The sequence below is a fragment of the Salvia miltiorrhiza genome, chromosome 4 (assembly GCF_028751815.1).
Source record: "Salvia miltiorrhiza cultivar Shanhuang (shh) chromosome 4, IMPLAD_Smil_shh, whole genome shotgun sequence".
Lineage (NCBI taxonomy): Eukaryota > Viridiplantae > Streptophyta > Magnoliopsida > Lamiales > Lamiaceae > Salvia > Salvia miltiorrhiza.
In genome coordinates, this window is record NC_080390.1 from 45,433,858 (window position 1) to 45,505,946 (window position 72,089).

General features: G+C 35.4%; 4 protein-coding genes across 4 annotated transcripts; 1 reads left to right on the plus strand and 3 right to left on the minus strand.

The window, feature by feature from the left end:
* Window positions 1–25,114: 25,114 nt before the first annotated feature.
* On the plus strand, window positions 25,115–27,197 carry LOC131023735 (trans-cinnamate:CoA ligase, peroxisomal-like). Its single transcript, XM_057953298.1, has 2 exons — window positions 25,115–25,425; window positions 25,510–27,197. The coding sequence occupies exons 1-2, from the start codon at window positions 25,228–25,230 to the stop codon at window positions 27,010–27,012; spliced, it is 1,701 nt and encodes a 566-aa protein (XP_057809281.1). The 5' UTR covers window positions 25,115–25,227; the 3' UTR covers window positions 27,013–27,197.
* A 6,041-nt stretch (window positions 27,198–33,238) lies between these two features.
* LOC131023736 (uncharacterized) lies at window positions 33,239–38,715 on the minus strand. Its single transcript, XM_057953299.1, has 7 exons — window positions 38,287–38,715; window positions 38,111–38,164; window positions 34,622–34,865; window positions 34,423–34,552; window positions 34,012–34,335; window positions 33,816–33,923; window positions 33,239–33,737 (listed from the first exon to the last, which is right to left on the minus strand). Exons 3-7 carry the CDS (start codon window positions 34,858–34,860, stop codon window positions 33,354–33,356), a joined length of 1,185 nt encoding a protein of 394 aa, XP_057809282.1. The 5' UTR covers window positions 34,861–34,865; window positions 38,111–38,164; window positions 38,287–38,715; the 3' UTR covers window positions 33,239–33,353.
* A 6,418-nt stretch (window positions 38,716–45,133) lies between these two features.
* On the minus strand, window positions 45,134–49,642 carry LOC131023737 (ras-related protein RHN1-like). The gene is given in 10 exon segments (XM_057953300.1): window positions 45,134–45,328; window positions 45,640–45,685; window positions 45,687–45,760; window positions 47,568–47,661; window positions 48,095–48,168; window positions 48,399–48,447; window positions 48,755–48,922; window positions 49,179–49,256; window positions 49,348–49,390; window positions 49,555–49,642. Coding segments are annotated over 10 exon segments (759 nt in total). The 5' UTR covers window positions 49,584–49,642; the 3' UTR covers window positions 45,134–45,224.
* An 8,049-nt stretch (window positions 49,643–57,691) lies between these two features.
* LOC131023738 (probable polyamine oxidase 4) lies at window positions 57,692–62,519 on the minus strand. The gene is made up of 10 exons (XM_057953301.1): window positions 61,739–62,519; window positions 60,998–61,113; window positions 60,806–60,894; window positions 60,005–60,118; window positions 59,826–59,913; window positions 59,648–59,733; window positions 59,452–59,554; window positions 58,801–58,898; window positions 58,244–58,673; window positions 57,692–58,166 (listed from the first exon to the last, which is right to left on the minus strand). Exons 1-10 carry the CDS (start codon window positions 61,785–61,787, stop codon window positions 57,852–57,854), a joined length of 1,488 nt encoding a protein of 495 aa, XP_057809284.1. The 5' UTR covers window positions 61,788–62,519; the 3' UTR covers window positions 57,692–57,851.
* Between the last annotated feature and the right edge of the window lie 9,570 nt (window positions 62,520–72,089).

Here is a 72,089-nt window from a genome sequence, read left to right on the forward strand (position 1 = left end):
TTTATGTGAATAGTAAAATTGTAAGTGTGTTTATTTATTTATTTATTATCTTAATGGATAGATTTTATATTTTTTGATTTAATTTAGATATTTTTAAAGTATACTGAAAAAAGGTATCCCACTTGTTTTTCAATATTTCTAATTCTACATATAGAAGTTAGTAGTGATTTTTTGAGAATAATAATGAAAAGGAGAACACTGTACTAAAAGTTTCCAGGAAATATAACATGGCCCTGAAAATTGAGACTTCACACTGCAAATTTTCACAAGTGTTTTCTAGTCATTATTATTGCATTTCTATTTTCTCCATTATTTCGACTTAGTTTCAAGGAAGCTGAGGAGAAATGTAGTATGTCTATTATTAACATGTCTGATATCTCATGTGTTTGTGTGTGTGTGTGTTTTATATTCAGCTAGAAATTGCAAAGAAATTGAAACAACATGACTCAAAATGTTTGACAATTGGTGCATGGTTCGACTTTGTACGCGTGTGAGCGCTTAATGAATTAAAATTGAAGTTGTAACAAACTCCTTGACTTCGTACGCGTGTGTGCGTGTGTTGGCCAAGCGTAATGTCTAAAGTCAATTTATCAAAAATAAAAATAAAAAATTCTCACTTAACGTATCAGAATACATATCAGTGTATGTATTCAATGTATCAGTGAATTAAAATACATATCCTCGTAGTGATAACTGATGATTAATTACAAAGTCATATATAGGACTAAATTTTCTTGTCTGCATCGTATGTATATTTAATTATGTTTATGTGCTCTCAAACTTTCAATGTTGTTTAAACAATATCTTTAATTTTTATTTTCTATTATAAACTTTAGAGTTTCATTATTTTTAAAAAATTAAATGTTCCGCTCTATAAAAATCAACGATCAAATGATGCATGAGTCATTTTGTCGAAATTTTAAGTGGAACGATGTCATTTTACAGGTTGAAATGTATGAAAAAATTCCACCATGAACAACAGTAGTGGTCGCGGCTTGCAATAAATAAAGGGAAAAGATGCAGATTGGCCCCAAGCAGTAGCCCCTATAGCGTATAACCCCTTTTACTCACTGTGTGCGCAACTAAACCCTTGAACTTCGAGAAAATGGTGCAAATTCCCCCCCGACCTAACGCCGTTAAGTGTCCGCTAATGTTTGGGTTTAATTGCACCCTCTACTTCAGGGGTGAATCTCACTTTTTTTTAATAATTTCAGCAACCCACCTCCGGCATCAACTTAACCGCCCTCGTACTCATCGATTCTGATTTGCACCTTGTCAGCTCGCACGCGCTCAATCTCTTGGTTGTCGACTGCCCACCGCTTACATGCAGCAAAGCCACCAGCTTCTTCACCGCTCCGCACAACAGCATCTCCTTCAACACCTTAACCTTTTAGGCTTATCTTATGATATTAATTGTGTTTATATTTATCTATATAATATATATTTAAATTTTATTTATTTATTTTTGAATAATTATTAAAACTCTAGATAATAATTATGATTTAATTTTTGGTTAATTTAATATTTGTAAATTTATTTTAACAGAGAAAAAAGAATGGATCCGGGTCAGGACTCGAGACCCTGTGAATCTAATGGATCTGGACATGAATCTCCTTTTTTTTGGACCTAATGGATTTGGACCGGATCCTGACCTAAGAAAAAAAAATATGGATATGGATTTGGACCAAGCAGGATTCGATCCAAGTCCACATCTGAAGTTGGTGATGCTGCTGCATGTCGGCGGTAAGCAGTCGACGATCAAGAGATTGAGCGCGTGCGAGCTAACAAAGTGTAAGTTGGAGCCGATGAGTACGGGGGCAGTTAAGTTGATGCCAGAGGTGGGTTGCTGAAATTATAAAAATAAAAAAAATAAAAAAAAATAAAAAATTAAGGTGCAGATCCACCCATGAAGTAGAGGATGCAATCAAACCCAAACGTTAACGGATACTTAAGGGCGTTAGGTCAAAGGGGGGAATTTGCACCATTTTCTCGGAGTTCAGGGGTTTAATTGCACACACAGTGAGTAAGAGGGGTTATACGTTATAGGGACTACTACTTCGAGGATCAATGTGCACCTTTTCCATAAATAAATAATGAAACAAATATAAGCAAAACGCCGAGAAATTTCAAGTGCAAGTGTCAGATAATTTAAGAGAGAGTGGTTATGATCAAATTATTTGAAAGAACAAATATAAGAGAAATTGTCGGGATAGTCTCGTATAGTCTCCCTCTGCCTGATAAGTTTTTTTTTTAGTCAATCTCTCTGATAAGTTTGATACAGTCTTAATCGCTAACTTTCTTGAATTTAACTAAAAAACAAAACAACTTTAAGTTTGAATTGAACTTTTTGAATTTAACGTAAATTGATGTGTGTGTTTCTTTGAGGTATAAAAGTATTTGCCATTAGATTTTGCTAAGAAATTGCAAAGAGATTGAAATTAACCGGACTTCAATTTTTTGACAAGTGGGGTGGGGCTCACTTTGTGTGTGAATGTGAAATAGATTATATTTAAAGTCGTAACAAACTTCTGCATTTGAAATATTCTTGATTGAAGGAAGTTGGTTTGTAACTCTGACAGTAACTGAAGATAATTGCAATAAGGTAAAACTCGAATAAACAAATTCATAGGACCAAAAGATTTTGCCTTCGCTAGGTAAGCATTGTAAAATTGGGGATATTAAAAAATATCAAAATCATAAATTGATGTCTTTAATTTCAAAACAGATCCTGTTGAATTTGCAATTATTTTTAACAGTTGCGATTTTATTTTTATTTTTATTTTTATTTTTGCCAATATTTTTTTTTTTCAAAAATAGCGCTGTATTATGAACATATTGATATCGGATGGGATATCGGAAAACAAACAAATCAATAGTGGTATCTTAGTTGCATAATTTTAAAATTCGTGCTTTGTCCTCCTTAAGAAAATCGTGGTTTGCAATTTTTTCTCAAAAATTGTGGTATTTAAGGCAATTACCTCTTATTAAAAAAAAAAAAAAAGGCAATTACCCTCATTTCTAATTATGAAAATACCTTTCTCAAAAAAAAAAAAAAAATTATGAACATACAGTATCATTGAAACTTTAAATAAATAAATTAATGAAACAACTATAAACAAACTTACAGAAATTTCGAGTGTATGAATAGGTAAGAGAAATGATGTCAGACAATTAGAAGAACAATTAATATATAGTCTCACTTATCCACAGCCACAGGTTGTCAAAGTCCTGATCTCAATTTATTTTTTAAAGAATTATTAAATGATAGCAAATATTTTACTAATGATAAATGCTTGAGCATGTTTTCCTCGGACAACCAACATATTCAACCACTATAAAATTGAGATTCCCCTCAAATTATTATTAGACCTATGTTTCGAATATATTCCAAATGTATATAAATTAAAAGTTGTTGGAATAGTTGGCTAGCTGAATAATGAATAACGAACGTTCCTTTGCCTCATTAAAACAGAGAGGTCAAGTTTGGGCTTGAGTTTGCTTCCGAAGCCATTGGACAACAAATTATATATGTAGGTTTAAAAAAGAAAAAGAAAAAATAATAAGAAACTGAAATTGTCACATATCCACACACATTAAATTTCACACACAATAAAAGTTAGTACGCGCGCAGATACATTATTACCGAATGTATTAAGACAGTAAAAAACAATACGTCAAAAATATTAACTCAATTTGGTGATAAAACACCAATGTCTGGGCGGCTCGCTCAGGGTAAATGATCCATTATATGAAGTTAAGATACACAAAGGACTTACACGACTCGATCTTACTTAGAGCATCCGCAGCGGTGGGTGCGATGGCCGGATCGAACCCGGCCTATCGCACCCACTGCCGTTGCCGCTCCCGGGTGTGAAGGGGGGGGGGGGGGGGGGGGGCGTTGCTTCGCACTCGTGGCTTGTGGGAGCGAAGGAGGGGGCGTGTAAACACGCGCCCCTTTCCGAAATTAAAAAAAAAAAAAATTAACGGTCATTTGACCGTTGCCTTCAACGGTCTTTCGGCCGATTTTTTTTTTCTTTTTTTTTTTTTTTTCCTTTTTCACCTATATATATCCCCTTCAATCACAAACACTACATCCACCAATTCTCTTCAACTCTTAAAAAAAATGTCTTCATCCACCAATTCTTCCTCAAATTCTTCATCCGACGAAGAAGTTCATGTTGATCCCGCATAACTTCCTCCTCTTCCCGATCCTACTCAAGCTCCCGATTTATTTTTTATGAGATGTGCTGTGAATTTTATGCAAGTGGCAAGTTCATATGCAAGTGGCAATTTTATGTAAATATTTGTTGTTTTTTTAATTTTATTTGTAATGTTTGGATTTTTAGTTGAATGAATTTTATGTTGTTAAAATTGAAGTTGTTTAATTTAAATTGAAAAAAGAATAAAAGTAAAGAGAAAATGAAATTAAAATCTATTGCACCCGGGTGGGTGCAATACCATTGTTGGAGTGGGTGCAATAGAAGTGGGACCCATTCTATTGCACCCACTATGGGTGCAAGCATTGTGGATGCTCTTAGCCTCTATATCTTTCCAAAACTCCACCAACGAACAGACAATTGAGAGCAATACAACAACTAACTCCCTATGTGTGAATACAACACATTCACCATTTAAACCCTATGAAAAACGTTCACCAACAGTGTGGTGAAAGCAACAATAAAATAACGAAGAACTACACCAACCTTCCACGCGTCCAAAAGGATGTCAAGTGACTCAACCCAGAACACCTATGGAATTGACTCGCAATCGCACGAGGCCATCCTAGTTTGGTAAGCTAATCCAAGTCGTCTCACAAGGAAGGCTAAGCAGGGCGACTAATCATGCTACGCACAGAAAATAATAAATCCTAAACACTCTAATCAATAGTTTGGGTCTGACGTTCTCTCACTCCCTAGGCAGAAAATAACCAACATGTAATGCCTAAATCTAAAGGAAAATAAGATCAAGCAATAGGACAAGTATAAAACACCAACAAACACACGAGTGCAATGAAGTAGTAGTAAGCTAGCGGGAAGAATGACAAGCAATGATGAGTAAAACAATGACAAACTAAACTTCTCATAAATCACCAACTAAATCAACTATCAAATTCAACTAGCATCTATATCTCATTCAACACTTATAAGAATTCACCAACATTAGCAATAACCAAACACTATGAGGGATGTTGTGGAATTGCTTGGGAAGACAATCAACGCAGCAAGAACGAAAAGAAATGAACACAAACAAGATTTACGTGGTTCGGATTTTTCAATCCTACATCCACGGAGAAGAAACGATCAACTCTATTCACTATGATCATTGGGATGATGGTTTGACCTAACTGCCGCCGCCGCCTAGGAGGTTCTTCCGCAGGTGGTTCTGGCCGGCCGGCTGGTTTTTTCCGGCCGGCGTCATGACGACCCTCACTTCCTCTGATTTTCCTCCTTTACACACCAACGTTCTACCTAGGGTTTCCCTCCAGCCGCCAATCCCGTCTTCTCTCGCGGATCCCTCTTCCGGCGGCGCTTTGTCGTTGGACTTCAACTTCTCCCGGGATTGCTCTTTGTTCCCGGAAGTTCCCGAGTCCGATATCTTCATGGCAGCAACTAGAGTTTCTTCCGTGGGCCTGGCAGCGCCACTCACAGTGGCTTCAGCGCCCTCGGTGGAGACTAGGGTTCCGGTGCTCCCTCCTTCCGTGTCTGTCGCAGCAGGTGCCTCGACACCAGTTTTGGAGTTCAGGGTTCCCAAAGTTGGGATGATAACTGGTACAGATCAGCGTCTTGACAGCAGCAGGGCGTTTCTTCCTTCGTCTGCGGGCAGCTCCGTCTTTACGTCGGGTGTTCTTCGATCGGGGCAGCCGGAGCAGCAGCCTTTACTTTTGGAGTTAGGCCGGCGATGAGATGTTCTGTCCGGTACTCCTCCCGTGAAGTCGTTTGCCGAGTCTCTTAGGCAATCTTCGGGACGTCCCGCAGACGTCCCGGCTCATGATTTTGCGGTTCTGAAACCCAAAATGGTGGACGACAGGCCGTGCCTTTCTATTTCATCGGCTTTCCGTCAGCGGTAAATCAAATCTTTTCAGCATGCTATTCATGGGAGGGTTTTCCTTCGCAAAGGCGATTCACCAAGATTTGCGGCGGATCTTTTTACTGAGCTATCTATCCTCTGGAAAACGTCATCCCCGTGGCAGGTTATCCCTCTGGACAAGGGATATTTCACGTTAAAGTTCTCGTCACCGAAAGATTATGCTTTGGCTTTCGCAAAATCTGCTTGGCGTCTTCGTGTGGGGATTCTTTTCCTTCATGCATGGACTCCAAACTTCAATCCGAACAAGATTGTTTCGTCTACTGCTCAGGTTTGGGTCCGAATCTTTAATCTCCCGCATGAGTTTTGGCATCCTGAAGTCCTCTCTGGTATAGCTAGGCATGTTGGAACTCCTATTCTCGTTGATGGCATGTCTGCTAGGGCTTCAGTTGGTTATTTTGCTAGGGTGTTAGTTGAGATGAATGTGGCCCTGGAAATTCCTGAGTTTATTGATGTTAAATGTGATGATGATATTTATGAAATTGAGTTTGGATATGAGAATTTGCCATACTTCTGTAGTCTTTGTTCTGCGATTGGCCATGCCACTGATGACTGCAGGAAATCGGGCATAGAGCCTGCATCTCCGACTAAATAGAAAGTACAAGATAATAGTTTGCGGGGCAGGAAGCATAGCAATAGATTTCGACAATGGAAGAAAATTAGGAGCCGTTCTCGACAGCACGCGATTGCAGTGCCTTGTGCTGCTAAGCTGGATAATCATGAGGAGTCTTCGCCCAGACGTGAAGTTACTGTTGGGAAGAATTCTGTGGAAAACAGGAATCATTTTGAGGTGCTGGAGGGTATGGAGTTAGAGAATGAAGACAATATGGCAGCACGTAGAGAGGATTCGCCGGTTCAGAATTCGGATGCTCCAGCTTGCAAGGAGGACACGGTTGTTATGGAGGATTCTGACAGATCCGTGGATGAGGAGATCATTGCAAACGATAGCGAGGCCGCAAGCTCGGCACCGCGACCACAGAGGGAGGACACGGCCGGGTCTGAGGGTTCTACGCTGCAGGACGTTGCGAAGTTTGGGCAGCATAAGGAGGTCATAATACAATCTGCCGTGGTTCCGTCCATGGACATGGTAGATAATTCTGCATCTCGGTTGGTCATTGAGCCTACACATTCTAATCAGGAGGAGTTGGCTAGTCGTATTAGCAAATTAGAGGAGCATGTTAGTCAGGGGATGCAAATGCTCGTTGACAACCCTAAGCGTCGACCGGGTCGACCTAAAAAGGGGATGGAACGTCCGCAAGATCCACCGAATCCGATTGACAGTATCAAAAGTCGGCTCAGGAATAAGGGCGCCGCTTCAGACGCAGCTCGAGCTATGTCGGCTGTGGTTTCTAAGAGATGGGGAGATATGCTGGACGACGAAGACTTGTTCTACGAGGACGATCAATTCTTCTCTTAGTCTTGATGGCTCGCACTCATGTCACTGCCCCTGCTGTCTCAGGCGTTGCTTTTGCTTATGGGTTCTGGTTCGGGTTTTTGGAGGCTGGTTTTCCTAGGGGCAATGGTTCGGCCGGAGCTTCTGAGGTTGACTTTCCGCCTCCTCCCGTTTCGGTGTTTTTGGTTTTTTTTTTTCGTTGCTCTGTCGTTTTCTTTTGTTTGAGCTCTCTTTTTGGAGGCTCGGCCCTTAGTCTGCGCTTGTGCTTTCAAGGGTTTTGAACTTCTCTTTTTTTCAATAAACTTTCTATTTCAGCAGAATGAAAGAACAGAAGAAACAGATCCGTTTTAACCACTTTTCCAGACTTTCAAATAACTCCCTTAACTCTTGCTAATTGCTAACTGACCCCTCAGCTATAAACTAATTGTATGCAGATACTTTACTCACAATTCTCCACCTTATCTAATACAATTAGAATATGCTGAGTTACCTGCATGTACCTGCACAGATTAGACAGACAACTTGCTCTCCTCAAGAGAGCTCATACCAATCAAAGAACAAAACTTTTGGAACTTAATAGTTGGTAAAGGTTTGGTAAGCATATCTGAAGCATTATCATCAGTTGACACTTTCTCTATCACAACTTCACATTTTTCAACTAAATCCCTAACAAAATGAAATCTAACATCTATATGTTTAGACCTCTCATGAAAAGATTGATGTTTAACAAGGTGAATTGCACTTTGATTATCACAAAGAATAGAGACTACCTGTTGGTTAATACCTAACTCAGATAGCATACCTCTTAGCCATATACCTTCTTTCACTGCTTCTGTGACAGCCATGAATTCAGCTTCTGTAGTGGAAAGAGCTACTACAGATTGTAATGTAGATTTCCAGCTTACTGCTGTTCCATAAAGTGTAAATACATATCCAGATTGGGACATCCTTGTATCTATACTTCCTGCATAATCAGAATCAGTAAAGCCAACTAGAGCTTGATTTAAATCAGTAGCTCCACCTTGAAATACAATTCCTTTATTCATAGTAGCTTTAAGATATCTTAAAACTCCTTTTAATGCAAGCCAATGTGGTTTTCCTGGATTTGCCATAAATCTACTTACAAGACTAACAGCATGAGCCAAATCAGGTCGAGTACAAAGCATAGAATACATGATGCTTCCTACCACATTTGCATAAGGAATAACACTCATGTCTTTAAGCTCTTCACTAGTAACAGGACATTGACTACTAGACAGCTTAACATGTTGAGCTATAGGAACCTGAGCAACTTTTGCTTCATTCATATTGAATTTTAACAATACTTTCTTCAAGTAATCAGATTGAACAAGCATGAGTTTCATATTTTTTCTATCTCTCTTGATATCCATACCAAGAATTCTTCTAGCAGTCCCTAGATCTTTCATATCAAATTCAGCACTCAGTGATTGCTTTACTTTATCAATTTCAGTACTAGAACTACTAGCAATAAGCATATCATCAACATACAAGAGTAAGTAAACAACCACAGACTTAGCAACTTCTTTCAAGTATACACATCAATCATGCAATGTTCTCTTGAAACCTATACTTATCATGAATTCATCAAACCTTTTATTCCACTGTCTTGGACTTTGCTTCAGTCCATACAAAGACTTTTTCAAGAGACATACCTGACCTTCACAGCCAGCTACTTCAAATCCCTCTGGTTGATTCATGAATATAGTTTCTTCTAACTCACCATTTAGAAAAGTTGTTTTAACATCCATCTGTTGCAATTCTAAATCTCGGTGTGCAGTTAGAGCAAGTATAAGTCTAATAGAACAGTGTTTGACAACAGGAGAGAAAATTTCATTAAAATCTATACCTTCTTGCTGAGAGAAACCTCTAACAACTAACCTGGCTTTATACCTGATGATCTCTGCACCATTATGAACCTCCACCTTTTTCTTGTATAACCATCTACATGTTACACATTTCTAGTTCTTAGGTCTGTCCACCAAGATCCAAGTCTTATTTTTCAATAAAGACTCTATTTCATCCTCCATAGCTTTGATCCATTGCTTGCTTTCAGAGCACTAAATTGCTTCTTTATAAGACTTAGGCTCTCTGTAATTTACCTCTTCAGCTACTGAGAAGACAAAGCTAACTTGATCTGCTTCAGAGTATCTGGCTGGAGGTCTGGTAATTCTCCTAGCTCTGTCACGAGCTAGATGATAATCACTGAGATCCTCAGTATTATCCTTTTGTTGATCATCTTCCTCCTGTTTTATACCTGTCACTTCTGATACTCTAGACATTTCATCATTAATAGGTGTGTTATCACTAGTTTTATCAGTGTTTACTTCAACTCCTTTACTAGTATACTCAGTAGTAGATTGCTCTTTTAGAGGCATTATGTTTTCTTTAAACACTACATCTCTACTGACTAGAAGTTTTCCCTTTCCAGATTCTATGCACCAGAGTCTATACCCTTTAACCCCTGTTGGATATCCCACCATAACACATCTCAATGCTCGGGGTTCCAACTTATCCTGCCTAACATGCATATATGCTAAGCATCCAAATTTTCTCAAGTTTGAGTAATCAGCAGCCCTACCAGTCCACAATTCTTCAGGAGTTTTAAAATCAATAGCACTAGAATGGGATTTATTTATAAGATAAGCAGCAGTGGTGACTGCTTCTCCCCAAAATTTAGGTGGCAAACCTGAGCTAGAGAGCATACACCTAACTCTCTCAAGGAGAGTTCTATTCATTCTCTCTACAACCCCATTCTGTTGGGGATTTCCAGGTACTGATTTATGTCTTTTAATTCCCCTTTCTCTACAATATTCTTGAAATTTTTCAGAGGTGAATTCTAAGCCATTGTCAGTCCTTAAGCATTTCAATTTACATCCCTTTTCATTCTCAACAGCACTACACCACTCAACAAATTTATCAAAGGCATCAGACTTGTGTTTTAAAATGTAAACCCAGACTTTCCTAGAGAAATCATCTATTAGAGACATGAATTATACTCCTCCACCTATAGTGGTGGTTTTGGATGGACCCCACAGATCACAGTGAACATATTGAAGTGGTGCAGATGAGACATGTTTGCCAACAGGATATGGAAGTTTCTTGCTTTTACTTAATTCACATGCATCACAATTGTTCAGTTTTGCATCAGCAGATAAACTCAAAATACCCTGTTTCTTTAGTTCAATTAATCCTTTTTCACTAACATGCCCAAGTCTTTCATGCCACAATTCAATATCACAAGTGGAGGCAATTTCAGACTCACCAACAATAGTTTCAGCAACTAAATGATACAAAGTCTGTTTTCTTGTTCCTTTCAAAACAATTTTATCTTCTTTTAAGACATATATATCATTAACACATGATTTAAACTCATAGCCTTTCATTTGTAGAGATCCAAGGGATATCAAATTCCTTTTTAGACTAGGAATATATCTAACTTCAGTTAGGAGCCTTACAGAATTATCATGTAGCTTTAACTTGATTGCACCAATGCCTTTGACAGGGCAGACTTGGTTGTTTCCCAAAACTACAGATCCCAGGTCCTTCATCTGCAAATCAACAAACCAATTCAAGTTAGGACACATATGGAAAGAACATCCTGAATCTAATATCCAATTATTCTCAGTTTTAGAAGATGTGATGTTTAAAGCTTCAGCTTCTTGGAAATTTTCAGCAAGGTCTGCAGTGTCTGATGAGCCTTTTTGAGCTTGTTTTCTTTTCCAGCTGTAGCAGTCTTTCTTGATATGCCCTGGCTTCTTGCAGTAGTGGCATTTCTTGTTTTCCTTCTCATCATCTTCCTTCTTCCCTGATCCTCCATTCTTTTCTTTGAAAGGCTTCTTGAATTTTCCTTTGTTGGACTTTGCTTTGACATTAAGGCTTTCACTTGCGGTTTCTTGCCTGCGATCAGATGCCTTTTGCAACTCCCTAGATTTCAAGGCATTCATGACTTCATCAAGGGAGATAGCAGTCTCCCTCCCATACAGCATGGCATCCCTCATGTTGTCATAGGATTTGGGCAGGGCACTAAGGAGCTGGATTGCCTTGTCTTCATCTTCTAGCTTTACATCAATATCAGCCAAATCATCAACAACTTTATTGAATTCATCCAGTTGATCAGATAGATTCTTCTCCTCTTAAACTCTAAAGGAATACAGCCTCTTCTTCAAGAAGAGCCGATTTGCCAGAGACTTAGTCATGTAGAGGCTCTCCAGTTTAGCCCATACTGCAGCTGCAGTGTCTTCTTTTGACACCTCTCTCAGCACTTTATCTCCCAGATGCAGGATGATAGTGCTATGAGCCTTCTTTTGCATTTCAGCGAACTTCACCTTCCCATCTCCTTCTTTAGGTGCCTTCTCTGTGGTAAGAACATCATCAAGGCCCTGTTGAATGAGAACGGCCCTCATCTTCATTCTCCACAGGGAGAAATCATTCTTCCCTGTGAATTTCTCGGTGTCGAATTTAGCAATCGACATTTGGTAAATCTCCAGTTGTGAGATTTAGAACGATGTAGCAGTGAAGAGATTGACGATTCCTCCACCGATCAGAAACTCCTCTGATTCAGATTTCCTCCGATTCAAATCTCAAACAGTTGGTGTGCGTCGATCTTCCTATTCCCACAGACGGCGCCACTTGTTGTGGAATTGCTTGGGAAGACAATCAACGCAGCAAGAACGAAAAGAAATGAACACAAACAAGATTTACGTGGTTCGGATTTTTCAATCCTACATCCACGGAGAAGAAACGATCAACTCTATTCACTATGAACACTCAAGAACCTTTACAATTACAATTGAGAACTCTCAACACTAGAAGAAGTGTATAGCCTACAAATCTATCAAGATTGCTATAATTCCTCACTCTCAACTAGCTCGTACAGTAACTGAAAAACTCTTAAGCAACAACTAAAACACTAAGCTAAGTATTTAGACAAGAAGAAAAGCAAAGGAGAAGGTTGAGCTGTGAACTGATTTTCTGGAATGAAGGAACAGAAGAAACAGATCCGTTGGATCTGTTTTAACCACTTTTCTAGACTTTCAAATAACTCCCTTAACTCTTGCTAATTGCTAACTGACCCCTCAGCTATAAACTAATTGTATGCAGATACTTTACTCACAAGGGAAATCAACTGAAAAATAATTAGGGTATAACTCAACCATCATGCATCCCAATGGATCAATCATTAGATCTATTGATTGACAAAGCTCAATACTACGAGGCACCGGACCACGTCGCAAAAGGAATCAAGTTATTCAGCACCACTCATAAGATAGCCATCGATGTTAAAGGGGAAGCTCTCGATGTTAAAAGGGAAGTTCTTCATTTTAAAATTTTCAATGCGACAATACGAACACTTCGAAGATATCTGAAGGACAATCGGCAGTGCGTATGCTCGAAGAAGTCATGAAGCGTAGAGGATTGATATAGTTTTTATTTTAATTATTATAATTTTAGTTTTAATTATTGTATTTTATCATAGGTAATGTTTTTTATTTGAATTAATGTAATGTTCAAATTTAATTAAAATGAAATATTAAATTTAAAAATTAAATAGATAAAATAGATTAAGAAACAAAATTAGAGTCACTTTTTAAAGCTTTCGAACTGAAGAGTGGATGCTCTACCGTGGAGACCACCCCCTTCAAACCTCCAAAAGCCTATAGAGCTTAGATGCAATTAAAACTTACTAAGTTATTTAAAATAAATTTAGCTAAACAGTAAACACCCTTTATGCTCATCTCAACGTCACAAGACAGATACCTTTCTTTGAAGCAATTGTTATTTGGACTAGGATTTTATTTGAGAAAAGTATATTTTGCGGTATAGCTTCAAGAGGATTTCAAATCAATCAAAATAACTCAAACTATAATTCACAATTATCTTAGAATAGAAAAAAAAAATCCTAGTGTTAGAAATGGATATTGGGCCCATTCTTCCCTTAAAAGGCCTTGTAAGGGAGAGGATTGCCTCACCATATAAAGTGGCTCATGTCACTATCTCCAATCCAATGTGGGACACTTCAATACACCCCCCGCACGCGCAGCGTGGACTATCCCAAACGCCATCTGTTGACAACGATATTGGGGGGCCCATCATTGGATTGGGTTGACTCTGATACCATGTTAGAAATGGATATTGGGCCCATTACTCCCTTAAAAGGCCTTGTAAGGGAAAGGGTTACCTCACCATATAAAGTGGCTCATGCCTCTCCAATCCAATGTGGGACACTTTAATACACCCCCCGCACGCGCAGCGTGGACTATCCCAAACGCCATCTGTTGACAACGATATTGGGGGGGGGGCATCATTGGATTGGGTTGGCTCTGATACCATGTTAGAAATGGATATTGGGCTCATTCCTCCCTTAATCAATAAATTCGCTGAAACAATTTTAATAATTAAGTTCTGCAATTATGAATTTCAGATCCATTTTACAACGCTTTCAAGTTTTATTCATGTATATATACTTGATAGACTGCAATGTTATTTGTCCACAAACACAAAGTTGGAGCAGCACGCAAACGCCACACACAGACAAATTTATTCCAAAATTACTCGAAAATAAATATTGGAATAATTTGTTAGGAGTAATATGATACCAATACTACAATAACGAAAATATAGAGAATTTGCAGGGTGGACAACAAGCAGTAGTCGTGCTTCACAAAATTTCCAGTCAAAAGCAAAATGAGTACTCTTTCAACCTAATTCAGCAAAATTGGAATTTTGAATGACTAAAAAGCAATTGAAAAAAAATAAACGTTGAGCTAGACTCTAAAGTAAGATACAATTGCCAGGAAAAAATGAAATATTTTTAATTTGAATGTTTTTAAGTGGTTAAATGAAGGAGAAAAGAAAATGAATTATGTACGGTGGGAGCAGTCACATGGAAAGCAGTGGTTAGATCGGAACTCCTTTAAACAATACTGATTCACGTTGGTCAGCTTTTCATTTTTGCTACATTGCAATTGCAACAACAAATGATATTTTGTTATCTCGCTAGAACATGTGGACATAAAAAAAACTAAAAACAAAAAAAATCTAGGTAGTGATACTGTCTTTTTCATTCTTGGTATAATTGTTGTATATATGTAGCATTTATTTGAGAGAGTTACAATTCATACACATTTACATTTACACACACTATGTGATTGTGATTGGAATCCGCAACCAATTAATTTAATGATCGCGTGAAAAAAGGACTCGAACTCAGGACCTCATGTTTTGGGCATTAATTTCATACTGTTAGATCAACACACGCACACAATTAAGTTGCATTTTATTGTCATGTTTGTAAGTTTTATTGTTATAACACAAATTCCATATTTGCATCCACGAAAGAAAACTCAAAATTGAAGTATCTTTACTAGGAACAGCTTCCGACTTCTTTTTTTAAATAATACTGATGACAAACAATATCTTTTATGCTTCAATAGTTAGGTTTATATATATATATATATATATATATATATACACGATGTTCTTTTGTGCGTATATTTCAATATTTCATATCATGAAACAAAATGTGTCCAAATTGTTAGCGGAACTCGTAATTCATATGTATGTTGTATAACACATTAAATTTTTATTCCTTAATTTAGATCTACGTTTAAAACAAATATTTACAGTTTGACAAGTCTTTCTAAAAAGGGACACTGTGAAATACAATAAGCATGAATAGTGAAGAAGGAAAAGACCATGAATAATTGCAACGAATAATTAGATTTTTCCGATAATACTGATTTACCCTATAATAGGTCCACGTTTAAATTTGCATATTATTTATAAGGAAATCCTTACTTTGCAATGAACACAATTTAAAAAAAAAATAGTTTTATTGATGACTTTGCACATCCTTATATATAAGATGCCATAACATTATTCAAATAATCAAATATGCTGAAATAGGAATTTTATTAAAAAAAAAAAAAAAAACCTAAACCCATGAAAATATATAATCAAATATGTTTAAGTTATTTTTATGGAGATATAAAATAATACTATTCTATTAACAATTGAAAATAATGAATTCTAAATATGTTCGCCAATTACTAGACTATTACATATATTACACCATTTTCAAATAAAATTAATTAATGAAAACACAAGCTAGCCATATATTTTGCTAAGAGTCGAACTATAGACTCCCGTTCAAAAGAGACTTTCAGTGTCTTAATTTTGCCAATTAAGTTAGATCTCATCAACAAATCTTTTTAAGTTATTGTTACTAATCATTTTATATTTTATTTTATTAATACATGTTGAATAAGATATTTATTGAATATTGACAAGATTGTGAGTTTAATTTGTTGTATACCTTTCTCTTTGGTTGCTTTCGATAAAGTGAGATAAACATATAAATGCGTTTATTGTTTATTTCGTCCCGTCTTATTATAAGGTAAGGTAAGAACTTACGTGCGGGGGACTCTCTACAAGCAAACACAATATAGAAGAAACACAAACACAATTAGTGGGACAAGATTATTGTGACGGAGGGAGTAATAATTTTGAAATATTACATTTCTTCATATGAATAACTACTTTTTATTAAGACAAGAGTTACTTTTAATAAGTATAAAATATACATTTGTTAGCACCAAAGTATACTTTTATTTTTATTAATATAAGTATTTACCTTCATTCAATATAAAGTGTTATATTTTTTAAACCCACTAAACCCTAAACCCTGAACACTAAATCCTAAATCCTGAACACTACACCCTCAACCCTAATAGGATAAACATTTGTTTGCTCAAATATATACTTATGTTTATATAAGTATTTTCATTCAATATAAAGTATTATAAATATCAATAAATACTTTTTATTACAATAATAATTATTTGACCAAATAACTGATAACACTAAGCCCTAAACCCTGAACACTTCACCCTGACCTCTAATAGGAATATTTACTTTTAATAAGCATAAGATATACATTTGTTTGCACAAATGTATACTTATGTTTATATAAATATTTAACTTCATTCAATATAAAGTATTACACATATCAATAATCATGTTTTCTTACAATAATAATTATTTGACCAAATAACTGAGAACACTAAACCCTAAACCCTGAACACTACACCCTGAACCCTAATAGAAATATTTACTTTTTAATGAGCATAAGATATACATTTGTCTGCACAAATGTATACTTATGTTTATATAAGTATTTAACTTCATTCACAGCAATATTTACTTTTGTTCACAATAATAATTATTTGACCAAATAATTAAAATTACAAATTCTCCTGAATAAAAGTAACAATTATTGTGAACAAATGTAATAATTTAGAAATATTACATTTCATGATAACAATAATTACTTGACCATATAGCTAAGAATAAAAGTTCTAGCGAGTGAAAATACTATTACTTTTCTTCACATCAATAATTACTTTTACTTACAAAAATAATTACTTGAGCAAATAACTAAAAGTAAAAGTTCTTATAAATAACAATAAACATTATTGTGGAGAAATGTAATATTTTTAAAACATTACCTTTCATCATATGGTTACTTTTTCTTAGGACAATTTTTACTTGACTAAATAACTAAAAATATAAGTTCTAATGAGTAAAAATAAGCACTACTTTTATTCATAAAAATAATTACTTTTTCTTACTATAATAAGTACTTAATTAACCAAATAATTAAAAGTACAAGTTCTAATAAATAAAAGTAACAATTATCATAAACAAATGTAATAATTTTGAAACATTTGTTCACGATAATTGTTATTTTTACTCACGAGAACTTATACTTTTAGTTATTTGTTCAAGTAATTATTATCGTAAAAAAAAATTTATTGTTATCAAGAAATGTAACATTTTAAAAGTATTACATTTTTAAAAAAATATATAAAAAATGCAAAAGAAAAACAATAAAAAAAAACAAACGAAAAATAAAGAAAATATCGAAAGGATAAAAAAATCAAAATATATAAAAAATGCAAAAGAAAAACAATAAAAAGAAAAAAAAATATATATTAAAAAATGCAAAAAATAAAATACAAAAAAATAAAGAAAACAGGAAAAAGAAAAAAAACGTAAAAAAAACAAAAAAGGAAACAAAACAAGAAAAAGAAAACCCAAAAAACGAAAAAATAACAGAAAATGTATTAAAAACGAAAACAAGAAAGAATAAAAAAAATAAAAAAAAATGAAAAAACAACAAAAAATATATTAAAAACGAAAACAAGAAAAGAAAAAAAAAGGAAACAAAACCAGAAAAAGAAAACCCAAAAAATGAAAAATAATAGAAAATATATTAAAAACGAAAACAAGAAAAAAGAAAACGAAAAAATAACAAAAAATATACTCCCTCTGTCCATGAAAAAGAGTCCCATTTGGGGTTTGGCTCGGGTTTTAAGAAAATTGTTAAAGTAGGTATAAGTGAGATAAATGTATAATTTTTAGGGGTATTATTAATACAAAAAAGTAGAATAAAAATACATTTTTAGCTAAAAAGTGGAATAAAAGTATAATTTATAGTTAAATGTAAGAGAAAAAGTATGATGTGATGGTTCAAAAAGTTAAATGAGACTATTTTTCATGGACAAAAAAAATGGGGTAAGTAGGACTCTTTTTCATGGACGGAGGGAGTATTAAAAACGAAAACAAGAAAAAATAGTGTAGCTATTGGGTTTCGCTCTAAGTAGAAAGTGATGCGTCACTTATAACCGCTACACCTCAAGACCAACTTTGGTTATTATCTCTCAAAACTAGTATATATACGTTCAAAATGGGTCGGGTCAAGACGGGCCAGACCCGTCTTATCCTATACGGTCAACCACACACAAGATTAGCCCAAGAAGAAACAGATGCACATATTTTGATATACTAGCAAGAATGTCACTTGTTACACACGTAAAAAATTATGAATATTTATATAGAGAGAGAAAATATATTTTTGTGAAATTGAGAATCCGTGAACTGTTGTTATGAATAACTCAATAAATTTTATAAATAAACATATTGGTCTAGGGTTTAAATCCTGAAGGACCGAAATTATCAACATATTAAATAGATACATCTGTTCATCTGTTACATTGATTCATTCGTAAAATTTATTGATTTGGTCATTATTCTCATTTTTCACAAAAAAAACTGAATAAAACCATATATATATATATATATATATATATATATGTATGAGCTACCGTGAGAGCACATCTTAAAATAAGAAATAAGAGCAATTTTTAATGTATGAATTTTATGTAGAATACGTATGAATTCGCTGTATAAAAGTATGAATTGTGAAAATAAATTTTTGCTACCTTTGGGATTCAAACTCAGGACCATAAATCCATCCAACAGAATGACGAATCAACCGTAGATCTTGATGATCTAAGGGCTGAAAATGATTCTTATTTTATATCTTAAGAAATGCTCTTATTTTAGCTCATCCCTATATATATATATATATATATAACATAACCCTATATATATATATATATATATACACACACACATCATCAATGATTTTGAAGAATTTTTTTATATACAAATAAATTCGATCTCATCTTATACCAAATAAATCTAATTTATATTATATTCAAATGAGAACCATTAATTATTGTGAAAACGGAACACCATTGTCACTCATTCGATTGCCAAGATCTATGGTGAGTGCATCATTTTTGTTGGGAATCTTGTGGAATATCCTAATCCTTGTTTTGATGATACCAAAATTCATAGGTCGTATTTGTAATAGACTAGAATTATTTTGAACTCAAGTGTTAGAGTTCGGTTCTAGTTTAGCTTGCGGTGTCGAAGACTGAAGAACGAATGACTGAAGACTGAAGACTGCAGATACCAACTGAAGTATCAGTTAGGAACTGATTACTTAATGCGCGCAATGGACTGATACTAAAGTTAAGTATCAGTTGAACATTCCTCCTAGGACTGATCTTCCAACGTTAAGAGGAAGCCACGTACTCACAAAGTACAGCCGCATTAAATGCAGAAATCTTAGGATTGATAAACATGCATTTTTACATCTTGGTGTGTCATTTTTTATGTTTAGTTATGAGGATTTTGTGTGTTTGTTGATTTATTTGAGCTTATATTGGTTTATGGTCAAGAACTTGTCACTTGCTCATTGTTTGAACGAATTTTCAGATATAATGAAGCAGAATTTGGAAGAATTGGCTGAAATAAAAGTTGTAGTTCGTCTCGATAGGAGTTCGTGAGCGCAAACGGATCGTAAATCGGAGTTCGGACGAAGGAGAACGAGACATAACAAAATTGCTGCGCAAAGTGTCAGAGATCGCGTGGTCGGCTCGCGCGGCCGCATGCCACGGCCGCGCGACGGAGCAGAATTTGCTGGAAGACCGCGCGGTCCAGGCGCGCGGCCGCGCGAGTCGCCGAGTTTTCGCCCAAAAGTCCGTTTTTCAGCCTTTTACGCAATTTTTGGGTATTTTTGAGTCCTACTTGACCTAGGGCATATAAATACTCCCCAAGAACTTATTTCTAAAGACTTTTTATCGCTTTATATCATATACTACTTTTCCTGAGAGCTGAGAGAGACGGAGAACAGAGCAAGAGCAAGACTGAAGATTCTCAATTTTACTACGGTTTTTCTTGTTGAATGTTTATTTATTTGATTGAGAATTGTATTCTAGTTCATATGTCTATGTGTGGCTAGAATCCCTTTTTCCCAGGGTTTAGGGAGTAGACATGGTTTGAATTTCTGACTGTTTGATTCGATTAATTGAGATTGTTATTCCTTTTTATGTTCTTGTTATAATTGTTTGCTTTATTGATTGGCCACCAATTTAGCATAATCATAGTTTTAATTTGAGATCGGGAGATGATAATTATTACCTGAACTAAGAACATAAAACACATTTATTTTAATTCTAAAGGGAATTGATAACTGCGAGGGCGTTAATCCTAGGAACTTTTAGGAGTTACATGTTAGAAGTGCGATCCAGGGATGGTAGCCTTGCATGTAATCAACGGTTTGTATGCCACGGGAGTGGGTATGAACTAACTTTGCGATTGCCTTAGGAATCATCTTATTAATTGAATTGAACATGTTAGTGAGGAGAATCTGTTGAAACCTTTGCCTTGGGAAATCTTCTCTTATCTGTTTCTCTGTTTCGCAGCTTGATTTATTTTGTTTCATGTTATTTATTTATTTATTTATTTAGTTTTAAAACTAAAACTCTTAATTTCGTTTGTCCAGATAGAGTAAAATAATTTAGGATAGGAATTGGTAAATTCAGTCTCTGTGGAATACGTCCTTGCTTGCTACTGTACACAATTGCACCCGTACACTTGCGGCGTGTTAATAAAATAGCGAACAAGGATCTTATCTCTGCAGAGGTCATTCCTATCTGGTGGTTACTTTTCAGAGACGTCGCATCTCCTGTCCATCAAGAGAGCCGTTTCCACCCAGAGAAGGAACCTCGAAGATTGAAGCCTCAACTCAAATTCGAATTGCTCTCCAACGGAAGAAATCTTGATGACGTTCTACGCCAACAGATCTATTCAAGAGTTCTCCTACAAATAGTGCTCGAGGATCACTTCAACCTTCACCGATTCAACGACATAAGCTGAAGCTCTGCCGAAATTGCTACTCAGCCTAAAGTTTAACCTCCCCAAAGCTTGAATCGAAGAAGATAATTCTAAAGCCAAAATCAGTCACTACTGATTACATATATTCTCTTAGACCTTAGGCGAACCTCTGTTTACCCAGAAGCCAAAGGTAAAACTTTCTTCAAAGAACTTGTTCTTTGTAGTATAGTTGACACTCGTTCAAACCTCCCCCCAAAAGAGTGTTTGAGTGATTCGGAGTTCAGGAAGGTACTCTGACTCTGAGTGAGAAGTCCTAGCACGGGTTGTGCTGAGCAGAGAAATCCGACGCGAGTGAAGCGTGGGTACTGAAGAAGGGTTTTCTTCAGTGGTACGGTTGTGTGCACCCGGCAAGCACACGGTTTGGTTTGCAGTGCACCTGTTAAGCACTTGCGGAGTGGATTGTTGGTCTGATCAACCGACCGTGGATGTAGGAAAGGGTTTTTCTGAACCACGTAAAAGTCTCTGTGTTGTTTACAGCTTTCAGTTTTACATTATTACTTGTGTTATTTCAATTGATAAACTGAACACTGATTAACTACAAAGAGAAACCTAAAGACCAACAACGTGCTCCACCGAGGCTATTGCGAAACTAAGCTTAATTTCTGCTGCGTATGATATCAGTCTGACTGATCTATCTTGTGATAGTCAGGAAGAGTGTTATCATCTTTGTTTTAGCAAACCCGACTGAAGCCTTTATTTGCATCAGTTAAGTTCCAGTAACTTAACTGATAACTCTTTACTGAAGAGCTTTCAGTATCAGTCGTCAACCCTGTTTGGTCAAAACTGTTTTCAGACAGGAGTCTGTGTTTGCGTGTAAAGTTTCGTTTTGATCTCTGACTGAGATCCCTCTGATTGAGGAATTGTAAAAATAGGCCATAGGTGTATTCCCCCCTCCCCATACACCTATTCGAGACCCTCAGGACCTAACAATTTTGATGGATGAATGCAACACTTTGATCAGAATTCCATGAAAGACAAAAGATCCGTTTATAATATCTAGTGCAATTAATTTCATGACAAATGTAGTATCTTTATATATTTATAGTAGTGTTCTCATGTTCCCACTAAAAAATGCAGTTCTCATGATATCCTACCCTATGTTCTTAAATTAAAATGAGTAAATATATATATAAAATAATATCAAAATATGTAAGAATGTATACTTTTATAATAATGTTTTTTTAATACTACTTTTATAATAATGTTAATTGTAGATAATAAATATATGTAAAACGTACGAACAACAATCGTGTATGCTGGTAATATACGTTTTGTCCATATATTAGTATCGCGAATATAAAAAAAAAGTGAGTATTCAACGTACGCCTCGTGAATGAGATAGGGTATTTCAGTGAAATTTAAAATCAATTTTATTTTCAATAGGGAGTTTGAAATTCACGTGTAACGAAAAATTGACATTTAATAAACACAAAACGGATATATTAAGGCTGAATGTTTCTCTTGCATCTTGACTAATTTGAAGTCAAGATGTGAGTTGGATTTGTACTATAGTATATGTATTCCTGTAAATTATTGAATTCGGCATACTATGACCTTTTGTTGAGTTTTATTACTTAGGTGAATTATGATGTTTATCGAAAACTAAAGTAAAAGATTGGCTGCTTCAAACTGAAAGTCTTGAAAATTAAAATATTTCTGCTTATTAAATTAAATAGAAAACGATCACTCGGTCCCACGATTTTTTCCCCTGAATTTGTGTAGCAGCTACATGAAATTAGTCATATATTGTTGTTCTATCTTATAGTATTTTCTTTCGTTAGAAAACGATCACTCGGTCCCATGATACTTTTTTTTTTTACTTGAATTCGTGCAGCAGTACATAAAATTAGTTACATATTGATGTTATATCTTATATTTTCATTCGTTAATTGTTTTATACACGCTCGAATACAAATTTAAGGAAATTAAAAACATAGATTCAGATGATGACTATCCAGAGATGCCATGTTCTCGATTTTGTCCAAAAATTGTTAGGTACAAATGTAACGATCAAATTAAATAGCTTGGGTTCAACCATAATTAAGTATTAACTGTACTTGTTTTTAGAGAGAGAAGGGAAAGAGAAGACTAAAAATAAAGAGGATGTGGTGATATGTAAGCGGAGACAACAAACAAACAGTCGTGCTTCACAAAATTTCCAGTCAAAAGCAAAATGAGTACTCTTTCAATTTAATTCAGCAAAATTGGAATTTTGAATGACTAAAACGCAATTGAAAAAAAAGAAACGTTGAGCAAGAACTAGCTAGCTAGACTTTAAAATAAGATACAATTTCCAGGAAAAAAAACGAAATATTTTTAATTTTAATATTTTTTAGTGGTTAAATGAAGGAGAAAAGAAAATGAATTATTTATGGTGGGGGCAGTCACATGGAAAGCAGTGGTTAGATTGGAACTCCTTTAAACAATACTGATTCACGTTGGCCAGCTTTTCATTTTTTCTATATTGCAATTGCAACAACAAATGATATTTTGTTATCTCGCGTGTGCGTGAGTAGAACATGTGGACCAAAAAATATAAAACTAAAAACAAAAAATCAAAAAAATCGTGGTAGTGATAATGTCTTTTTCATTCTTGGTATAATTGTTGTATATATGTAGCATTTCTTTGAGAGAGTTACAATTCATCATACACATTTACATTTACACACACTATGTGATTGTGATTGGAATCCACAACCTATTAATTTAATGATCCCGCGAAAGATGACTCAAACTCATGATCTCATGTCTTGGGCATTAACTTTGTACTGTTAGATCAACACACGCACACAATTAAATTGCATTTTATTGTCATATAGTTTGTAAGTTTTATTGTTATTACACAAATTTCATATTTGCATCCACGAAAGAAAACTCAAAATTGAAGTATCTTTATTAGGAACAGCTTCCGACTTCTTTTTTTAAATAATATTGATGACAAACAATATCTTTTATGCTTCATATCTTAATTTTTGATTTTTGATTTTTTTTGGGGGGTTTCAATAGTTAGGTTTATATATATATACGATGTTCTTTTGTGCGTATATTTCAATATTTCATATCGTGAAACAAAATGTGTCCAAATTGTTAGGGGAACTCGTAATTCATATGTATGTTGTGTAACACATTAAATTTTTATTCCTTTAGATCTACGTTTAAAACAAATATTTACAGCTTGACAAGTCTTTCTAAAAAAGGGCACTATGAAATTAATAAGCATGAATACGTGACGAAGGAAAAGACCATGAAGAATTGCAACGAATAATTAGATTTTTCCGATAATACTGATTTACCCTATAATAGGTCCACGTTTAAATTTGCATAGTATTATAAGGAAATCCTTACTTTGCAATGAACACAATTAAAAGAAAAAATAGTTATATTGAGGACTTTGCACATCCTTATATATAAGATGTCATAACATTATTCAAATAATCAAATATGTTTAAGTTATTTTTATGGAGATATAAAATAATACATTAAATTTGTCATATATTGTTGTTCTATCTTATATCCGTTTTGTGAGTTTGAAAACGATCACTCGGCCCCACGATACTTTTTTTTAAAACCTGAGTTTGTGCTGCACGTACATTATATTAGTTACATATTGATGCTATATCTTATATTTCTTTCGTTAATTGTTTTATACACGCTCGTATACAAATTTAAGGAAATTGTTAGGTACAAATCTAACGATCAAATTAAATAGCTTGGGTTCAACCATAATTAAGTATTAACTGTACTTGTTTTTAGAGAGAGAAGGGAAGAGAAGACAAAAAATAAAGAGGTTGTGGTGATCTGTTGGGCTATAAGCGGAGACAAAGTGGAGAGGTCAAGCAGCCCATCACAGTGTGAATGCCATATAATAGTTACAACAAAAATATTCAAGTCAAAAGTCTTGCTTTGTTAGTGTGTGACTGTGTAAAAATCATAGCAACTTCCCTCCCAAAATATAATAATAAATATTCAATGCTGTCTTTGAATGTGTGTGTATATATATATGTGATTCTACACTTGCATCAATCTCACACTTGCAAGCAACTTAAACTCGAAAAATCTCTCACATACAATCATCACAAGTTTCCAAAATCATCAACTAAGTATCTCCAAAAAAAGAAAAAGAAAACTAGAGAAAGCAAGAAATGGATAAACTACCAAAATGTGAAGCAAATTATGTAGCTCTTACTCCCCTCACCTTCTTGAAGAGGGCTGCAGCCGTTTACTCGAATCGTGCATCCGTCATACACCGCGGCGTCCGTTTCACGTGGCGGCAGACCTACGAGCGGTGTTGCCGCCTCGCCTCCGCCCTCAACTCGCTCAACGTTGTCAACAACGACGTTGTAAGTGAAACTCAAACTCATGAATCTTTCAATATCACATGTCCACGTCCTTAGCTAATCCAAGTTTGTGTTTACGTGGCACAGGTATCGGTGTTGGCTCCCAACATTCCGGCGTTGTACGAGATGCACTTCGCCGTGCCCATGGCCGGCGCCGTGCTCAACGCCATCAACACGAGACTCGATGCCAAAACCATCGCCACCATTCTCAGGCACTCGGAGGCCAAGATTTTCTTCATTGATTACGAGTTCGTGCCAGTAGCGAGGGATGCATTGAGGCTTCTGATGCCGGGCACGTCGATGCCGCTGGTGGTGGTGATCGACGACATCGACTGCCCCACCGGGATCCGCCTGGGCGAGCTCGAGTACGAGGCGCTGCTCTCGCAGGGGAATCCCCGATTCGTGCCGGCGGAGATCGCCGACGAGTTGAGCCCGATCGCCCTCAACTACACCTCCGGCACGACGTCGGAGCCCAAGGGGGTGGTGTACAGCCACCGCGGCGCCTACCTGAGCACCCTCAGCCTCATCCTCGGCTGGGGGATGCCGACCGAGCCGGTCTACATGTGGTCCCTCCCCATGTTCCACTGCAACGGCTGGACCTTCACGTGGGGCGTGGCCGCGCGCGGCGGCACCAACGTCTGCATCCGCTCCACCACCGCCGCCGAGATGTACGGCGCCATCGCCGCCCACGGCGTCACGCACATGTGCTGCGCGCCGATCGTCTTCAACCTCCTGCTGGACGCCAAGCCGCACGAGCGCCGCCCCCTCGTCGCCCCCGTGGAGATCCTGACGGGCGGCGCGCCACCGCCGGCGGCGCTCCTGGAGAGGATCGAGAGGCTAGGGTTCCACGTGGTGCACGCGTACGGGCTGACGGAGGCGACGGGGCCGGCGCTGGTGTGCGAGTGGCAGAGGAAGTGGGACCGGGTGTCGGGGGAGGAGAAGGCGCGGCTGAAGGCGCGGCAGGGGATCAGCATCCTGACGCTGGCCGACGTTGACGTGAAGGATCCGGAGACGATGGAGAGCGTGGCGCGCGACGGCAAGGCCATGGGGGAGATCGTGCTGCGCGGGAGCAGCATCATGAAAGGCTACCTCAAGGATGAGAAGGCCACGTCCGAGGCCTTCCGCAACGGCTGGTTCTTCACCGGAGACGTCGGGGTTATACACCCCGACGGCTACGTCGAGATCAAGGACCGGTCAAAGGACGTGATCATCTCCGGTGGGGAGAACATCAGCAGTGTGGAGGTCGAGGGAGCGCTCTACAAGCACGACGACATCGTCGAGGCGGCGGTGGTGGCCATGCCGCACCCTAAGTGGGGGGAGAGCCCATGCGCCTTCGTCAAGTTGAGGGACTCCGCCGCGCCCTCGGAGGCCGAGATCATCCACCACTGCCGGAACAACCTGCCGCATTTCATGGTGCCCAAGATGGTGCAGTTTATGGATGAACTGCCCAAGACTGCGACGGGGAAGATTCAGAAGTTTCAGCTGAGGGCTATGGCGAAGACGTTTGTGCCTCCGCCGGAGAAGAGGAGGCGGCATGATCATCGCCACAATAATAATCAGGACCAGCTTATGGCTTTGTCTCGTCTCTGATCAAATCAAGATATATACTTAATTAATTAATCATAGCCTATACTATACCTATTCCAAATTAACACCCTTCATCTCCTCAATACGTGTATTGTTAATTAATCATGTTTTTGTGAAGTTGCGATATTGATTGAGAGAATCATTATAGCTTTGTACGTGAAATAAAATTGTTGGTGTGACAATATTAATTATCGAATTTACTAAATTAATTTAGTTGCATAGTTATGGATTGTGATTCATCACTGTTGCGTTTATATGTTGTAAAAACTTTGTTTCTTAATAAATCGACAATAAAATTGCCAACTAATTGGAACCAGTGAGGACGATGAGCAATATCAACTTTGATATTCCCCTTTATATGTTTTTATCACTTCATGTCTAATAATACAACTACATTTTATGATGACGAGTAATTAAGAGGGTTTGGACATCCCTATAAGCTCGATAAGTATTTGCAAATAAGCTCATCTATATACAACTTATAAGCTATGAAAATGAGATCCAATAACTTATAAGCTCCCCCAAAATAAGTTCTTGATCAATCTCAAATATATTATTTTTCATAATCTTAACAATTATCAACATGCAAATGTAATCGTGTTATCCCAACATATATCCTCATAATTTCATCTCTATTCAATTTTCTTTGAGTTAATTGTTAAAACAGGACTGTAACTTTCAATGTTTTAAAAAATATGACTGTATGTTACGGAATTTGAAAATGAGGACTATAGTTTTCATTTTTTACATTTACACTTTTATTTAATTAACACATCAAAATTAGGACTAGCTTCCCTCACGACCCGAGATAGGAGTGTAAATGTAAAAAATGAAAGCTATACTCACAATTTTCAAATTCCACATAATTAACATATAATCCTCATTTTCAAATTCTGTAACATATAGTTCTCTTTCTGGAAATACTGAAAGTTACTATTCTATTTTAATTGACAATTCAATTCTTTATCTAGTTTATAAGCTCAATTATCAAAACTCTTTAATAAGCTATTAAAATATTACATCTTATAATATTATCCTAAAACTTATACATAATTTTTTTGAAGTTTATAAATTAATTTTTTGAAATAAGCTTAATCAAACAACTTAAAAATTACATTCCGAAAATAATATTCTCTTGTTCATATCGATGACACGTCATATAGCCAAGTAAAATATTTTGCATTTCGAAAATAATCTCCTGTTCATATTGACACACCATATACCTAAGTAAAATATTTTCATAGTTTTCTTTTTTCGAGAACCAAATATTTTAATATGTTAAAATATTAATTAAATCAATAATAAGAAACTGAATCTTTTAGAACTTGCCAGTCGGACTATTCACTTCTTGTCTGCAAATAGCATAATTACATTCCGAGTGGGACTATTCACTTTTTATCTGCAAATAGTATAATTATATAATATATTTGAATAAAAAAAATTAGCATAATTACATCGCCAGTGGACTATTCACTTTTTACCTGCAAATAGAATAATTATAGAAACAATACATTTACGTAGATATTTTAAAGAAGAAAACACAAATTTTGACCATTAATTTGAAAAATATAAAATCTGACAATTTTTTATCTATTGAAATTATTTTGCCCTTAATTAGGCGGATCAAATTTGAGTTTGCGCACAAATTAGGTACACTTGACTCTATTAGTGCCAAAAGTACCAACACCAAGTAAATTGGCACACTTGGCACGAATGGTGCTACTGACCATATTAGTGTCAATAGTGTCATATACTTGTGTTGATACATTGTCTTGTCTTATATAGATGAATGCAGTTATATGGTCATTTTGAACACTTCCTCGTAGAGTTTAGATTCTCCATTTAGGATTTAGATTCTCCATTTAAGATTTAGATTCCTCATTTAAGGTTTAATCATTGAATGATACTTTTGGAACGAATATTACCATTTGTGCCAAAAGTATCAATTTACTTGCATTTTTTAAAAAAAAATTGTTAGTACTTTTAGCACTAATATTATCATTTGTGCAAAAAATATCAATTTACTTAGTTTTTTTTCCCCTGTTGGTACTTTGGGCACTAATAGGCACTAATAGTGCCAAGTGTACCTAACCCGCGCGCAAATCCAAATTTCATCCGTCCTAATTAAAGGCAAAACAGTCTTAAAACGTAAAAAAAAATGACCAAAATTGTATTTTTTTAGATGGGTGACCAAATATTATGTTTTACTGTTCAAAATGGCTATCTCATGTTTTTGACCAAAAATAAAGGGATTGTAGTTGTGTTGTATACTAAAATGTTCATGTTTTTATGAGACGGCCTAAAAGGACAAAAAGTTCATGTTTTTGTGAGACGGAAGGAGTATTGTTTTATATTTTTATTTTTTTTTATAAATTATCATTGTGAATTAATATTATTTAATTTATTTTATTTTATTTTTGATCATTTTGTGTATAAAAAATAGGGTTAAGTATCAAATAAGCCCCTAACACATAAGCCCTTATCACATTTAGATCCCTATAGTCGAAGTTGGGCCAACTAAACCCTCAAACTGCCTAATTTCAAACAATTGAGCCCTCACCTCTAACGGTGAGTTAACACCGTCATTTATTTTTATCTTTTTATTTTTTAAAATTTGAATAGGTGGGCCCCACCCTTCCACCCCTGCATCGCAAACAAGATCTCCAATTACATTCAATTGGTGCACCCGAAGATGGAGTTCTCGTTTTCCGGCAATCTGAATCAGAGGAAAATGGTGAATTCCGACGAGTTCTCGGAAACGGAATTCTTCAAGGCGTTTGTGGAGATGGCAAAAGAGGTTGTGGCTGGAATTGGGGGTAGGGTTTGCGGAGGTGGTGATTTGGGAATGTAGGGCTCCGATTGGCGGCGACCATTTTGTCGTTTGGAATTGGAGCCAGAGAGGGAAAGGCCTTGAAGAGAAAGGCATCTTCAACTTGACTAAGTGGTTGACTGAATCAAGTCGAAGAAGGGGAATGGCATGAGGGTTTGTTGTTGTTGCCTTTGTGTGTGTGTGTCGCGGAGGGTTCCCAGCGGCGGCGAGGTACGGTTGTCGCTCGGTCGAAGAATGAAATAGAGAGAGGTATTATTGGAGTGAGACGTGAGAGAGAACAGAGGGGTGGTTAGGGTCCAGAATGGCGGTGGCCATGGCCCTTGCTGTGGTCGTCGAAAAATGGGAAAAGAGGCGGTGGCTGGAATTGGGGGTAGGGTTTGCGGAGGTGGTGATGCGGGGTCAGGGTGGCTTTCACGGTGGTTCCGGGCTTTGGAGAGAGAGGGGGGCTAAAGATGCCTCAAACCGCCGCAGAGCGTGTTTCCGGCGAGTTTCCGGTGACTTTGTCGAGGAAGAAGGCGTGGATCCCACCACCACCTGCAAAATAAAAAAAATAAAAAAAATAGTTAACGGTGTTAACTTATCGTTAGAGGCGAGGGCCCAATTGTTCGAAATTAGGCAGTTTGAGGGTTTAGTTGGCCCAACTTTGACTATAGGGATCTAAACGTGATAAGAGCCACTATGTTAAGGGCTTATTTGATACTTAACCATAAAAAATATTTAAGGAAAAGGAAGGTCAATGGACGGGTTTGGCCCAACGGCCCGATGTCCCGAATGGGATTGGGTTGGGCTTGAGAAATTGCAGTCCGATCAGTTTTTGAGCCAGCCCGCCCTATCCCAGTATGTTCTAAACCCCCGATGAATCGATTCGATCCGCCCATTTTGTCACCTCTGATCTCAACTGATTAATAGGGAACATTGACGGTCGCGCGTTTTTGAAAATATAATTGAATATATTGTTACGGAAACTACTCTATTTTGTTATTAAGATAAAAATAGATAGTCTTTTGGGGGATATTCAAGCATGAACACCGCCTGTCTTAATAGAGAATTCTAAAGTACAATCATATCATTTCCTTTTAATAATAATAATAATAACAATAATAATAATAATAATAATAATAATAATAATAATAACAGTTAATAAACAATAACAGAGAGATTTAGATAGGGTTCAATCCCCACCATTCGGGCATTTTGCATAAAATTAATACTCCGTTTCTCAAATATATATATATATTTTTTTTTGGATCATCCCCAAAATAACTTCAGATTCATTTTAAAATACTATCCCATCACAACTAATACTTTATTTATTTTTACTTTTCATATTTTCACCACTCTCAGTACTAATTATCAAAGGTGGATCTAACATCTGTACCCCCAAATATATTTATTTTTTTTACTATATGTATATATAAGAGAAAATATAATATACTTAGCATTTTAACAATTCACAGTTATTTGTTTTGTGTTATTTTTATCTTATTTTTCTTTCTAATTAGTTAATGTTTGAGTCAATCCTCGAGTTAAAGTAAATTATGAACTATTAATAAAGAAATTAGTTTATCTTTTTAGAAGATAAAATAATTTTTCAAAAAAAAAACATATAAATAGGTATTTATATGCTTTTAATGTACTCGTCATTCAATCAATGAAATTGTGAAGAACTATTTACTATATTAAGTGACTGATTCTAATTCTAAACCCCACCCATTAAGATTCTATTTGGATATAAAAATTAACTAACGAAATGTTTAACAAAAAATTGGCTTGAGGGCCGTCCCCAAACCCTCGTGTAGGTATTTTTAAACGTCGTACTTCAATATATTTCATTCCCCCTAATAATAAATCATGGATCCGCCACTGCTAATTATCATATATTTTCACCACTTTAAATTTTAATAATCATACTTTTTCACCACTTTCAATACACTCAACAACTTTATCTTAAAACTTGTGTTTTTTATTTTTAGAAGTTATTTGGGGATGGAACTAAGACGCTTTTTTTAATTAAATAGTTCAAAATTTTAAATATTATCTAGACAGATTAATGTGCTTAATTTTTTATTTTTTAAGTAACAGTGAATGGACCAATGATATCGCATGGGAAATGCCGTAGTATTTAAGTATTAGAATGGGGCGTTTAAGTTTAATTCATGAATTTGTCGTAAATGGCAATATTGTAGCTAGGGTTAACTAATGCAAGAATATTGTAAGTCGTGACTCATGTATTTATCCTGTTAATAATAATTACATACTACAAGTCTGAACATTTTGAAGCAGCATGCAATGCATACAACTTCTTAGTTTTCAAATTCACCCACTATATTATGAATTTTTACATTAATTTCGAATATATTTATAATAAACGACTCACCTTGCCTTTGCCACTACAAAAAAAGCGCTGATTACCGACGGCTAAATGCCGTCGGTAAAAAAAGACGGCCGCCGGTAAATAGTGTTACCGGCGGCGATAACGGCGGCAATCTCCCGCCGCTAAACGGTTCGTCGGCAACGACAATAACGGCGGCGAACATCCGCCGTCGGCAGTTAACGGCGGCGCTGCCGCCGGAATTGTCGCCGTTAAACGGCGGAGCCTAGCCGGAGAAATAGCGGCGGCAGACACCGCCGCTAGTTACCGAGGGCTATCTTGCCGTCGGTAGAGAGCCACCGGAGTCCGGCTGACCCTGCCGGAAAACTACCGACGGCGAGTACCGCCGCTAACTAGCGGCGGCGAATCGCCGTCGGTAAAAATCTACCGCCGGCCGGTGGTTCACGCCGGAGGATGGCCGGGTATTTACCGAGGGGAAATTGCCGTCGGTAACTACCGACGGCGTTTTGCCCACGGTAATAGTTTTTATTTTATTTTTTTATTTTATTTTATTTTATTTTATTTATTTATTTATTTATTTATTTTATTGTATATTGTATATCCACAATTTATTTCCGTATTTATACGGTATTGCATACTTTAGACGAACTTCCCAGTCGGCGACCCGACTTCCCAGTGGGTCACCCATCTTACTTGTGCTATGTGTCAAGCACGCTTAACTTTGAAATTCTTTTCGAGTGATCACCAGTACAGAACACTCGTATTATTGATATATCTACATCTATTAATTCATTTAAATGCTATATACTCACTCATATAATTATAATCTTTGAATATGTGGAGATAATACCTTAAATATGTTGTTAATTAGTGAGCGAGTTCGTTTCGGTCCTTATTTTTATCGTCGGTAAAATATTTAATTAATATTTAATAATTAATTAATTAATTAATTAATTTTTTTTTTTTTTTAACATTAATACACCAAAAGTGTTTTAATTTGGTTATTATAATGTGATTTGAATTTATTTGTTTATGTTAAATGCAATCATCATCATCATTGCCATAAATATATAAAACATTTATAGTTTTAATAATTAAAGCACTTGAAATATATAGTTCAATAAAACATAAATTTGAAAAGAAAGTGCAAATGTAATTTTGTTTGAAAACATAAACATAAGTCTAAGCATCATCATCATCATCATCATCGGCATCAGGGTGTGGAGGTGGCGGAGCCTTATACATCATCATAAACGCCTCCAATTGAGCCACGCGGTCCTGCATCTGTTGGCGTTCTGCTTGCTCTGCCGCCATGCGCTCCTCTATCTGTTGGCGTTGTGCTTGCTCTGCCGCCAATCGCTCCTCCAGCGTGGAGATCCGTGTCTCATAAAGCTGCTGAGACACCGCAGAAGTGCCCGTGCTGCGGATAGACCCCCTACTAGCCTGACTCTGCCCGGCACTCCCGACGCCGTAGATCCGTGACCTATCAATTTGCACCACCTCCAAATACACCTCGTCTAGCCGCTCCTGTCGTCCTGTGGCAGCGGCCAGTCGATGAACCTCGGCCTAATACATACATAACAATGCATAATTGTTAGAAAATAAATACATTCACTAAATATTTGAATAAACTTAAACACTTACGTCAATTCTAGCATCTCTCTCCGACGTATAACTTCCGTCGGCGTACGTGTGGAGGCGGAGGAAGGTGGCATAGTTCGGTGCATCCTGGGGAGTACCAGGATCCAAGCTCTGTATATGCATTTATATAAGATAAATAAGTTATATTAGTCAATATATTAATTTAATTTATATACTTAATTATTTGTTAATTACATACCATATACTGCTGCAGGATACGAGTCGACTGGGACCCGCCCACGTGCCTACTGATCCCTGTACCCTCCCCATCGGGCTCGGACATCCGGTTGGCACGAGCTCGAGTTGAAACAGCCTCAACCTCGGGCTGATGCCAGTAATCCCGGAGTCCAGTCCAGAAATCGGGAGTCATCCAGACGGGCCTAGACATCTCTCTCCCTTGGCTGATACACTGCTTGAGAGTTGACTTGTAGTCGCTCATCATGTCGGAGTACCTTTTGCGGGCTTTTGTCTCCCACATGATCCTCACGTCATGCTCATCCTCGGGCTTCCACGTAAACTCTTTCTGTTGAAAGAAAGAGAATTAATTTAATATCAAACATTTTAACAATTTAATATGATATATTTATATGTATTATAAATTTAATTGTACCTGTAATTCATCAAAAAATTTATCCTTCATCGCCGGGGGCGTCAACTTCCATGTGTACCCGCCTGTGTTTTCAAACATCTTAAATGTGCACGTGCAAGCTTTGGACAGGCCAGTGGGCTCCAACAAAACACTGTGTACAAGTAATTTTGTCACTTAATCATGGTGTACGAGAAACAGTAATTTTAACTAATGTACTTACCCAGTCTCAGGATGCCTCTGAAATACCGTCCTCCCATCAGGTGCCTTAACCTCTCTCTCTCTGATAGCGGCAGCTGTAGGGCCCCTAGGCCTTCTAGCCCGTGAACTACTAGAAGCATTGGGAGTCTCGGGAGTCCCAGAAATATGCGTCCCAGACCCATCAGATGTATCTGCTGTAGCTTCTGGCGCATTAACGCCAGATTGCCTCCCAAATCCCAACAAACCTCGAGAGGTAGACATGATGCCTGTTGCATACAATTAAATTAACAAACGCTTTCACGAAACGTAACATTAACAGTAACTAACAAACATAAACATAAACATAACAAATTTGCAATCAAATTCAACCAAAATGTGCATTTACATTTATTCATAAGCATCACTACTATCATCATCACTATCGTTAGATGTCAACGGGGAATCATCGTCTTCTGCTTCATCGTCATCTTCAATCTCAACGACTCCACCGAGGGGATGAAGGAGAAGTGGTTGTTCAATGCCTACACTTGTGTGAGTAGGCATAATAGTAACCACTTCTTCTTGAAATGGTTGATCTAATGTTGATGTAGATGCTGCAGTAGACACTTCAACCTTAGATCTTGCGTTGACTTTGCATGCTGACCACCAATTTTTCTTTGATTGGTTCGTACTGGGATAGGGACAGTAAAACACTTGAACTACTTGACTCGCCAAAACAAAGGGATCATACTTCCTATATCTTCGTGTGTGGTTCAGTGAAACTAACTTGAAGTCTGTATCAATAGAAGTTCCCTGAGCCGACAAATCAAACCATTCACAGTTGAACAAGACTGTCTGCTTAATTGGATACCCCGGATACTCCAGCACGCAAACCTCTTGCAGACGCCCATAAAAGTCTAGCACATCTCTATCACTACCATAGACCGAACCTTTTATGCAAACGCCACTGTTCACAGTCGCACTCTCTCTATCATGATCAGTTGTGTGAAACCTGTAGCCATTCACGAAATAGCCGGAGTATGTTTCAATCTCCCTTAATGGTCCAGCTGCAAGCGACCTAATATAAGGGTTCAACTCGTCGTTACAAGGACGACAAACCTGTTTCACACAAATATCATTTAAGTTTGCTAGCCAATTTTAGAGTAAGTAAATGTATATTTAACATAAATTTATCGTCTCTTACGTAATGGTTAAACCACAGAATAAACTCGTTGTGAAACGCGACTTCAAACTCTGCATCAGTCATGTAAGGATTTGCATATCGTTTTTTCTCCTTGAAGATCCTTGGATACAAAGAATCAAATAAATATGTTAACACCTATATATGATGAACACTTCTTATACGTAAATTGAACGAGAATACTCACTTGCTATATGTCTCTGCAACCTCTGCACAATTGCTCAAAATATACATGTGTGCAGCATGCCATTCGCGCTCATCCATGTATCTCTTCGTCCCTCGGCCAAGTGAACGCCCAATAGGTTTGAATATGGCGAGACAAAGAGGATCATCATTTTCAGCTGTACCCCACCCAGACAACATAGCGTACGCTGGAAAATCACTGATAGTCCATATCAGAGCTGCTCGCATCTGGAAATTTTGCTTCAACGATATGTCGTAAGTGTTCACACCAACCTCCCACAGAGATTTTAACTCGTGTATCAATGGCTGTAAGAATACGTCCAACTTCATCTTTGGGTTTGATGGGCCAGGCACGAGGACTGTGAGGAACATGAATTGTTCTTTCATGCACAACCACGGAGGCAGGTTATACGGCGTGACAATAACTGGCCAAGAAGAATATTGACGCCCTGATTGTGCAAATGGGGCAAAACCATCTGTAGAGAGGCCCAACTTCACATTTCTAATCTCATCGGCGAATCCAGGAAAGACTGAATTCAAATGTTTCCATGCCGGAGAGTCGGCCGGGTGGCGCATTATCCCATCGTCTGTGGAGGTCGCATGCCACCGCATATGTTCAGCAGTTGCAGGAGATGCAAACAATCTCTGCAATCGGGGCGTCAAGGGAAAATAGTGCATCTGTTTAGCGGGCACTTGTTTCTTTCTGCGACTCCCAGATGCACGCAAGCTGTCCTTATATCGTGATTGGTCACAGAACATACAACTATGTAGCTCACTAGTTTCCCCCCAATACAACATGCAGTTATTAACACAGCAATCGATCTTCTCTACTGGCAAACCCAAACCACGTAGATTTCTTTTCGTACTATAGAAGTCTTCTGGACAGTTGTTACCCTCTGGTAAAGCAGCTTTCATCATCGAAGACATCTGATTGTAAGTCCTCTCTGACATGTGGCTTTCAGTCTTTATGCTCATGAATTGAGTCATCCAACTTAATTGTGAGTACGTGTCACATCCTGCGTACAATGGAGTATCCGCTGCATCCAACATATTATAAATCTGTTGAGCGTCATTATTGGGCGGCTGCTCCAGATTTGGAGGATCTTGATAATTACTAGGTCCAGCATGGTCATGCACCATCCTTTCGTAGTTATTATATAATCCATCATCCTCATTCATTATAGCATGTTCTCTCGGCATAGACAGCGGTGCTTCCCCGTGACAAACCCAAACTTTGTAATTCAGGACAAATCCACGCCTACTAACATGTTCTCTGACCGTAGGTACATCTAAATACGCTTGATTCTTGCACTTCTTACACGGGCACCTAATGTTACCTTGTCCATCTGTGTACGCCGTTTGATTGAACGCCCACTCAAGGAAAAACTCAAGCCCCGTTTCAAATGCGGTACGATCATTGTATCTCGCGTACATCCACGTACGATTATCACTCATTCTTGCAAATTCTAATTGAAAAAAACAAATAAAACATAATAAATTACTTGAAATCTAACAAAATTTCGACAGCATAACCCCACTATCCTAACTACCAAGTGCTCGACTCTACCAGCAACTATAGTGACCATAGTGGTCCTAATTTACTAAGCCTATACTAGGTCTACCCGACCCCCCAATGTCGAAGCAATAATACAATACAAATAAAAGCAATAAAAATCATGGTAATTAAATTAAAAACAATCATTTGTAGGGAGAAGATCCTTAAGAAATAATCAATTTCTATCCCAAAGGGAGAAGATCCTTAAGAAATTGATTAAATCTATCCCACAATATATATATATATAATAATATAACATTTCATAAACACATAGAACATAACATTGAATTTAACAAAATTATCCAACATATATAAATTATTCTAACAAACAACTTAAACTAATTGATTAAAATTAATATAATTTAAAATTAATCATGCTTCATAATTTAAAATTTAACTAACAACATCATATATTAAATGGATTAATATAATTTAAAATTAATCATGCTTCATATAATTTAATTATAAACAAAATCTATTATAAATTAATTAACTATATATAACAAATAATTAAATCTATTTAATTAATATATAATTAAATACATAAATAAATTCATAATTAAATAATTAAATAAATAAATTAGAGAGCGTACGGTGGTGGTTTCCGGTGGGTGTCGTGAAGAAGGCGGTGAAACGAGGTCGTCGAACTACAATAAATAATATAAGTGAAATTATATAATTATATATATATATAATTAAAATTAATTAGATATATATATATATATATATATAGATCTAGAGAGAGAGAGAGAGAGAGAGAGAGAGATACCTGCTGGGTCGGCGGCGGTCGGCGGCGGTCGGCGGCGGCGGAGGCGGCGGCGAAGGAAGAGCAGCAGCAGCAGGGGAGGGGCTGGGGGGGTAGTTTCTGTTCGCGTGGGGGGGTTGGTTGCGGCGCAGATACTGAAAAAATGGGCAAACCCGCTGCCCTATATTTTAAAGGTTACCGACGGCAAATGCCGCCGCTATATAGCGGCGGGGATTTTGCCGCCGCTAAGTCTATAAATTTAATTAAATAATGCGTATTTTAACATTAACGACGGCGACGCCGCCGTTACATACCGGCGGCGAGTTTGCCGTCGGTAACTGGCCGGTAATTTCGAAATTTCGGGTCGCCTGCAATGCCGCCGCCTTGCCGCCGTTATCTACCGACGGCAAAATCGCCGCCGGTAGTTTTCGCCGGTAAATACGCGCTTTTTTGTAGTGGCTCGAACACACAGACAATATTACAATTTTGCTAAAACCTAATAGGATATTAATTTCTTCCATTTTCTTAATTATTTTCTTTTTCTTTTATATAACTCGATCAGTGTCCAAATTAAATTTTAATTTAGTTCTTCACGATTGGGTGATTCGGACTTGTAAGTGTCATCCAAGTTTTATTATAGGGCTAAGGTGCAGATTGGTCCCTGAACTCGACCCCCCTAAAGCGTTGAGCCCCCCATACTCGGTCAAGGCGCGTTGACCTCCCTGAACTCCCGAAAGAAGGGTGCATTTAAGTCCACTCGTTTAACGGCAGTGAAACGCCGTTTAATCTTTTCTTTTTTTTTTTTGCGGTGGCATGGGTCCCACTCATCTCTCTCTCGCTCTCCAATGGATTCCCTCACCGTACACGACGGGGACGCGAAAGCGCCGGAAGGTTTCAACGCCGACGACGGCAAAACAAGGTGGCACAAGACAGGCAAACCCCGATCGATCTCCAGCGGCGAAAGCGTGAAAGGGTACAAGAAAATCCTGGTGTTGTACACCGACTACGAGCGGCAGTGGAAGCCGGAGAAAACGAATTGATGTACACCCACCATCTCCCCCTGCAACTTTCACGGCGTCTCCTGCAACTCCTCTGCATCTCCTCTTCTCCCTCCAAACCCTCACTCTCCAAAACTCAAACATCTCCGGCTCCATCTCCGCCGCCGCCAAACTTCCCTGTGCCGCCGCCCGCACCTCACTAGATATGTCCCAAAACTTCATCTCCGACCTTCCCGCCCTAGCCGCCTGCCCCGCCCTCACCTTCCTCAACCTCTCCTCAAACTCCATCGACCCACTCCCCCACTCCCCACCACGCGCCGCCACAATACCCTCCCTAAAAACCCTCGATCTCTCCCACAACAACATCTCCTGCGACACCTCCGCCGCATGGCTCCTCTCTGGCACCGAATTCCCCTCCCTGCAGCATCTCTCACTCCAATTCAACTACCTCGTCGGAATCCTCCCCTCCAAGAACCTCGCGCATTTAGATCGAGCACGCAGACGAACCAGTAGAGGCCACCGGCGAGGACGATGGCGGCGGTGGAGAAGAGAGTGAGGGAATCCATTGGAGAGAGAGAGAGAGGAGTGGGACCCACCGAAAATATAAAAAAAAATTAAGTTAAACGGCGTTTAACAGCCGTTAAACCAGTGGACTTAAATGCACCCTTCTTTCAGGAGTTCAGGGAGGTCAACGCGCATTGACCGAGTATGGGGGGCTCAACGCTCTTGGGGGGTCGAGTTCAGGGACCAATCTGCACCTTAGCCCTTTATTATATAAGTCTGAATATGTTTGACACAGTTTATTAGTAGTATTTTAATACTCCCTCCGTCCACAAAATGAGTACCCATTTGTGGACGACACAGGTTTTAAGAAATGTATGGAGTGTAGTGTGAATAGTTTAATTAAGGGTCCCACTTTTTTAGTGTATTAATTAAAGAGATGTGTGGGGTACACTTGCCAAAAAGGGAAATGGGTACTCATTTCGTGGACGAACGAAAAAGGAAATATGGATACTCATTTCGTGGACGGAGGGAGTAGTTAATCATATCTCCTGCAATAGTTGAATATGATATGGTGGTTAGTTAATTGGTAGATATCTGTGTGATGACATGTCCTGATAAGTTCATGGGATAGCTGACTCAAATCAGATGTATAAATAATTCACTCAGGTTTCAGACCTTTCCATCTCAATTTTAATATGAAAGGTAACTCACCACCGCTATCCAAGGTGTCATGTGTCATAGCTAGCATAGGAACCCAACATGCTCGACTTACACAATGGTATACGATAATGACTACCTTCCTTTGATTAATAAATTTATCATGAAAAAAAAATAACAAAAAATTCTTTCATATTTCATTTATTTTTCCTCATTTCCTATAAAATAGAATTTCATCTTTTCTGATTTATCATTTTCACTTCAAAGAGGGATAATATTTATCACACCCAAAATGCAAGGACCTTATTGGAGTGAAAAAAAAAACGAACGAGAAATTAGGGAAAATTTTAACTACAATTAATATTTTCTTAAATGTCAATGATATTTTTTATGAAAATAAATGATACGCTATGAATAACATTTTTTTAAAAAAATATTTTATCGAATGATTCGAAGTAAATTAGCAAAAAGAAAGGACCTGGTCGCACGGTATAGAAGGATGTACAAGAGATTTTGTAATTATATTTAGGGATTATGGCAAAAAAAAATATACGAACTTTGAAAAAAGTTACTCCCTCCGTCCACAATTTAAAGCCCTACTTGCTCTTAAATTTTTTTCCACAAATTAAAGTCATATTCTGTTTTTTGTACTTTTTTACTCTTCTTCTTTTCCTATATTTATTACCCTTTGCCACTAATGGACCCACCTTAAAACACATTTATCATTTTTATATTTTATATTTACTACACTTTATCACTAGTGAACTCACTCACAACATCTTTATCACTTTAGTCAACTACTTTTATCATTTTAGTCAACTACCCTTATATTTCATCCACATCACATTTTTCAGCTTTCTTAGTCTCCGTGCCCACACCAAAGTGGGGCTTTAAATTGTGGACGGAGGGAGTACAATTTTCACCTGAACTTTCAATTAAGCAAAAAAATACATAAATTTATATTTCTGTTGCAATTTTCATGTAAGTTTGATTTTTTTAATGAAATTAGAGCTTAATTGTAAGTCGAGATTAAGTTAAATATATTAATTTTTACCTTCTTAGATCTCCGAGCTTCTAAATACTCCTCATCATCATAAGTTAGACTAATATCAGGTGAATTTTCGACTGCTAACTAAGCTCTAATTTCGCTGAAAGTCAAACTCGGGTGAAAATTGCAAGAAATATATAAATTCATGTATTTTTTGACTTAATTGAAAGTTCATTTGAAAATTGCAACTTTTTCAAATTTCGTGTATTTTTTTTTTCTTTTTCTAGTCTTGCGTAAAATTGAATTAAATATTTACATTATGTACAAAGAATTCCTTTTACGATGTATACTCAACTAACTTACGATTAAAAGTTACTCCATTTGTCTACGAAAATCTATATCTATATAATATATAAAAGATGAGTTTTTTTCCTCTATTTTTTTCCTCTCTTTTCACCCACCAATTTTTTCATCATTTTTTTTACATATTTTAATTATTTTCTAAACATCGTCAAATTTAATTCATGAAAAAAATATTCAATATGCATCTTAAATTTATTATAGTATAAAAATCATGTAAATGAATTTAAAACGAATGAGTTATGAAAAAAATAAAATTTAAATATTTTATTTTTTTGTCATTATTAAAATTTTAAAACTTATATATATATATGTATGAAAATATTTATTTATTTTCTATGGCGTGTAAACTCTATAATAATAATGTGTAATGCTAATTTTCATTATCGAATAATTTTTAAATTTATTTAATAACTGTAATTACCATTACACTTTATACAAGGTTGAAATTTTATATTTTAAAATTCAGAATTTTATTGAATAATTAATATGGATTATTTTATTTTATTTTTACAACATATTTTGTATTTATTTATATTTAAATTTTATTTAATATCTATATTTATTTATTTAAATAAAATAACATTTAATTTTCATGTTCATCGTGCATTGCACAAATGACTATACTAGTGGGTTCTAAGGGAAAGTGGCTTGAATTTTTGAAAAAAATTGTTTATTTAGTTAGTTGAGAAATGATCTCACAAATTAAAGAAAACAAAGAGAATTAGTGAGATAAATGACCTCATGTCATCAATTAAAAGTGGTGAATTCATGAATAATAAAAAAGAGTTACAATATATTTTCGTGCACGAATGAAATATTTGATTTATTAAACAATAACTTATGCATCGAGATTGAGCTTGTGATAGTATTGATTGGAAAGCACATGTGGAACAATTCCCACATGTGAATCTCATTGCACGTTTTAATTTACCCAAACATACATATGAGTCTATATATACAAATGTACTAGACGTTAAATTAAAGGCTTTTGGGCTCAAAAACTTCAACTGCTGATTCTTCTTTTCTAAATCCTATAAAGTAAAAAATAAGTTATCTAAATTGTGAGCTGCAATTTATAGAATATTAATTAATTGTCATTATTATTAATATTTTGATATCTAATCAAAACATAGGAATATTCTTAACATATTATAAACCTTTTTTTCCACCATAGAGAATATAGAATGAAAAAGGTTAGTACCACTAAAATATGATTACAAAAAATAGCGCTTATTTTCGTATAATAAATTTACAATAAAAGAGAAAAACAGCTTATTTTCGTATAATAAATTTACAATAAAAGAGAAAAACAACTCAAGTAACTTACACTCGATCGTGAATAGTCAACCTGTATGATGGACTTTCTTCTCTCTTTTTCTCTATTTTTTTTTTCTTATGAATAATCTCTTTCACTTTTCTATTTTTTAGAATTGGGGATTTGGGAATTGCGGTATTCGTCACTTTATAAAAATAATGAATACAATGAGCTACCAATGCACGTAGTTTTTGAATAATATCTTTGATAGTTATATAGTCTAGCCAATTTTCGATTTCATTACAACTCTAATTCCACAAAATCTTGATACGAGTTTCCACGCTACATGAGAGTTTAATTTTTTTAAAGAACTAAAAGATTTATTATATTTTTCCTTTAAATTTCATATATCGGTCATATTCGTTCAAATTCACTTATTAACAAAAAAATTTACATCCTAATCAAGTGGTCACGTTGCCTTGATTGAAGTTTATTAATTCTCAACTTTATACTCGCAAAAATGATTGTCATTTATGTATATAAAGTCATCTGGTAATTTTATGAATTGAGATAAGAATATAGTGAATAGGTTGCAGCGAGAAAGATATTTTTTTTTCTTTAAAATTCTACTATTTATAAAAGAAAGGGAAAATTGCACCTAAATATACAAACTTTGTCAAAAATCCATATTTGACGCGAAGTTAGGATTTTACATTTTAATACACCAATTTTTGTTGTTGTCCAAATTTGACACGACTTAATTCTTAAAAATTCAAAAACAATCTCTTTTTGTAAATAATTATACAAAGACCCACTTATGTTATAATTTGGGACATTTAAACCAAAACAAGATATTTCCTTATGATGTTTTCTTTTAAACTATTTTAGGCGCGGATCAAAGATTAAAAGAAAACATCATAAGAAAATATCTTATTTTGGTTTAAATGTCCCAAATAATAACATAAGTGGGTCTTTGTATAATTATTTACAAAAAGGGGTTATTTTTTGAATTTTTAAGAATTAAGTCGTGTCAAATTTGGACAACAACGAAAGTTGGTATATTAAAATGTAAAATCATAACTTCGCGTCAAATATAAATTTTTGACAAAGTTTTTGTATTTTCACGCAATTATCCCTAAAAGAAAAGATAAAACTAAATGTAGGACGGACCACTCTATTGATTAATGACCGAGCACTACCAACAGAGAAAATTAGATGCCACTCCTTGAACACGACAAAAAAAAAAAAAAATTGTATCTAAACTTTTTATTTTGTGTGAGATAAAAATTGTGTGGATAGTTGGTGCTAATGCTAACTCTTAACCACACAATAATAAATGAAGTGGAATATCAGAATACTGAACTTCTCCAACGTCACACTCTTCCCTAAAAAAAAGCGACATTCTGAAACCTAATAAGTGGAGTAGTAAATAGTTGCAGCCCATGTGGTATGCCCTGCCCATAAATAGATGTCGCAACATTATTATTACCAACGCACGATAATACCATACTATACTCATTTCCAAAACTTGTCCAGCAAAACTATACTCATTTACATTCCTGCAATGTGTGTGTGTGTGTGTGTGAACTGTGCCCAGTATCTAGTGTAGTATGTCATCAAGCATATCATGGAAATTAAATACTAATATTATTTAAACATCCTCATTTCCTTCATAAAAGTAGTCAAATTTTATCATATTGAGACGTCCACAGTTGTTTGGACAATCACCACATGGTGAGTCATTTCCTTCATTCACAATACAATTAATTATAATAATAATAATTATTAACACAAATTTTTAAATAAAACTCTTTCTCCACTCACAATACACTCAATTATTTTTATTAAAACCCGTATCATTCCCTATTAAATCTACTTTTAATAAAATGGTGTTACTTAACCAAAAGTTGGTTGACAATCGCGACATTAGACTTCCATTATAAGCTAAGATACTTGAGATGGGGATAGAAGTTGCGACCGCCTCACTTATGTGTTAAATTCTTTATTTCATTTTATATTTTATTTATAGGAAAACGTTTTGTTATGTCCTAAAACTATTGCTACTTTTTCGAGTAGGATACGGTTATAGTTTGAGATGTATCGATATATTTAAATTTTGATATCATTCTATTTCTAGGCATAGAATATAGTGCGTATTTGACGATGACACAAGTAACACAAGATAGAGAAATATTGTCTAAGGTGTTGAAGAATACCATAAGAAAACTAGTATATTTACAGCTTCGAACGAGAAGCAGAGCATAACAAGTCTCAGGTGTGGCAACATCCAAGGAAAGGTACCTGCCAGTATAATGCAGCAGCATATCAGAAGTCTCACCACAAAACTAAGGGGAAAGACATGGCAAGACAACAAAACAGCATTCTCTCTGGTTGCATGCCAACATGAGGAATAAGAAAAAGAATGGAAATTTTTATGACATTTTGGTGGTCCCCACCTTTTTATCCCATGTTCTTTAAAGTGGACAAAAAATTATCAGGCCAACCCCCGATGATATTTCCATCCTAACTGGGGAATTTATCTACTTTACAAAAGAGTGGAAAATAATTGTTTTCCATCAAAGAGAACACACCCCAAATGTAAAGAATCATACAGTTATTTTCCAGGCAGTTCTTAACCACAGCATGATGCAGCACGAGATCCGTCTGCCGGTCTATCAACCAAGAGCATTCCTGCTGGATTCTGGGTGGGTTGAGCTCTAGGTAACTTCTTTGCTGTGAACATAGCAAGGATAAATTAACAATAGTAATAATTGGGAAGATTAAGTTTACAAGGAAAGAAACAAACAGAAATACAACATTCTCATTGTTTAATATTTCTTCTTTACAGGGATTAAGATCAATAGCCATCACAAGACTATGTTAACATCATTTAATATCAGAAAGTGTCTTTAAGAATAAATATAAAACATGGATAATACTGCAAGCCATTAAGACAGATGAAAGAATAAGATATGGAAACAGATGCCTGGTCAATTATATGCATTTTGGTACAATCATAATTGCTTGTTTGCAGTAATCCACAATGTATTAAAGGAAAATATATCAGAAATTTAGTTGAGGGACATTATCCACTTGGAAATACAGGTTTTCGTTCATGTTCATCCGCTTACCAATCCACTCAAGCTCTTGCAAGGGATTATGATATGCTAAGGAGATATATCATGTAGTTGGTGGGTGTCTTCTAACAAAGGGTTTTGACTTTTGAGATTGTTTTAACTGGAAATTTCGGTTTTATATATAATGGTCAAATAGTGCCAGGATGAAAAAAAACAGGTGAAATGAACTATGCGTCTATTCTAGCAAAATCAAATCAGTGTTTTTCTTAAACCGAGTAAAGTAAGGAATTTACTCAATACACAAAAGAGAGAACATACCAATTAAAATTAAAATTATTTTTATGATTGAGTTTTCAGATGAACATGAAGGGTCAATCCAGAAATAAGCTAGATGACTCATGATTTCACATTTTACAAGCAAGTGGGCTGGTAATCAGTTTGGGTATGGGTTAACCGAACCGAAATTTTGGTTAACCGTACCCAAAATTTCATCAATTTTAGTAACCAAAACCCAAACGTAAATTTATTCGGTTGTCCGAATAACCGAGTTGGTTATACGGGTAACCAAATAACTAAAAACAAAAAGAAAAAATCAAATGCAGCCGCCCGGAATGGAACTGTGGTTTAGAGAGCCCTACAAGCTAGCCCTAAAAAATAGTATGGATTGATAAATCTTATGTACCAAAGCCTGAACGTCAGATGGCAAATATAGACTTCCTAAAAGGATCAATCGTCTAGGGTTTCGTGAAAGGACTACAAGATCTGTTCAAACATGAAAGGAGAAACAAGCTCATATATCCTCCCAAGCGTGCTTGTTATCAACAAGGCTGAGCTTACCCTCACCATGGCCCTGGAGACTATCGGTGTGCTTCAATAAGCACTCATTCACCATGCATATATTGCATGCTATTTGGACAGACTGGCTATACTCATATGGACAGATGGTTAGCATCTGTCATGTATCATAAAGGCAAAGACATCTCATTGGAGCTTCGCAATAAGTATTGCAAATATCATTGAGAATCTAAAGAAAACTATGTAGCATGATAGAAAGTAGTTGAATTCCACTGAGGGTACTGAAGCAGTAGCATTGGGAAGAAACCTAGCTTTTAGTTCTATAAGCATTTGAAACTATTAAGCCCCCTACTTGGCCATTTAATTCTTGCACCTTACCTTTTCATTGCTTATTCTTTCACTGCTGGAGAAATCCTTTTTGAACAATAGGATTTGATAAAGAGCATATACTGGGAGCACCTCAAGAAGGAAATTACACTGGAAACAATCATAAACACAGAAACCTTCTGCTCCAAAGATATAGTGTCTACATAATTAAGAAGAGGGAGGGGGTATAATAGGGGAAAGGTGATGCCAATAGACGCATTTTAACTGTCATAGTCCTTGACAGCATTCCTCCAAATCCAAAAAACTAAAATAAGCAACTGGAAACAAAGAAAGAAACATACCTATTTCATAGAATATATCGTTGACATTAACTGCAGTTTTCGCAGAGGTTTCCAAGAAGAAAAGACCATTTTCATCAGCATAAGCACGTGCCTCCTACAAACAATAACAAACAACTGACATTGTTCAGAGCATCCGTACCTTCAGCAGGAATTAGATATACCATAAATGAATTAATACTGATGTGAATTCACCTACCAAGTAAACTACATTCGTTCAAGTGGATTTAAATAAACTACAACTTTATAAAGATCAAAGAACTATCTTCAGAAAATTCCCGACACATTTTCACCTTTCTAGTCTTATTTCATAATCATCTGCACAGGAGGCGATAGAATAGGCAGATAAAGGCTTACATATGGGTTGCTGCTACTCAAATTCTTAATCAATGTTGTAGAATACACTCGCATAAAAAAGCATGCAAAAATGAGGTAGCATATAGGACCACATTGAACTAAGGCTGATGGAGAATGCCGTTATTTGAACAAATAAATGCATCCCAAATTCCCAATAGAAACAGAATACTTACTTCTGCAGTCACGTTCCTCTTATCTTCAAGATCACATTTATTTCCAGCCAGTGCCATAACCATGTTAGGATTACCTGTAGAAATTGTGAACATGTCAGGGCATCACATACACAAAGCGTGAACAGAAATATATATATATATATATATAAGAACAAACAACAAACGGTGTTTGTCCCTTCCTTATTCCGTGGGTCTCAAGCCATATTCTATTGTCTAATATCAAATGAGCGGTCAACCCAATTCACGACATTAGACCTATGCTTTTCTCATGCCGCACAAAGGAGAACCAACCAAATATAAGCACCTTGCTTTTGTAGTTCCTGCACCCACTTCTTTGCCCTTGCAAACGAATCCTACATCACCAAGCAGAAGCAAAAGGGACAACTTCAGAAAACACACTCTTATTCATGTTTTGTGAAAGGAGACATGATAGAAACAAGATAATAGATTGCTTGGTGCCAGAAAATGAATGGCAACGTTAGTAAAGTGGTTAGAACTTCCATTTATGGGATCAATACGGATGCATAAACATGAGAACATTCAAAATTTCCAATTAAAGAAACATCTTACTGCTGATAATTCAGCAATAGATATTCAAACAGCTAATATATATATTTGATCAGATCTATATAACATGCATAATGAAGGTTGTGCGAATACCGAGCTAGTGATGTCGTAAACGATTATCGCAGCAGCAGCACCTCTATAATACATGGGAGCCAAGCTATGATACCTCTCCTGCCCAGCAGTGTCCCAGATCTCAAACTTCACAGTGGCATTGTTCACGGAAACAGTCTGTGAGAAGAAGGCTGCCCCGATCGTTGATTCCTGTGAAATAAACAGAAACAAATTGGTCGAATTAACACCAACATCTAATTCTAAACCAAAACTAAATGAATACATATATAACCCCAATTTAAGATTAATAACGGAAGCGATCAATAGGCGTAATTTATGATCAGTATCCGCCATCCATCTACACACATCCAAGTGCATATTTTCCAGTGCACGGTAAACGCGGAAGTGAGGGTAATCCACGAGGCATAGCTAGTAGGAGATTGGGATCAGGGATTAGGAAAATTACTTGGAATTCAAGAAATTGTCCCTTCACGAAACGTATCACAAGGCTCGATTTACCGGCGCCCATGTCTCCAAGTAAGACCTAAAAACATCAAACCCCCCAAAATCATTGAAAGTAGAAAACAAATCAGCACAAGAACATGCAGTGATTATGTGGAGACAACGGGACTAACGAGTTTAGCATTGAGGTTGTTGTGAGCCGTATTCGCCATAGCCCTTATTATTAAGAAGAAGAAGAAGATTAGCTTGTAAAACAGTGCGAGGAAGCAATGAGAAAGTAGTGAATTGCAGAGAAAATTGAAGAAGAAGAAGAAGAAGAAGAAGAAGAAGAAGTGGTGGGGTGAAATGTTGGTTTTTGAGTTTGGACTTTGCTCACCGACCAAAGCAACTGATGACGGGTCAAACTCATACATTTGCTTCATTTCCAAAAGTTTGTTTTGAAATTTTCTTCTAAATAAATAAATAATCCACTCAAATCACCAACTAAACTGCACACTTCTATACTAATTAATTGGAATATCATGAGTCGTGTTCAACATAGAAACTTCTATTCTATTAATATCATGGGGTGTTCACTTTATATGTATTGATTGAATTAATGAGATATATATAAATTAAATAAAATTAATTTTAATAGAAATAATCAAGAATAATTGAGATATTTTAAAATTCTTATTTATTTATATAAATAATTAATTAATTTTACTATTTTTATTAATTAAGATCAATCATTAAAAGTAAAGGACCCTAAGGTTTTATTTTGCTAAAATAAAACGGAGTATTAAAATTTTCGTACATGGTATTTAGGAGGTGAGCAAAATAATAGAAATCGAATAACTGAATCGATCAAAACCTAAATATTAAAATATGATTTGATTTTTTTGATTTTTCGATTTGGTTCGGTTTTATTTTAAAAAAAATTGGTTCGATTCGGTTTGATTTATAAAAACAAAAAATCTTATATATATATATATATATATATATATATAAGTTTAGTATTAAATATACTATAATTTAATTTTTATTTTATTTTTTGATTTTTTTGGATTATTTCGATTTTTCGATTTGCAATTTGGTTTAGTTCTAAAAGTTTCGATTAATTTTATTCGATTTATTAGATTGATTACTTTGATTCGATTTGATTTTTTTTAATTAAATATAATTTAATTTGCTTTTAACAGAAAATCGGATTGAAAATCTAATACATATCTATATATTAAAGCAAAATAAATCATATCCTATGTGGCATCCTATAATTACCTCATTCTAATTTTCCTCAATTCTCATTCATTCTAATTTTTTTCTAAATTTTAATCCATTTCTATATCTAAAAACCATTAAAAATCTAAAAGTCATGATATATTTAAAAAACTAAATATCTAAAAAATCATTAAATAAATATTTCAACAAAATAAATTCTATCCTACGTGGCGTCGTACAATCACTCCATTCTAATTTTTCTCAATTCTCATTCATTCTTATTTTTTTCTAAATTTTAATCAATTTCTATATCTAAAAACCATTAGAAATCTAAAAATCATGATATATTTAAAAACTAAATATCTAAAAAATCATTATATAAATATTCCAACAAAATAAATTATATCCTACGTGGCGTCGTACAATCACTCCATTCTAATTTTCCTCAATTCTCATTCATTTTTATTTTTTACTATTTTTTAATCAATTTCCATATCCAAAAACCATTAAATATCTAAAAATCATTATATATCTAAAAACTAAATATCTAAAAATCTTTATATAAGTATTCCACTGATCAATAAAATTTTATTTGTGTCCATACACGAAAATAGAAAATACATATAATTGTAATTTTGAGATTATAATGATTATTGTAATATTATACTCCATGATATCTAACTCTCCAGTTTCAATTTAAAAACATACTTGATTTACTTTAATTTAATATATATGACTTTGATGTTATAAATTATATTTATATTCCCTAAAAAATTATCTTCGACCTCATGGCAGACCAATTCAGTTTCCAATGTATATAATACTTTAATTGGGATAAAATAAAAACTACCCTTAAGATAAGAATGTAGAACTAATCTATACCCTTAATCAATAATACTTTAATGGACACGATTTAAAATTTATTGTATTTTAATTTGCCTCTAATACCTACTGTATATTTAGGGGTGTAAATGAGCCGAGTCGAGTCGAGTATTGCTCTGCTCAGGCTCGAACTCGGCTACTTTCATGAAGCTCGAGCTCGAGCTCGACTCGGCCGAGCTTGATTTTTTTGAGCTCGAGCTCGACTCGATGCCATATTCGCGAGCTCGAGCTCGACTCGATTAAGCTCGATTGTGGAGAGCAGTTGCGCGGGGTTGGGAAAAGAAGAGCAGTAGTGCAGTGGAAGGAGAGCAGTCGCGCGGGGCTGGGAAAGGGCAGTTGGTGCTGGTAGATGTTGTTGCTTTCGCGCCAGCCGCCGGGCTAGGAAAAAGAGAGCCAAAGGTGGCGGCACGGCGGCTCTGTGCTGCACTGCTGCTGTCGCGCGCGCCGGGGCGTCACCGGTCGCCGGTCAGAAGAGATTGGAAAAATGAGAGCTAAAGGCGGCGGGCCGGCGGCTCCGTGCTGCTCTGGTGCTGCTGCTATCGCATGCGCGCTGGGGTGCCGCGTCACCGTCGCCGGTCAGATTCAGTCGAGAGAGAGATGAGAGATTGGGGAAATGAGAGCTAAAGGTGGCGGGCTAGCGGCTCCGTGCTGCTCTGCTACTGCTGCTGTCTCGTGCGCGCCGGGGTGCTCGTCGCCGGTCAGATTCAGCCGAGAGATAGAGAGAGATGAGAGATTGGGGATTGGCCGATTGGGGTTGGGAACTTGGGGCGGCTGATAGCTTAGGATTTAGGGTTTCAAATTCAAGTGAATTCAAATTCAGATTTTGTTATAATGGGCTTAAAGGTTTGGGCCATTTTGTGTATTTTAAATAGGGATTATAGCCAAAAAAATACACGAACTTTGATAAAAGTTGCAATTTTCACCTGAACTTTCAAATTTGCCAAAATATACCTGAACTTATATTTTTTGTGGTAAATTTCACCTAAACTTGCAATGATTGAACTCCGTCGAGGTGAAATTTACAACAAAAAATATAAGTTCAGGTATATTTTGGCCAATTTGAAAGTTCAGGTGAAAATTGCAACTTTTATCAAAGTTCGTGTATTTTTTGGCTATAATCCCTTTTAAATATATTTAATTTTGGCCCAATATATAATATATTATATAATAATTGCTTGAGCTCGATTAGGCTCGCGAGCCTAACGAGTCGAGTATCACGAAACTCGAACTCGAGCTCGGTACCAATTCGAGTAGCTCGAGCTCGAGCTCGACTCGACTAACATCGAGTCGATTTTGAGTAATTTTCGAGCCGATCCCAAGTAGCTCGCGAGCTAGCTCGACTCACTTACACCCCTATGTATATTAGGAATAAAAAACTACTATAGAAAAAGACTATAAATCCCTTAAAAATCACAACAAAATTGATCTTAAAAAATAACCTTTGAAATAAGATTTAATCATATCGCCGTTAAGATGGAAAAATAATTAGTTCTAAGTTCTTACAATAAAATGATTTTTATTTGAACTACCATATATATATATATATATATATATATATATATATATATATATTAACTATTAAATTCAATTGTTAACACTTATTCCATCAAATATAAATAATTTGATTTCATTGTTCAAAAGAGCATTGGTGAACTTATACGATTGAATGAATTTAGTCATTTCAATCTTCCGATGCACTATCCACTAATATTCATTTATGGAGATGACGGATTATAAATTCTCATTCATTCTAATTACTCCATTCTAATTTACCTCAATTCTCGTTCATTCTTATTTTATTTTTTTTCTAAATTTTTATCAATTTTAATATCTAAAAATAATTAAATATCTAAAAATCATTATATTAATATTCCAACAAAATAATTTTATCCTATGTGACGTCGTATAACACTCATTTTCCTCGATTCTCATTCATTCTTTCTTTTTTACTAAATTTTAATTAGTTTCCATATACAAAAACCATTAAATATCTAAAAATCAGTATATATCTAAAAACTATGAAATATCTAAAAATCATTATATTAATATTTCACAAATTAAGAAAAATTATCTATATCCATAACATAATTAATAATGCATTTGATACAGAAATGTTTAAGAATAGAGCTATCTTAGCCCCTAATGAGATGGTTGATACAATAAATGATTACTTCATGTCTCTAATGTCCACCAAAGAAAGGGTTAGATAGATAAATTGACCTCGATGAACAAGTATTCTCAGTTGAATATCTCGACACGATCAAGTGTTTAGGATTGTCGAGTCATGAGATTAAATTGATCGTGTCATGCATAATCACGCTTCTAAAAAATATGATCAATTTAATGAGCTTTGCAATGACACCAGACTGATAGTAACTCAACTTGGAGAACACGTAAGTGAATGCAAACTCATTTTAGGAAAAAAAAAATACGCACAAGAAATTTTCTATAGCTAGAATGGTTATAATTTCATCGCAACTCACTAAATTTTCAATTCGGTTCCAGACTTCCAGAGAAGGCAATTCTCTGTGAGTGTCTGTTTTTGCTATGTCGACAATAAATAAAAGTCATGAATAATCTCTTTCAAATGTATAATTATACCTTTCGAAACCTATTTTTAGTTATGGACAACTCTACGCGGCAATCTCAAAGTCACTAAAAAAGAGGTCATACGCAAGAAGCAACAGCTAACGTGGTGTAAGATGAAATTTTCGATAGATTATGAGGTAATTGCAAAATTAATAATTTATTCAAACTTTTAAAGTTTAAGTCATTAGTGATATTATCTAATTTATTATTTTCTTATTTTTTTAATTACTAATTCCAACTACAGACATATAATATAGTTACGTTTCAAATAATTGTTTCAATTTCTCTTTTAATATTTTTTGGATCGAAACTCGGCTTACATATAAATTTCATAAAATATTTAAATTAGGTCTGTCAATATAAAATAAATATTATAATCTTTTACTTAAAAATAATTTCATTAAATTCTTTATTTTAGTGAAAAAAAATTATGAAATAAAAAATATATTAATAATTTCATAAATTTATATTTTAATAGACTCCGTCGAATTTCACTTACCTGTTTGAATTCAAATAGTTACATTTTCATAGTTCTATGACTATGACAGATTTTTGGAAAACCCTACTTTTGTATTGTTTGGTACTTGACCAACCCTTTACCTGAAAACTCACAAAATCAATAGAGTTTTTTTTTTTTTTTTTTTTTTTTTGGAATTAGCAAAAATCAATAGAGTTTTATATTCAGCTATCTCTAACTAAATTAACGTCAGGTCTCCTTCTTGTATAATTGCCATAAATCATTGCGAAATTGATATATATATATATATAGGAAAGGTTTAAGTGAGAATTAAAATTTTCATGAAAACATAAAAACTATTAAAATTACTGCATTTATTATACAAATTAATGCATCCGTTATTAAATTTACTGCATTTGAAAAAAATAAATTTTTTGCTCTCTTCAGAATTCGAACTTATGTTCCGTATTCATCCATTAAAATGATGTATCCCCCGTAGATCTTGATGATCGAATGACTTAATATAATTCTCCATTCTTATTTATTTAATAGTTCTTATTTGAACGTTCATGAAATCCGTTGAACATATCAGTAATTCCGTTGAACGTTCATCAAATCTGTTGAACATGGTGTGAATAAATGCTGATTTTTTAGGGGTTGTGGGATTCGACCCTGTATATGCTCAATAAAAAAATCCGTTGAACATGCGTGTGAATAAATGCCGACCGTTAGATTAGATAAGATCAATGACTGAGATTTGGTCTCTATTCTTTGAATATTTAATGGTCTATAAACCCATCTTAACGTACAAATTACAAACCGCTTGCATTTAACTTAGAAAATAGTTGCACTTCATCTATAAAGTATCTGCACTTTAGTGGTATTGGGTTCGAATTCCAAAGGGACCACAATTACAGTGTAATTTATTACCACAAAAATGCAAATACTTTATACGTTAAGTGCAGTAACTTTATAGGTTAAGTGCAAGGATTTTAATTTTACATTAAATGGGTTTGTATTGGAACTCAACTATATATATATATAGTTGTGTGTGTGTGTGATTGATTCTCTATTCTTAAAATATATATGATTCTCTACGGATCCACTCTTAATATATAGACACGGCACAAAAGGATATTGCATAAAATACACGGAATTTGTTACTCACTCGGTCTCCTATATTTATAAATGAAATTTTTCGGCATAAGGGTATTAATAGTGGATGAAGCATATTGATAATAAAAATGGGTTCCACATTAAAAATAAGAGTACCATTTTGAGATAGCAATTTTGAACAATAAAACACAATATTTGGTCACCCATCTAAAAAGTACTCCTTCCGTCCCACTCCAATAGTCTCATTTCTATTTTTGGTAATGATTTTACACTACAAACAATGTGGTCCCACACACCTTTACTCACTTTTACACTCAAAAAGCAACTTTTTTAATCTCCGTGCCCAAATGAAATGGGACTATTGGACTGGGACGGAGGGAGTACAAATTTTGGCCATTTTTACATTTTAAGACTGTTTTGCCCTTAATTAGGGTGAATCGGATTCAGGTTTGTTCATGGGTTATGCACTAATGGCACTAATATGACCATAAGTATCATTCATGCAGCACTACATAAGCAAGAGTATATGGCACTAATGAACTAATATGGTCATAAGTACCATTCGTGCGCACACACCCTAAATAGAGATTATGAGGTGATCGTCGTCTACCACCAAATAATTCCTGCAATCTTACCAAGAATTAAATGAGTATAGCAATAAGCATGGTTGAACCACAGAGAACGGGTAAATTCACTCAATTTCTTAAAGATCAAGTTTGGTGTAGCCACCACGCCTTAAATATGAGAGGTTGTTGTAAACTAAGAAAAACAATAAATAAACTAAAATAGCATACAAGAGATAAATCAAGAATAAAACGGACTCGACTTCGAATAAATCCACACTAGTCACTACTCTGATCATATATAGACGCAAAGATAATTTAATTCTCATGGACCAACCAGTTATAGGATATTGTGAATACAGCAGACGTGCCCTAATTCCACTTACTTTATCGATAGTTAGCTGTAGACGTCAGACCTAACTATTTCCCTTATTAAAACATAACCTAGTTGTAGACGTCAGACCTAGATTTAAAGTTTCAATAGCATTAATGTTTCTACCAATTTATTCCCTACTACCGATACGATAGCTTCATCACTAATTAGTCCGATTCCAACAATTACAGATTGCGAGAACTAATTGATACTAATCTGAATTAACCTATGGTGATTAGGTTCAAGAAAACCATATTAAAGCACTCTGCTCAGGAAACAAATCAAAATCCAATTGAATAAATTAAACACACAATTAGGTCCCACATATTTTAGACTAGTGTTTCATTATTCTCACTTAATCAAGAAAATTAGCTATTCATACTATTGAAATAAAACACACTAAAAATTAAATATATATATATATATATATATATATATATATATAATTTACAAATAAACCCTTAGTTTTATTATAACTTCAAAAATGCCACTCAATTTTGAAATTGATTTTTAATTGAAAGTTTCTTTTTTAATACTCCCTCCGTCCACGAAAGAACTTCATATCTTTCTTTTTTGGGACGTCCACAAAAGAACTTCCTACCTATTTTTGGACTATGCCCCACCACTTATAATCCTCTTACTTTTCACTTTTCACAACTCTCAATATTAATTATAACACATTTTCACCACTCTCAATACACCCAACTACCTTTTATCCACTCTCAATACACTCAACAATATTTTTTCTTAAAATCCGTGTCACTCCCTCTTAGGAAGTTCTTTCATGGACGGAGGGAGTATATTATAGATTATAGATTCAGAAGTGATCACCTACCCATTGTAGGCAAGGATAATGTGTCCACCACTAATGCCACAATTTTAATTAGAGTAAGATATGTTAATTCTCTTTCATAATTAAAATTGTCACATGAATAGTGGACACATTATTCTAGATTATATTTTTTATATAAATTTATAATTGTATTCGCTCGAACTTGTTCCTACACATAAAAACTATAAATTAATCCATGAAACCTAACAAGCATGGATCAACCCAACTCATTCCATTAACACCTCTAGTGACGGATGATGAAGAAAATCAGTTTATGGGGTCTCTATGTTCAATTTTATTTTATTAGGATGTTGCACATGGGGAGTGTTTATTGTATAATATTAAGATTTTTAAATAGTGAATCTTATAGCAATACGAGCAGCAAGATAAATATTATATTTTCGCCTCCTTAGAGAAGCATATTTTTTTGGAAGACAAAATAGACTATAGAGAATTGCACTTCCTCATCTGAAAAGTGAAAAGGTATATCTTCAATGGTAAGGTATGATCAAAGAAGTCGTTCGATTTGCTCATTACTAATTACTGTGGACAGTAAGTAGTATCAAAGTGATAATAAAGTATTACTGAAACTAGAAAGACGAAATAGAGAAAGTTTGAAGGTAAGATTGAAGGCTTATGCCAAATCTCAGAAATTAAAAAGAATCTCACAATCTAGAGATCTGAAGAGGAACTGTTATTTCAACAATTTCCTCACGACAAGCAACGAGGGGATTCCTTTCCAGCGTTCCCATCCTCTGCATTAGATGCATCTCACATTTTTCAGCCGCCATAACTCCTGCCGAATACGCACCATGAACAGAGCCTTGATGTTCCACACTCACTGCTTCACCTCCGAAGAAGATATTCCCCACGCTCTCTCGCAGCCGGTCATATATATCATCCGAATTCCCTACTGCATCATACGAGTAGCATCCCCGGATGTTGGGATCCGTTCCCCAACGTGATACAAGATACTGGACCTGTCACCAGCCATTGTTGATAACCATCAGCAACTTTAAACACTTGTGATAGGATAAATCACTGAAAATTTACTTACAGGGTCAGTGGCATCGGGGAACATTCGCTTCAGCTGCACCATCACGAAATCAGCAACAGCCTCGTCAGACAGCTTCTCAAGGTCGTTAGCAAGAGCTCCAGCTGCCATGTACACAAGGACCGGATGACCCGTTGCCTTGTGCAGATTCAGAAAGTACCCACAAGAATAAGAAGTGTTGGCTACAACGCCCAAGAACTCCACATTAGGCCAAAACACATGGTCAAATTTCAATGCAATCTTGTTCTCATTCCCTATCCCAAGATCTGATATTGCAGACAATTTCCATTCAGGTAGTTTAGGCTCAAACTCGATTATCTTAGCCTTTAGAACACCCAACGGGACAGTGAGAATTACAGCATCTGCAACAAAGTTCCTCCCGTTTTCAACTGTTATTTCGACCTTTTTATACCCATTGACAATCTTTTTTACCCTGTTAATGAGATTCATGGGAATTAATCTTCAAAGAGAGGAGATGAAAAGAACTAAGAAAGCAGAGCGGTAGATACTGAAGAGGAACTTAAAATGAAAGAAACAACGAGAATATAATTCATACATACCGCTGATTTAAGCGAATATCAATATCTCTTGACAAGGCCTTTATCACAGGATCATACCCTTGCACCATAAGCCCGTGACCACCGGAAAGGACTTGTTCCTGAACACGCAGGAATTCCAAAAGGCAGGTTAAGCAATATGCTCAAAACTAATTAACCCTGTTCATGACAAACCATAATACAAATAACATGCATGGGAACCTAGGAGCACTATCGGATTAATAACTGCATCCAACTCCAGTGTAAGCTTATGTCCCAAACATGACACTAACTCACTAAGCTCTACATGGTTCACTAAGTGTTTGAACAACGACACTAACCATATAAGGTAAAGCATATACAACATCTTTGGAGAAAGAATGAGGCAGTCTGATCAAGTTTCATCTATAAATTCATGGTATTATCATAATTCATAAGTGCTGACTTCCATACAACATTCAACCCACAAAAACCAAAGTGAACTACATTGTTCATTTCTATCTATGATAAGCATTTTCAAATTGAATCTTGACTTAATTAATAATAATTATGAATTCATAAAACTAACAATATTAGTAATGATTGCAAAGAACTTGTTACTTTAGGAGAGCTCAACAGCAAGCTGGAAAGTAGGCAGTCCACAAAAACTGCAGAAAAATGGACAAATGCTTTTACCTGATCCCAGGCTCTCAGTGATATCATTTCTGTATCTGCAGCAAACCAAGCCTCCATTCTACATATATACCACTGCAACACTTCATAAGCAAGGCCTTCTTGTCTGGTCAGAGGCACATTATAGCAGTAAGCAATGACAATCAATATTTGAAGATGGAACTTTAAGAAATATGGCAATGTTAAATAGTTTCTAGACCTTAATTCTGGATTCTTGTCAAGCACAATCAAAATTGCTTCCTTAACAGACATGTCATTGGTCTGCTCATCCCTCACTTTATCCGTCTAGAAAAGAGAAAATATTGCTAAATATGTGTGTCGCAGATAGAAACCCCTGCTGCTTATACTAATAACATATTAATAGAATGAGGTGTTACCTCCTCAAGGATTTTCTTGAATGCAACTCCAACTTCAGTAACTATACTTTGAGGAACTTGTTGCCCATTTATGTCGAAAAGTGCATAACTGAAACAACCAAAGCCAAAACTCATTATCCATGAGCAAAAATCATGACTTACAGCAGTGTGATGTGCATCAAGGTATAATAGTCCCATACCTTTCCAAATCATGATCATACAGAATTGAGTCGTCGCCACTTGTACGATACATTGTGAGGCCCAATCGACGGATAACAGGAGACAAGGGATTCTCATTGCAAACACCATGTAACCTGAAATTATATATATTATAGATTTAATAACATTTTTATATAAAAACCCTAAAAAACTTGCATATTATGCACACATATATGAAACCAAATCTAATCAGGCAAGATGATTAAAATTTTTAGGTTTCCATATTTGAGGCTTCAAAAAGTTGTACTAATCTTTCAGCCAACCAAAACAACGAATTCAAATTTACCACTAAACATGTGCATGTCTGCAACATAATAACATGACTAATAAGAACATGTATTATGTATATATGTTCATTTGGAAAAAGAAATCTAGATCAGAAGTTCTTTGCAAATTTATGGACCATTTCACAATAGAAATTCTTTCAAATCTAAAAGTGGAGCTTAAAATCAATAATGATATACATATACACACATAGCTTTGCGTTTCAACGAAAACCAACTTTATTATGTTAACTGTGAACAAATCAATTTTTGTAATATATAAAAAGCATAATTGTATACATAAAACATATATTATCATAGAAAAACATTATTGTATGCGTAAAAAACATTATTCCATTTGAGAATGAATCAAGATCTATGGACTAGATTAGTTTCTACTTTCTAGTAAACATAAAGGAGTCTTAGTCAACACAGAATAAAGCCCTGTGAAATATCAGGCATAAAAAAACAAGATAAGCTTCATATAGGACTGACTGAAGAAGAAAAACTTAAACCAACCATGATGCTCCCATATCAACTGGGCAACCAAATGAGTAATCCGTGAGGATGCGCCCACCAATTCTATCTTGAGATTCCAACAAGATCACCTGGACAGAGACAGATCCCACATCAACAACCAAAAAGAAGGCCATAAATCAACTTTAATCACTATAAGAACAAATCCACATGGCTATAACTAAGAGATTCCACCTTAAAAGATGCATTTTGAAGCATGCGCGCAGCAGCAATCCCTGATATACCCCCACCAACAACAATAACAGAAGGCGAGGCACTGTGTGATCTCTCAGCAAGGGATGCATAAAGGCCTGGCCACCAGATGACAAAACATCATTAAGATGACAAATTCGTATAAATAACATAAGATCCAAGTATCTAAACAAATAAAGCCGAAGGTATATTCTATACCTTTATGGCAACATTTAGAAAAACAAATGAAACACAGGAACTAAAGATAATTTTGATGTGAAGCGTGGAAAGGGCAAAGCTTCTTAATGTTAAATTTTCAAGAAGCAACCACAAACACTAAATCTGCAGGGATCATGACATCCTTTCTTCCAAGCAAGGACACCATGATCCTCACTTTCTACCAACCAACTCCGACAAAAAGATGATGTGACCAAGACCCAAAAAAAAAAAACAGGTGATCATCGAGCGACAGCAGATGTAATACAAGACTATCATCGAACAAAGAACTTCTATTCCGGTTCACGGTCTCATAGAAATTAATTTGGGATTCATAAATCATAATACGCGTAAAGTAACCCTGAACTAATCCGTTACATCGTTAAATCAAACACTCCACTGTCATTTAACCTAATCTTAACAATCCAATGTCATTTAAACAACAAAACAATCAAAATTGAAATATAACTAAACATCAGGACTAATTAAAAACAACTTAGAAAATAAACGACCGATTTCAATTCTCACCGTCGTAAAATCCGCTGGAGAGCGAATCGCCGCCATATTTGAGTTCCATGAAACGACAACACCAAAATCTATCTCTACCTCCTTTATCCTCTGAAATTCCAAACACCAAATCCCAGGAAATCCAAGAAGCAACGGCAACCAAACTCGTTCTCACAAAAACGCAATTTCGATTTCGAAAAGAAAAGGGGGAAATTTACGGGTGTATAGGAACAGGGAAATTAGAAATCAATTGAGAAGAGTGATAAAGGAGGAACAACAAAAGGCCGGCAATGAAGCGGCTGAGATTGGAAGCGACGCGGAGATTATCATCAAACCAGCTCATAATAATCATAATCAGAGAAGCAGCATTCACAGAATCCAAATTGGGAAGGGATGGCCTGATTCACAACCGATGGGTTCTTCTTCCTCGGTTGCATAGATCGATCAATTGCTCTAAAACTATCAATCCTATCCGTCTCTCTCTCTCTCACCGCCTACCCTATTCGTCGCTCTAGCGTTGAGTTGGTAGGTTTCGGTTTTGGCAGTAGGAATTTATAGGCAGCGAGGGAGATGGAGTGCAATAATGAGAGGCGTCGGATGCGCGATTATTGTGCGAGCTTATGTGCATGAACGCAGTTTATATTTTGTATATCTGTTGAAGGGCAAATATGAGATTTCAGGTTAGGTCACAAGTGGAATCGAGTAGATTGACAGCCTAACAATGTCGGCTTCCCAGATACTTCTGTCTAAAAATATCGTGTTGCTTACTTGCTTTAGAGTTTGAGTCCAATTGCACTTCTTCATACCGCTCCAGGAACTACATGTTGGATTTTGCTGAGGTGGAGTATTTAATTTCTATCATACTTTATACTTATATTCCATTTGCTTATATATAATTTTTATTAAGTGTTAATACTTAAGATGATAAAGCGCAGTCTATTGATAAAACGTTTTTTCTTCAATTAATATATAGGTTGAAAGTTCGAATTTTAAAAAAGAGAATAATTTTATAGTTGTAAGTCAAAAATTCATCTAGTTGGTCATCTAGCCATCCGAAACAAATGATCTGGTCGTTCGAGCGGCTAGATGGATTTTTGATTGATAGTTGTCCATTCTCTTTTTTAGAACGTGTCAGGAATGTATAAAGTGTTGTCTTTCAAATATAATAAGTATTGATACATTAAGGGTGTGTTTTACTATCTAGTTAAAGCTCGTTTGGTTTGTATGTGATAACACTCATGTTTCCATAGTCTTTAGTATTCATATGATGTCAATTTTATGAGAAATTGAGTGTTGGATGATTGTTTTGTACTTATATATATTGCTGTATCTTGTGAAACATGATACTTGCTCGTACTTTGATAAATTTTACAGAAATATGGAGTCTGGATTTGGACCGATGATCTTAATGAAAGTTGTAGTTCGGCGCAAACAGTTCGCAAATCCGAGTTCGACGAGGAAGATATGACTGAAACAAGAAAGTCACGCGCAGCAGTGTATAGTGTCCGACGAGAATTTCCGAATTTTCAAAATTTTGCGGGATTTTCAAATTTTATCAGTATTTTCGAGCTCTATAATGTATTTATCCCCTGTGCCTATATATATGTCCTCTGTTGACCTATTTAGGGTTCTCAACTTTAGTTTTAAGTTATATAACTTTTAATTTTCATTGCTTTCCAATTTTTAGAGCTTGGATTAGATTTCTGCAAGGATTGAAGATTCAAGATTATTCTTCCAGTTTTATTAAGAGTGTTTATTTAATTCAGTTCTTTCAATTGCTGTCTTTTTAATTATGTTTATGTTTTCTTTTGCTATATCTGGCTAGGTTTTTAATCTGATTCTAGGGTTTGTAATAGTTAACTGAATTCATGTGATTAATTTGTTAATACATTTTTGCCTTCCAGTTTATGATACATAATTCATTGTGCTTGAATTCTTGTGAATTATCTGATCAATAGTTTGCATGTTTAGTTATTCGGTTTGAGACCTAGCGAAGATAACTGTTTAGCGGATTTAGGAATGTATAATATGATTTTAACCTTGAGACCTAACGGAGATAGGTGGATCATAGAGAGCTATTCTTATGTACTTTTGGGGTTTAGTAGATTTTCTTGAGACCTAACGAAGATAGAGAATTTACTAATCTACGATCGGTGCTGCTCTAACGAGAGTAATTGATTAAATGTGTGATCTCTCATCATAACTGCATTAAACTGGTAATTAGGATTAATAGATTGATTGTGTGAATTTAGTTAATGACTTTACTTCCTTAGGATCAGTTGTTTTATTATTTGATTTATCCCTGTTATTATTTGCTTTGTGTTATTCTAAATTTCAATTCAATCAGTCGCTGAGGGTATTGTGAAAATCTGAATTGACAATATTTAGAGTTATTTTATTTATCAGTCGCTGAGGATACGATACTCGGTTACTTTTTATTTGCTACAATTATACTGTGTTAGTTGTAATTTACGTTGTTAATAAATTAGTGATGAGTATATGCTAGGCTCAAATTGTTGTTTGGTAAAGAAGCTTCACAACAAGTGAAGCCCGTCTAAAGCCTTGGGCCCAGCGCTTAAACACTGTTAGAGCATCAACAACGGCGGGTGCAATGGCGGGATCGAACCCGGCCTATCGCACCCGCCAGCGTTGCTGCACCCGGGAGCAATGGAGCGGGTGCAAGCAGACGCACCAGCAGCGAACAGGAGCGAAGGAGGGCGCGTGTCAACACGCTGCCATTTTCAAGCAAAAAAAAAAAGGAAAATTGAAAAAAAAATTAAAATTTCAAAAAATCGGCAGAAGCCCGTTTTTTTCTTCCCGTTGAGCATCTATCCGTTGCCCCTTTTTTTTTAATTCTTAGCACCTATATATATATATATATATATATATATCAACAAATACCAAAAATATTCATCATTCTCCTCATTTTCTTCTTCATCTTCTTCTTATATTATTTCAACAAATAGCAATGGAAGGCGATTGGAGCAACTATTGGCGTGACCACCCTCAAAATCCATCCCCCGGCGAATCAAATGCTTCCAGGCAAAGATTCTCGCCGTTCACGCAAGAATCGAATGCCTTTCAAGCGGCGGCCACCAATTTGAACCCCCGCTTTGCCGCCGTTGCCGACCCCGACGTGGAGGAGATTGCTTCTATGCCGGCTAGCACCAAACATAGCAACTATTATCCGCCAAAAATGGTGCTAATTTGTCGTTTGTATCTCGAGCACACCCACGACTCTGTGGTGGGTGTCGACCAAAAAGGCGGCCAAGAGAGACAAACGAAAAGGCAAGAAAAAGGCCGAAGAGACGTCGGAGGATAACCAAAAAGCTCTCGGGTACATGGCGAATATGGTGACTGCAATGGAAACGTTCTCCCAAGTTCAGCGTGACTTCACCGATAGCATGTTGATGAGCCGGGACACCTCTCAAATGAATCCGGACGAATTGGCGTTTCACATGTGCAAGGTGGCGGATATCAAGCAACGAAACAACATCCGCTAGATTTTTAGAATTTTTTTATTTTATGTTTGTTTTAATTTATGTAATTTAGGATTTTAATTTCTTGTATTGCAACTTAATTCAATCAATGTAGGATTTGAATTTGAATTCAATGAAATTTTAATTTATCAATTATTGTAAATTAAAATGAAAACTAGAATAAAACTATATTAAAAATAAAATTAAATCCATTGCACCTAAGTGGATGCAATACCATTGCTGGAGTGGGTGCAGGGATGTTGATGCTTAGAACAAGGAAAGAAATGAGGGGGAGCTTGACTTACAGTGAGGGCTTGTCTATTTTTATTTGGCAAAAATGCTCCACCATTCCAATTGATAAATTGCCATAACCGCTTCATCAGGAAATTGGCTTAGTCGAAGAACATCTCTTGAAGCTTTTTGAGAAAGAATCCTTGACACAGTAATGTAGCTGTGTATTTTTTTTTTCTTTACTTTGAATGGGTTCTTGAGTGAGAAACAAATTTGGTGTGGGTTTTGTGATTTTGAGTGAATAAATCCTCAATTTTTCCCAAGACACGGTGGGATACGCCTGGAATTCCTAAAACTATTCATTCTAGTCATGTCAATCAAACAAGCCTTGCAACTCAACTTAACCAGCTCATCGCCCTTACCCTTTCCCCTAGTTTGCGTAAATACCATAAACTTCACCATAAAATACGTATATTTATAAAAGTGATTTTTTCATATAAATTTATCAGTGGAATTTATTTAAACTTTGCAAACGAGTTCAAGGATTGTCAACGAGTATTGTTATATTATATGGGGTTGAGACACATAACCAATTATTATAGTATACATATTTAATTAAATAAATATTATAAATTTCAATAAAATTGAATAATTATTACTTATTATTATTATATGGGTTTGGGACGAGAATGATAGTAAAATAATCTTTTAAAATGGGTCCGAACATTAATCGATATATTTTTCTAAGCTTTTCTTTAACTTGTAATCTTTTGTTATTTATTCTAAATATCGAATTATTGTAATCAATTATACTTAAAAATTCTACTCCATTCGTCTATGAAAAGTATGACATTTTTGTCATTTTTGGCGTCGGCAAAAAATATGACACATTTCTATTTAGAACATGTCCTACATCTTTTTCTTAACTTTTATCCTTACAAACACTTCTTATTTACAAAAAAACTACCTCCAATTCAATTTCAACCACACATCTCATAAAATGGTGGGATCATTTCTCCACTACATAAAAATCACCACCAATTTTATTAAAACTTGACGAAAGAAATAATAATTTAAGTAATTAACGAGCGTTGTTATACATATTTGAGACATATCATTTGTTCATTGTGTTTGAGACATATACGTGAGGATATATATTTTAGACCGATTTAGGTGAATAAATTGTACTAGTCTCGTTTTTTTAAATTATCATCGTACTTCACCACCACCGACGTTTTCTGATGGCTCAATCCTATACAAATATGTGTTTTTTGTTTTGAAACATACACAAGTACAAAATTAATTTTGTAGTTTTTAATTATAAATTACTCCTATAACATAAAGTATTTTTCTGTTGAATTTCTATAAATTGTACCCTAATTTTACTATTAAGTTGTAAGTAAGTAAACTTGTAAATGTAATTTCTTTGAGAATCTAGTGTGCAATATACATTTCCGTTTTGGTTGGTGAATCCTCGTTATGGTAATTCTGATTTGGAAATTTTATAATTAAACTTATTTCAAATACTCCCTCTGTCCCACTATAAGTGGCATGTATTCCATTTTGGGACATCCCACTATAAGTGGTCTGTTTCCACAAATGGAAAAATTTAACCCTTAAAAAAATGTAGGCCTATCATTTTTAACCAATTTACACAATCTCCTTAATTCTCGTGCAAAAAAAATTGAGTCACTTATGGTGGCACGGAGGGAGTAGTTTATAATATTTTCTTTTCTTTTTTTTTTTTTGAAAAAATCGGTACACTTTTAATTTTTTTTCAACATAGAGTTTAAGAATATTAATTGAGTGTGTGATAAGAGGAGAAATGAGTCCATATTATTTTGTAAGTGGAGAAATGACTTGCAATTACTTTTTGTTCTAAATAAGTTGAAATATTGAGATTGGGAATGTGATGATGTGCAAACTTAGAAATTGTACATTTATATGGAACTAATATAAATAAACAAAGTTTGCATACTTGTGAGTAGTGAGAGATGAAGGGAATATACTTTAAAAACTTATAAATTGTTAAAATATTTAAATAATTTAATTTATAAATTTAAAAGAGAAATTATAAATTAAAGAAAAAAAAAAACTAACTAGAGAGAGAAATGTGTCCCTAGTAATTTAGTATTCTGGAAGAAATTTGTCTTGCACACTTTCTCTTATTTGTCCATAGTACATTACAGTATTATACACAAGTCACAAGCGAAACATTTGGGACCATAATGTCTACAAACAATGTATGTTTTTTGTTTTTTATTTTGGAAACCTTCACCTTATATTGGACTTTTGTTCGAATCTCAACTCAAACAAAAAATGTTTGAATCAAATGCGATATTCGTAATGATCAGATAACTAAATGAAGAACAACTGCACATGTCTTTTCGAACAAAAATGAAATGACAACAAAATCAATTATTAATTGAAAAGCTCATCATTTTAGAAAAGCTTATCATTAATTGAATCATGCTGAGTTATTGTTTTTATTTATTTATTTATTATTTTTAGAAGGAAATGTAATGCAGATTTAATGTTTGGACAGCTAAGAATTCAAAACAACGAATTCATCAAACCGGCCATCATTTTACGTGTCTTTCGTCGTATTAAAATTGACAAACATGAATAAAAATGTTTTTCTTCACATATTGCAGTTAAATGAATATCGTTTTCTTTATTTTATAAAATGCAACATAAAAACATAAAGAAAACTATATACACTATCTGATACAATAACACATTTATTTAGATGTCCATATTCTTCTCTACTAAATCGGGGGAGAGAAAAGAGAATAATTTATGAATTTTTAATATATATTAATACCAAGGCCCATTAGTGAATTTTTATCGCAACTTTTTAGTTTGTGTATCTTTCCCGAGTCCGACTTCTTTCTTCTTCAGGACCGACTTCATTTTATTAGGGTTGATTCTTTTGTTCTACATGGTTGATTTTTCTATGTGTTCAGCTCTGCTACGCTCTGATATCGATGTTGGTTCCAACTTTGAACTTCTAATTTAACCTCTAATCATATTTGAGATAGTTCACAAATATTTTAATTATTAGTAATGATCATAAATTAGCTATTAAATTTTTAAGGCTCTATGTCGTAATTGAATTTCATGGAACCAAACCCAACCCAACCCAACAAAGGAATGCGCAACAAAAAACTGAATGAAGGGGGAAAAATGAACATAAGATTATTTATCATGGAGATGCATGCTTACATGCTCAATGTATTTCATACTGAAAAAATGCATTCTTAGCGGAAATAGTGTCCATAAATGAAAGAGATTATTTTCTGGAACGTATCAAAATGATTTTAAAAAAAAGAAAAAACTCTCATCGTTTCATTGATAATGGCTCACTCTTTTGTCTGTCCCATTGATAATGGCATGTTCCAAAAATAAGAAATTACCTTCTCTCACAAAAAATTATGAACTTCACCAATTTTTATCAATTTCATCATTTAATCATTCTTCTTTTTAATAATCATGTCAAACAGTAATAATTTTCAGGGACGAAAAGAGTATTAAAAATAAATTTAGATATTGGAAGGGGGGGATTCACTTTTTGATGTCTTATGAGTGTGATAATATTATAAATAAGTTGAGATAGTGAGAAAAAAATAAAAAATATACTATAATAAAGTAATATCCATAAATTAAAAAATGCATATTTTTATAAAATTTACTAAAATAACAAAAAATACGCATTTTTAAAAAAGAGATGGAGTAAATAATATAACTACCAAAAAACACAAATCATTACCTACTTAGCTACTTTACTTTTTCAACCCGACAAGGAAAAACGTTCAACCCAACATATAAAGCGTAATAGAAAAAGTAATCTTATTGTATAGTTTTCGAGCAACCGAATAAAAAAGTGATCTTATTGTATAGCCCCACATAAATTGTTTAATTTCGGTTAACCGATTAATCGAATCGTAAAATGATTCTGGTTATAGTTGTTAATTTCGAGCAATTTTGATTACGGGTTATGCGAAATTTTAGTTCAATTAATCCGTAATCGAACCATTTTCGATCCTTACTTTTAATAACAGAAAATGACACTCATTCTATCCCACTCTATAATAGGCTCATTTTTTTTTCGCGACGTCCCACTAGAATAGGCTCATTTTTTATTTTGGGTAAAAAAATATATATACTTGATTGGCGTGGATCACACAACTTTTCTCTTAAAAAATAAGTTTCTTAATTTCTATGCCCAAAAGAAATGAGCCTATTAAAGTGAGACGGAATGAGTATTTTTTTAATGTATTTCTCGACGCTATTAATAACAGAAAATGATACGTTTAATATATGTAAATGATAATTAGTAAATTATAGTATTTTTTATAAAATCAAATGATATTTTGTCTAAAAATAAATTATATATAACAAATGATACTTTTTTTGCATGCAAATTATAGGTTAGAATTAATTGAGAATGGTGAAAATTGATATAAAAAATGTAATCTTATAATAAAAAATAGAAAAAAAATATAAATTGTAAATAATAAAATAAAATAACAACTATAATTGTCATTAAAAATTGATATAAAATGAAACAAAAAATGTAAATTAATTTTTTTTAAGTAAAAAACTTTAATTGCAACTTGTGGGTTAGAACCCAAACCACAAGGTCTACTAACTGAGCTAGATGGTCACTTGGTATGTAAGCCCATTCGTTTAATATATGAAAGTTCTATGGAAACACAAAGCTAGATGGAGAAAGAAGACGCAATCTGGTTCGTTAGATCAATCTTGATCAAGGGCTGAGATTAGAAGTTAATATAATTAATATAATCATTTCTGACAATAAAATTGGTAAGATTCATAATATCCCTAAAATTACTCACTTCCCATTTTCTCTCCCTCATCTCTCTCTCTCTCCCGTCCCATTTTTCCTCTCTCTCTCGTCTCTCACACATAGAACACACACACACTGAACCCGCCGCCCCCTTCTCCCATTCAAATTTTCGGCGAAGCAGCGGCAGGCGAGCCCACCGCCGCACGCTCGACGCCCTCCCTCTTTCTCGCCCCGTTAGTCACGCTCGACCGTCGCCCTTGCTGCCGCCAACCGGAGCCCTAGCCCTACATCCCAACTTTTCTCAGACCTAGGCATTGGCGCCGCCCTACGTAGCGTTGCCTCCTTCCTCGGCGATGGCGTCCGCCGCCGCCTCCCTTCGTCCTCTCTCTGTTCTCCAGCCTGACTCGGTACTCTGAACAGCGACCACTACAAGCCACCCTAAAATTCCCACCTCGATCTACTGCTCAAGCCCCGATTCGTCCCCACCACCACCACCGCCTTCGACCGCCCTCAGGTCACTGTCACCGCCGCCCAGGTTCATTGACACCGCCGCCCTCCACCGTCTCCATATCTGGGTTTTAAAAAGCCCGAAGCGCACAAGGCGCAAACATTCCCCGGAGCCTAGGCGCAGGGCTTTAAGCTCATGCGCGGGCTTTTCGTAGGCGAGGCGCACTAAAGCCTAAAAAATTCTAATATATTTACCTACAATATATTTTATACCAAAAACACAAATATTTAACACCACAAATACTTAAACACATAAATACTTAATTTAAAAACACATAAAAATTCAAGACACACAAATACTTAAGTTTTAAACTACGCAAGTCTAAAAGTACGATCAAATATCGAATAACTAATCAATAATCATCATCATTAAGTGCATCATCCCCATCTCCTTCATCATCTTTGTCTTCACCAATGTCCTCTTCCATCTCCTCCGCACCCTCATCCCCATCCTCATCTTCATTCTCATCTAAGAGTCTTCTCGTCCTCGAACCCGAAGCAACTACACCCTTTCATTTATCAACTCTAGATGCATGTCTAGTGCTATAAATAGGGTCATTAGCTCCCGAAGCCTTGCTAACGGCACTCCATGTCAAATTATCATCCTCAAACACAAGATCACTATCTTCATTAGAAGAGTCCCCATCCATATGTCCAAGCAACCATTCATTGCTATCATCAATCTCTTCTAATAAAATAGGATCTATCGTGTCTTTCCTCTTGTATCGCCTTTCCAAACTGCGATTGTACTTCACATAAACCAAGTGATTGAGCCAATCTTGTGCCAATCGGTTTCTCTTCTTGGTATGAAGCTATAAAAATATAAAAGACAATAAGTTAAAATTATAGTTTATGTATTCTAGACTCTAGTGAAAGTAAAATAAAATAATGACTTACATGTTCAAAGACACTCCAATTTCTCTCGCACCCGGTAGCACTACAAGTGAGGCTAAGAACTTTTATCGCAAATGATTTGAGGTTGGGACTTGAAGATCCATAACAAGACCACCAATCCGCTATAGACATTTAAAAAATGAATTGTTGTTAGAATATGAAATGTTAATTATTTGAACACTTAATTAGAAATTTCAAATATTAAATCTTACCCGGTGATTTCATCTTTCTATGTCTAATCGCCATTGCATTGCCAAATAGACCCGTTGCATTTTTGTAGGCATCTAGCTCAGCCATGATCTTGTCTTGTGTTGAATTATCTCGAACTAGCCTTTGAATGCTTTCATACAAGCCATGCTCAATTTCTTGACAACTCACTCCCTCCGGATTATCATAATAGATTTCCGGATTTAGAAAGTATCCGGCCGCATGTAAAGGGCGATGAAGTTGG

Bases quoted from the DNA above. Each gene is read 5' to 3' on its own strand.
- LOC131023736 (XM_057953299.1), bottom strand. From the start codon at position 34,860: ATGTCTACCTCTCGAGGTTTGTTGGGATTTGGGAGGCAATCTGGCGTT. The intron at 34,553-34,621 runs GTAAGTACATTA...ACTTGTACACAG, and splicing joins CAGAGGCATCCTGAGACTGG to TGTTTTGTTGGAGCCCACTG. The intron at 33,924-34,011 runs GTATGTAATTAA...ATGCATATACAG, and splicing joins GTATCCTGCAGCAGTATATG to AGCTTGGATCCTGGTACTCC.
- LOC131023735 (XM_057953298.1), top strand. From the start codon at position 25,228: ATGGATAAACTACCAAAATGTGAAGCAAATTATGTAGCTCTTACTCCC. The intron at 25,426-25,509 runs GTAAGTGAAACT...TACGTGGCACAG, and splicing joins ACGTTGTCAACAACGACGTT to GTATCGGTGTTGGCTCCCAA.
- LOC131023738 (XM_057953301.1), bottom strand. From the start codon at position 61,787: ATGGAACTCAAATATGGCGGCGATTCGCTCTCCAGCGGATTTTACGAC. The intron at 59,734-59,825 runs GTAACACCTCAT...TCTCTTTTCTAG, and splicing joins TCAAGAAAATCCTTGAGGAG to ACGGATAAAGTGAGGGATGA. The intron at 58,674-58,800 runs GTATGTATGAAT...TCTCATTAACAG, and splicing joins GATATTCGCTTAAATCAGCG to GGTAAAAAAGATTGTCAATG.